General features: G+C 35.3%; 5 protein-coding genes across 15 annotated transcripts in view; 2 read left to right on the plus strand and 3 right to left on the minus strand.

The window, feature by feature from the left end:
- Positions 1-10711, plus strand: part of LOC113236782 — a 116297-nt gene extending 105586 nt beyond the window's left edge. For 6 of the 7 annotated variants that reach the window (XM_026472951.1, XM_026472953.1, XM_026472954.1 and 3 more), the window contains 7 exons: positions 48-235; positions 563-713; positions 5609-5695; positions 6385-6493; positions 6725-6872; positions 7091-7194; positions 10129-10711. In XM_026472951.1, coding sequence (XP_026328736.1) covers positions 48-235; positions 563-713; positions 5609-5695; positions 6385-6493; positions 6725-6872; positions 7091-7194; positions 10129-10304 — 963 coding nt within the window. In that variant the 3' untranslated portion in view covers positions 10305-10711. The remainder of the gene's footprint in view (positions 1-47; positions 236-562; positions 714-5608; positions 5696-6384; positions 6494-6724; positions 6873-7090; positions 7195-10128) is intronic. The other variant, XM_026472955.1, reaches the window with a different exon arrangement.
- A 12386-nt stretch (positions 10712-23097) lies between these two features.
- On the minus strand, positions 23098-33811 carry LOC113236524. 4 transcript variants are annotated; one of them, XM_026472636.1, is made up of 7 exons: positions 33737-33798; positions 33243-33502; positions 30885-30910; positions 30807-30843; positions 25281-25349; positions 24906-25019; positions 23098-24818 (listed from the first exon to the last, which is right to left on the minus strand). In XM_026472636.1, the coding sequence occupies exons 2-7, from the start codon at positions 33465-33467 to the stop codon at positions 24384-24386; spliced, it is 906 nt and encodes a 301-aa protein (XP_026328421.1). In that variant the 5' UTR covers positions 33468-33502; positions 33737-33798; the 3' UTR covers positions 23098-24383. The 4 variants fall into 4 exon arrangements, with proteins under 4 accessions (XP_026328421.1, XP_026328420.1, XP_026328419.1 ...); XM_026472635.1 differs by having other exon boundaries at positions 33243-33811; XM_026472634.1 differs by having other exon boundaries at positions 30807-30910.
- A 16184-nt stretch (positions 33812-49995) lies between these two features.
- Positions 49996-53249, minus strand: LOC113236515 (protein abrupt-like). The gene is made up of 6 exons (XM_026472623.1): positions 53138-53249; positions 52838-53040; positions 52298-52474; positions 51373-51732; positions 50980-51133; positions 49996-50890 (listed from the first exon to the last, which is right to left on the minus strand). Exons 2-6 carry the CDS (start codon positions 53015-53017, stop codon positions 50328-50330), a joined length of 1434 nt encoding a protein of 477 aa, XP_026328408.1. The 5' UTR covers positions 53018-53040; positions 53138-53249; the 3' UTR covers positions 49996-50327.
- Positions 53250-55058: 1809 nt separating this feature from the next.
- Positions 55059-72089, plus strand: part of LOC113236516 (nuclear migration protein nudC) — a 50364-nt gene continuing 33333 nt past the window's right edge. Inside the window, exons 1-4 of the mRNA XM_026472624.1 lie at positions 55059-55273; positions 58225-58302; positions 58718-58937; positions 59328-59488. Coding sequence (XP_026328409.1) covers positions 55199-55273; positions 58225-58302; positions 58718-58937; positions 59328-59488 — 534 coding nt within the window. The 5' untranslated portion in view covers positions 55059-55198. The remainder of the gene's footprint in view (positions 55274-58224; positions 58303-58717; positions 58938-59327; positions 59489-72089) is intronic.
- Positions 66831-72089, minus strand: part of LOC113236517 — a 21066-nt gene continuing 15807 nt past the window's right edge. For both annotated transcript variants that reach the window (XM_026472625.1, XM_026472626.1), the window contains exons 3-5: positions 70424-70555; positions 68524-68920; positions 66831-68039 (exon numbers count right to left, since the gene is read on the minus strand). In XM_026472625.1, the coding sequence (XP_026328410.1) occupies positions 67999-68039; positions 68524-68920; positions 70424-70555 (570 nt within the window). In that variant the 3' untranslated portion in view covers positions 66831-67998. The remainder of the gene's footprint in view (positions 68040-68523; positions 68921-70423; positions 70556-72089) is intronic.

Consider the following 72089-nt stretch of genomic DNA (forward strand, 5'->3'; position numbering starts at 1 on the left):
TTCGAAATCGTAGCTATAAATTGTTAAACAAAATGTTTGTACCGTAGGGAGTATCATCGAAAAATAATTCGAATGAAGTAGAAATCATCAGATATCAAGTGTTGATACCAGTCACCGAGGTTCAGGTCCGAGCCTCGTCTGCTAAGGATATGGACAGTCACTTTTTATGGGAGCTAATACACTTACGAAGTCAACTTCAGAGGCGTTCGGAGAAAGTTTACGTGCTGTCAAACAGGTATATTGCTTTTCAATATAAATATAAATTTCATACATTTTGCAAATTTCATTAAATTTCATTTTGCAATATAAATATAAATTTCATACAATGATTAATGAATAAATCGTTCTTTCAAAGCTAACTTGCACTTTATAGACAGTCTGTTTGTAATGTTAAATGAATTTTGGGTATCGGCTTAACTAAGTTCTTAGTCTACCAATCACTTTAAGACGTTGCCTATTGTTTGAATAATTATAGAGCGTTATTGGAGATTGCAGGGGTCGTATACGTTCCTGATACGCCGCTTACTTCGGTAACCTATTAAGTATGAAATTGGTTATACAGTACGGCCGACTTCCGCAACGCGTTCCTGAAGACAATCCGGCAAATTATTCGAGAGTCTGTGCGCAACATGTCGCTGCCGAACACGGGTCGCCCTGCGCCCCCACCACCCCGCGCGCCCAATACACACACACTCGAACGTCCCAAACATCAGGTAATAACTATTTTGTGAGATTTCTTTCCGTTTCTTCTTAAGGATTCGTTAACTATTTATGTCATTTATTTATTATATTGGGTTTACAGCAAGTTGGGTAACTTGGAATACTTGTTTCAGGTTTTTACGTATATTACGTATATTAAAATTAAAACGTATAGGTCGAAATAAGTTTTATTGACTAATGGGTTTAGAATAATTAACTAAAATGACGAATTCGAAAAAACCTGTTTGAGAAAATTGCGCCTTAATCAAATTTACCCAACGCCATTCAAACTTAAAACATTCCACTATTTAAGTTGTGTGTAACACACAACTTTGAACAATTTTTGGTCACTTTTGGGTGTCTTTGAACCGAGTTAACCTTCGAAAAATCCTTCTTCATTGTTAATTTAACTGTCTTCGGTAAGATTAGAATTTTTTATTTTTGGACTATTTTGAATGAAAATTATAGATCTGAAATTATTTTTTCAGATTTAAATCGCGTGTATTTGTTTTTTCAAACAAACCAACGTTTCGGGCCCTTTACAAGCCCTATGGTCACATTTGACTGAGGTGGTAAAGTCATCAACCAGTTATATCTAATATTTATGCAAACCACCATATTATTTCACTGAAGTTAAAAAAGTTATTAAAAAAATACATTATTTTTAAATTTACAAAGAAACATTCCAATTTATGCTACATTATGTTTTACAAAATATTTTATTGTAACAATATTAATTTGTATTAAGTTGAATTTATTATTATCACTATTTAAATCCGGAAAAATAGTTTCATTTCCTATATGTAAGAATCGCGAAAACTTAAGATGTGACAGATCTGAACAATAATCTACCACTCAATTTGGGATACCATTTACCAATTGCAGCTATCAACGACGGCAACTAACAAAAAGAAACTAAAGCACACACACTTTTCACTCGTTGAGTGCCGCGAACGGAAAATGACGTGTAACCCTTTTTTATATAGATAATATCATTGCGTGTAACTTTCAAAACTTGTTTGAAAACTGTCAATATTATGTCACATTTGATATTTAGAATATTTAGTATTTCAAGTTTCACGCAGTCATTACTTGATCATTTAAAAAAAACTATAAGTTTTTCGAGAGAGAAAAATTGTTTAATCTAATATACTTAATAATAAAAAAAAAACAAGCTTTAATTAGAGGCTGTGGTAACCCGATGGCTTATCCTGGCGCCTCTCAAGCAGAGGCTGTGGGTTCGAGTCCGGTCTCGCACCTCTGAGTTTCTTAAAATTTACCCTGAGCTATTCAGAGAAGGAAAATATCGTGACGAAGCCTACCCATTGAAGAATCTTCACAGCCCTCGGAAAATGTGTGAAGTCCCCAACCCGCATTAGGTAAGGGTGGCAGACTATGGCCTTAAACTCTCGTCTGAGAAGAGACCCGTGCACAGCAGTAGGACGTATAAATGAGTTGATCATGATGATGATGGTGAAGTTATGATTAAGGCCATGACAACTATAAAGCTCCTGTTAAATAAATCCTTTTCAACACGATACATAGAATGCTATAATCATTATCCAATCATCACGACCTTACCTTATCTATTTCTGTAATGTCAGCATTACTGTGCTCCGGTTTTGAAGGGTAAGGGTGGTGGTGCAATTACAGGCTCATGGGACTAGTCAACTTTTGTCTCAGGGTGATAGGCGCAGTGGCAGTGCCCCTGAGATCTTTGGGATTAAAGCTCTAAGTGGCACTGCAACTGTTATGGACAGGTGTGTAGCTTACTATCAGGCGCATGACTTGTTCGTCCCGTCACGTGATATTATAAAAAAAAAGACAAAAATTAAATGCTATAAACTAGTCTCTTTACAAACAAAAAAACTCGATATTGTTTATTATTGTCTTGTGTAAATTATATGTCAATTATTATGATTAGATTTTAATTTTAAGTCATATTTAACATTCGATTACTCAAAATTGCTATTTCGCAACAAACTTTTAAGTTGTACATTTAAAGTTATTTTTATTATGAGCTTGTTCGGTCCGACAGCTGGGTAAATGCCTCTCTCCTCTTTTCCATTGATCCTGGTTTTGAGTAACATTTGGCCGTCCTTTTAAAAAGGAGTCCAAAACATCCCGCCATTGCCGCGTCTCAGTTTTGAGGGCTCATTCAGGGTGCGGGCGCGCGGGTCTTGGCGTCTTCCCTTTCACAGTGCCGAAGCGGCTACGAGGGAGGACCCACACATCGAAATGGCAAACAGACGCTAGACACTAGACCAAGCACTGTGAAAAGTACGTGCGGACCGAGCCAATAGGTCTACCCGCGCCCGCGCCGGCCTGGAGACAAGCGCCGGCGCGCGTGGCCACTTTGAACGCAAGGAGCGTCTTCGTACATTTGATTTACATGCACCCGCGCCCGTCGCCACTCTGATATGGCCTACGTTTTGGAGCTTCCACTCCGTGGTTATCTTCGCCCACAACCCGCTCAACATTTAAAATAAAGTTTCGAAATGTTCACCGCAATAGCAATACCAATACCAAAACATATTATAGCCGTTTTAGGAAACATGAAAACTTATTCTATGAATAAGTATTCTTAGAAATACACTTTCGGCCCAATCTTTAGCGAATATAATATTGATCAAAGTCAGCACGCATTGTAGATACATGACATTTATTAAAGCACATTGGATGAAATTTCCCTCATTTCTACTTTACGCAAACTTCTACATTGTGAACTTAATTAATTCTCTCAAACTCAAAAACAACCTCGGACTCGATTAATTCGCAAACTTAATTATGTTGTGATAAAAAATATCTATATAAAAATAAAATTTTGTTCTAAATTCAAAAGTTTATAATTTACGTACTGAGAGCGTTGTGGTATGACAGATGTGGCGTGTAGCTGTGTGGTACCAAGGGATGCCTCGATGGTTTAGTCATGTAGGAAGAATGAATGTTGGTACGTATCGTCAATCTTATGTGAAATGTGGATGGAAGGATGTGCAGAGGTAAACCTCAGCGCACATAATTGTCTCGATTATATTGAGAATGTCCTTAAAAAAGGCTGAATTAAAATTACTAAGAGCAAACGGGCATGTATGAAGAGACGGATGGGAGTAGAGGAGACAAAGGAGGTTTGTTGCGAACGTAGCAACTGGAGGTCCATGGTCTGTGCCTACCCTCCCTGGTGGGAGACAAGCTTAATGATATGTTTGTATAAGTATGTATTCAAACTCGTTTGTGAATTGTATACCTATATCGTATGGTGAAATTACAGGCACATGGGACTTGTCAACTTATGTCTTAGGTTGACGTATTGCTTGCTATTAATTATTATTATTCTCAATGAAATTAAAATAAGTAATATATACATGTTACCCGTCGACCTCTGAATTGAGCAATCGTTTTCCCCCTAGGCTACCATCGCCATGTTAACATGCGAAGGCTGGTACGATAATATTGCAAAAACTTTTATGAGATGATATTTGAATTCCAAACAGAAGCGATTACTTTTGGATATGTTTACTACGTTAGGTCTCATAACATTATTCTGCCGGTCCTTGTCCACTTGGCTTTACCTTTGGGAGTTGTTACCTCGAGTCTTTGTCGAAAGCCTAGCACACGTAACATGTAACGTAAAAAAAATTACATATGTGCAGCCTAAGTCAAACGCATGAAAGCATGAACCGATTCCATATAAAATCAGATAAGCGCGGGAAACTGCAATATCATTGAAACATTTACGTAAGCACTTGACACTCATAAAGACGGTATTTATTGGAAAAGTTGTCACTCGCATTGCGCATTATTGCGTAGATACTGTACTAAAAAGTTTAAAGTGCTTAGTCGGAAAGTTTGACTGTTCATGTCGTGTGATACCGAGGCTTGTCAATGAATTGAGGCACTTATGTAGATCAGTTTTTGGTGTTGGTTCTACGATTGGTAGATTTAAACATTTTGAGCCATTTATGGTGTGCGTTATTACTATTATTTGCAACTTTGTAATTATTAATATAAAGATCGAACACAAAGAAACATTCCTTCGACCCGACAGGACATGCACCTGTGTCACCGCTGTACCGTAGCGTTCCTCTGCCAACTGAGCTACAGGTCGAGTTAGCAGGTCGACGAATTTCTTCTGTGTCTGTTATACATATTTGTGCTACGTTTTTCGGCTTTCTACGCCGTATTGGTAATTCACACAATAAACTATACTCTGTCCAACCATTTTTTTAACTTTTGACAGAATGACTCGAATTCTAATCAATTAGTGATGTCATATTCCATTTCCGCATTTCCGATTCGATTTTTTATAACAATCGATTTTATTTATGAAAAAGTTTTAATCGTGCCCGGTTCAAAAAAGAAGATATTGTCTGACTGGGATCGTGATGGTGCGTTTGACTATTTGTGTACTCAAGAATTAATAAATTAATGTTATTGAGGATTCGAGCAATGTTATTGTTCATATGGAAAAGAATCTGACGATTCATTATAATAAACAGTAAGAATTTATTGCAATTATTCATAATTTATTTAATTTCCTTATAATTTATTAGACAGGTACCAAAATTTATCAATTTGAATAATCTTCGTTACATAATCTGCTCGATAAATATCGGAGCCAAAGAACACGTCGCTCCACTAAAATTCAAAAGTAAAAGAGTCCAGGAAGTATTGCATTTTTTGTCTATGGTTGTATGTCAATAATTACGGAACTTCGGAGGCATGCGTATGTCAAAAATCCAATCAATGGTTGGACGGAGTATAGTGGAGTTATTTAAGAAAAATTAAATTAAAAAGTCAATAAATCACGTCAAACTTTTACTTAATATAAAGGATTTTGAATAAATCTTTATTTTACTAAAACTTAATCATTTTAGGACGTTTATACTAAAAATTATCCTTTTAATTACAGGTACATGTAATGCAAGGGTCACAAACTCTCGGTAAGACCAAGAAGCCCAGAATTTCAGGACAAAGGCTATCGGCAGGAAATATCGTAGTAAGCATATTATTTTTCTTATTTCATTTATATATAATTTTATCTAACAAATCAGTGCTTTAAACTTAGCTGAGAATAAACGAATCTCATTCATTCAGAAAATCTGAAAACAGTTAAGGGCCGGTCCTACTGAAACTCACATTTTTGGCGAAACTTATTTGTGTTCCCATTAACAGAGATTCTTGTTACTTTAACATTTGTCTATTAGTATTTCATTAATTACACTTGTAACACTAATAAAAATGGAAGTAAATTTATTTGCAAACTATCAACAACTCATGGGATGTCTCGGAAAAATGAGTGTCGGGTATCTATAATTTTGGTGGCGGTGTTTGTGAATAGTCACAAACACCACCTAAAAAATATAATAACACAAGCGCAACTCTATAGTTGCGCTTGTGTTATTATATTTTTTTATATTTTTAATTTTTGCGGGAGAGTGAGAAAATTAACTGGTCGGAAAAAAACTCAATACAATGTAAGGTATATTGTATGATTTACTTCCATATTTGTTAATAATAATTTCCACAAACTGACACCTGAATCTATTAATTATTTGTAACAAGAATGTTGTTTATCAAAAAGTAATGGATAGCTGGATGTATAATATTGAGAGAATTTTACATATCTGACAATGATATAAAGCGCTTAGTTGAGGTTATAATTATATATTTATTAAATGCTTGTAGGTGGGAGATTTGTCTCGCGAGAACTCCCAGGATGCAGACGAACCACCGCCCGAAGCAATTGGCGAGCCTGCCTTCCGGCACAGGAGTAAGACCCTCGGAGACACGGCTGGTTAGTTGTCCAAATTGATTCAAACCTTGGCAGACTACTATTATTGCCAAAGAGTACTTTACCGGGCATGTACCGAACGACGGTAGTATAACAACTTATTAACTGTACTGGAAAAAATTAACAAAATAAATTGTTTGTGTGTGCGTGTTAAATTGTGAATATTTTAATAACGGTAGTATGTGGGACTAAATAGCGACTAACACGATGCTTCTATGTGCAAATTCAATACAGAAACTAACGCTAAACGAGCGCCACCGCCGCCGCCCCCGGACACTGACAAATCCGACCCTGGCTCCAAATCTGAGGGCGAAGATGAGCCGCCCCAGCCGCCGGCGAGCAAGCGAGGGTTAGGCAGAACTCCCAACCACCTCACTCTAAGGTACCAACATATGTATGGGTTAATATCACAGACAACACCGTACCTACATCATTCTGAATTAGCACCAGACTCTGCACACTCTGGCACTCTTCAGTCCAAAACAACCAAAATAAATATTAGTAGGTTTTCTTGTTTTCACTCATACATATGTCACCCAGCAATTCCAAAAATATTTCTAATTGTAGGGTAACATTAATGTTTTTTATATTACTTTACAGCACGACCTCCACCCTCAGCGCGGGCAGCACGGGCAGTCAAGCCAGGCTCATCCAATCGTCGCACCAGCCGACTCAGTACCAGCCCACTATGGTCAAGGAGCTAGGTAAGCAGGAATCACAATCACTTAAATCGTCTCCGGAAAGGAAATCCTCAATGAGTTCCGAGAAAAAGATCAAGGTCATTCGTTCCTGCAGCGGCAGCAGTATCAACAGGGACAAATCGCCCAATCGCTACTCCGACGCCTCGCCCGATCGCGACCGCGTCACCAAAGTCATTGTTTGCAAATCACCAAATAAATCAAGCATGAAACAAAATAAAACATTACATCGTTCTCCTCGCGGCAGTTTCGATCACTCTAAATCTCCGCGTGGATCTCTCGATAAATCTCGTTCACCGCAGCAAAGTTTTGATGGCTCCAGATCACCCCGAAGCGGCATAATGAAATCACGTGAAAATAGCATGGATAGATCGCGCTCCCCTAAACCAGCACCAAAGAAAGGCATAATGCGTACACCTCAGGCCAGTTTCGACAGGTCTCCAAATAAATCGCCGAATGTTAGCCGCCGTTCATCTAAATGCAGTGGCGAGAAACTTGCACGACTCGGAACCAACTCACTGGATAGAATGACGCACTATTCGCAACTTGCCAAAGCAGAAGACAAAGCTATTAAAATGGGCATCGTTGTGTCAAAATCCACTGAGTCTATCGTTAAATCTATGGAGCACCCGACTTGCGTACAATGTTACCTCTCGGGGAAAAAGCAGAGTAAAACCACCTAGCATAGGGGAAGGGGGAAGTCCCCCAAAACACGGAGGAAGTATCTTACTTCCCAGTCTGTTCTGACGTCGTCCGAGCGCAGCAGTATCGAAACGTTGGAAGACGAACGCGGTTACTACTCTGTCGCACGAAAACACGAAAAAAGCGAATTTGATCAAATACACGTCTAAAATGACCTACCACGACTTACGACAACATAAAAACAAACACCTTTTATTACGTTTACAGAGTCATTTATTTACACATTTTTTAAATACTTTATTATTATAAAACGATCGTGTGTCGACTGGGCATTGCATAAGCAAAATTGGAATTGATTAATTATGCAGAAGATGGACCATTATAAATTAATGATTTATTTTCTAATGAAGTTATTTATGTAGTTAAATCTCCTACTTGCATAATTTCCTGTGTTGATTGATAGTCGTATACGTTTACAATACTTTTAAGTTTAATATTATCTGATAATTGCTATGGATATATGGACTTGAATTTACAACATACCTGATTTTAAACTGCGTTGCGGTAAGAATATAGAGACAACATTTAAAACATGTATACGCAGTATTTCGTATATAAATAATTGTTTACCCCATTTTTCAATCATTCTTGAATCTAGTACCCTATATAGTGAGTAGGTACTACCTACATAGGGTAATTATTATATACCTGATAATACGTAGATCATATTATATAGTTAGGTAAAGTAAACAGCAACAATATTAAGCATATTCAATTTAATTAAAACTCAAATTCTAGTTGTAACTCCAAGTGCTAAGAGTTATATTATAATAATGGCTGTGGAATTGTACTGATGTTACTTAATCACTTTCGTCATAGTCTCTCTCTGCCTTATGTTAATTTCGACTATTATACATCCAAATAAATTAATATAATATTTATTATTATGTAGAGCCATGGATTTGTACCATTAATTAATCATTAATCGTAAGTCTTCCATTTCGAAATACCTGTAATTGATACAGCTAATTAATTTAATTTCGAAGTTTATTGTTTACCAGCTCAAATTTAGTGTTAAGTTCTGTTCACTGTGGGGAGTTTAGGTAGTAGTGTAAACGTACCTTAATGCGTGTATCTTATTGGAAATCCAGTGTATGAGAATGGTTTAGTTCGCAAGAAGACAACTGGTTCAAGGAGGGATTAAAAGTTGTTTATTTACTTAAACGTTTTGATAAATTTAATCAGAGAAATTGTCTATATATTGGTATTTAATATTTGCGAACTGTTGAATCGAATACGGGTTAACATGTAAAATTTTATTTAAAAAATGCGTTAAAAAATAATTTTTTGTTTTCAATTTATAAACTGTGTTGTAAATTAACAATGTTAAAAATAATGTATATTTTTGCGAACTAAAATATTCTCAAAAGCTTACCTATCGTAAGTAGGCAGATTCTCTGCAACCGTAACTACTACAATTAGAATTTAAAAAAATCTGTGTCATGTCAATCTATTATACAATCTATATACAATATAAATAATTTAAATTATTACGCTAAATCGTTTTAAAATAGGCTAAACATGAAATAACATTATAACTATGAATATTCAATCAATTAGGCAATACATTATTTGTTCACGTAGCGCTTACTTAGCCTTGCACGGACTCTCTATGTCTTAGATGATGCACTTACCACCCAGAATATTGTCGTGGGCATCCTGCGTGCAGTACGCTCCCCCAAATTCCTGAATTCGGTGCACCTTAGATCTTAGGTAGTGGCAGTATTAGGCTCTATTAATGGATGAAATAAAGTAGGTAATATTTATCCATAAAGCAAACAACGTTTTGACGATTAATTTACTTATTTGAATGTTCGATGACAATGTTGACCGGCGTAGAACTTCGATTTCATCTTTCATATGCGCTAAGCCTATTTCATTCCTATCTTCCTCTTCCTCGAGTCTGAGCGAAATTTCGCTTAGTTTCGGTCGCTGTTTACACCATTTGTCCACTTGCAAATCAGTTGACTGTATTTTTGCATATTTAGTTTGCTTGAACATTTCCACTGTTGAAACCTGACGAACACGGCAGGTTCATAGCCACATAGCAAAAAATGACTATTGCAAGTGGACATATGGCCCAACAGGGCGTCGAACCTACGACAACATTCATCAAACATTCAACTCTTTGAGTGCGCGAAGTTCAAACGATCGGTGCATTGCGTTTCTAAATTTGTTAGTCGCACGTTCGCGACCTGGATGTAATTTATAAAGAGTTTGGTGTTTGGTGTGTTGTAGGATCGCCCGTGTGGAAACCGCGCGACATGTTGAGTGAGACGGGTGCGGCATCGGGCACAGGCGTGGGTGGCGGTCCTCCCGCACCCACCACGCTACCGCGCTCGCAGCGTCCTGCGCCACGCGCTCAACACCTCTCTGCCAGCCGCAAGTCGCTCGCGCCGGACCACCGTCACTAGTCCCCTAGCCTCATTTGGCCTCAGCGGCCTTACTCCCGGCCCGCCTTGACTCCTTACTATGAACACGCTCTGTGTTTTCCAACCAGACGTGTTTGTCTCGGATCAACCTTACACGCTGCCCCATCACACCCTGTTTGCCATAGAGCAAACCGAGTGCTGTGAAATGCAATCCTGATTTTTCCTGTAACCCAGTGCATTCTCGACTATATTCGCTCTCTGTTTATGAATTGCACGAATGTATTTATTATCTTATCAATCCTAACGGTGTGAATCTTTCCCGTGTCACATTAATTATCTCATTATCGATTTAGGGTGTTTGCGATTGATGGCTTTGTAGAGCATAAAAATCAAATGCATTGTGTGGTTCGGACAATTTCAAAATAATCCTTAAGAGATGCGGTATGCAGTAACGACATTTATTACGACCTATTCTATGCTCTTCCAGATTCGGCATGAATGCCTTCCTTTCATTGGTGTGGTATGACCATTATATCTATGCAAAATGATTGACCAACGTCTGCATTAACTTAACACTTAAATAAGTGAACGGTTAATCAATCGCATTGTGTAAAAAAGTACTTAATGCGCCTAAAAGTTTGTACCTTACGTTTATAAAAATAAAGCAGCTTTACTTAAGAGTTTCGTTTGTTATTATTTAATGCCATACAAGTTAAATTTATTTCGGGGTGTTTACATCTTTATAAAATTAATAAGACTGCACTCGGCTCTTGTGTGAAGTATATACCTAATGGCATTAAGAGTTTGACAGTTGTATTACGAAGTCACCATAATTGTATATTATATAGGACTGTTATGTTATATTTGTACTCGGGAGATAAATAAATTGTGCCACTGTGCGATATTGCACCTCCATACTTCCTCAGATACTCAAATGTTTTGTTAACATCACGTGTTGATAACTGTACTTAACTCATATAGACTAAGTTTTATTTGTATTAGAGTTACACTGGCACCCCAATGTCGGTTTACCTTATAGTAACAAATTAATGACAATATCAAAAGGAAATCGAATCATAATTGATTATGCCAATGAATATTGAAAAAGACTTACAAGAATTATGTTTTCCTGGTACACATCTGTATCTTTCTTGTTGTTTTATGCAAAGTCGATGACTAAAATTGTAATGTATTTAATTGATCTACGTAATTAAACTATCGACTAAGAGCTATGATAAAAATACTGAACATAACGTTGTAGATACAGACGTTGACCTTAAAACAGGAAAAAATGTTGTGTTTTATATATATACATATGTATATTATATGTCTATATATATATATATATATATTACATTAAGGAACTTCCAATGTTCTTTCTGCGACATTTTCTTCGACTTTATTTTCCAAACGACTCTGAAAAGACTATTTCTAACTTGACTTTTGTGCCAAATTAGGTACTTTGAATGTACGCTTGTTTAATAGTCACAGTGAAGATAACTGAAATATGATGTATCATGAAGTAGCTAGCTGTAATGTATTTGCGTTTTATTTCATAATGTCGGCGACGCAACACTTACTACCCTATAGTTCAAAATGCACTCACTCTATGGAAAAGTACACTAGGTAGTTTTGATAATAATTTCTCTTCGTGATCAAATTCGAAAGTACTATCATAGGCTAGGCGAATGATGTAACATGTATTCTACACGTTTAAGTTTTTTATAATTTACGAAAAGTGAAATAGGGAATAATGTGATTATTATGTTGTATTATAGTGTAAATCTGTTGTATGGAATCAGAGTTCGTCCGTAAGCTGATCGATATCATGTAGGTCTCTGAAGGTGCTCTGTTGACGATGGCATCCGTTGGACTTGATATGAAATTCATTTCATCTTTTAATTGAACAGATCAGATAACATAAATGTGACTGTATAGGGAATTCAAACACCTTATAAAAAGTACAATTGAAGTAAAAAAGCCAGAAAGAATTTCATCTTTGAACATATCACCGGTGATAGCATTTCGTTCAGCTTACGGACAACCCCATGATCTCATAATGCTTTAATTTTAATTACCTGGTTTACAGTAACCCGGATATAAAATATGTATTATAATATTACGTAGGTATTATCTAATTTATTATTATAGTGACCGCACATACACTATATACTTTGATCTTTATCTATGGTTTAAAATATTGTTTTGTGATTTATTGAAATAAAACCTGTTTATTAATATACATATGTTAAAATATTCGAATTTAATAATTACGAACTTATACAATCAATTTATAGATATTATTATACTAAGAAAATATAATTAATAAAATGAATAAACAAATATGGTGAAAAATGAAATGAAGGATGAGCTCATTAATTGCGATTGTATTTCATACTTCAATAACATTTGAAAGTAATGTAGGGAAATGAATGAATATTTAGAAAGACTTATTGAGATAAAATACGAAGGTAACTCACGTTATAATAAGTACTCAACTTTTATAATTTGACGTTGTATAGTTTGCGAGTTATATTTACGTTTATTTAGGTTACGTTCAAAGAAATGTATTATAGTGAATTAAAAGTTTTCTGTACACTTGAGCAGGCTATTATGAACTACTTGATAATATTTGCAGTGTTATCGAGTAATATAAGACAGGCATAGTTGTCATATGTGCCGACAAAAGACTTCTTGAAAAAGATTAATATAGATTTCACCTGGGGAAGGATGTGCGTCTTAAAAACCATACTAAATATTTTGACTTGTTTGAAATCATATAAAGTGGAAAAAAACTAGATTTTTGTTCTAAATTCGACGGTTGCTTATTTCCAAAAGATGCCTAAATTGTAAGTGCCTTCACATATTTTGGGAAACAGGAGATACGTTTACTTTCCAAAATAGTGTGACCCTGCAAACATTGTCGAAGTGGTTCGTAAATAACCATAGATCGAAAATTACTGAACATATAAACCTTTAGTGGCTTCCAACATGTTTAGTCTAATTTTACAATGATGTATTTATTCCCGTTATTTTACCTATTAACTATCGATACGTTAAATTTTGTGACACTTACTGAAATTACTTTTTATTGCTTATGAATAAATATTAAAATATACCAGTGTTTTTTTTATATCTATTAATTTTATTGACTTTTACCCTGTTTTATACTTACGCCAAGTTAATGAGTATGAGAAGAATTACGCACGCACGCACACATACACATACTCACAAACACGCGCGTACAATATGTACATAGACACACGCGCGCGCGCACTTTATTCCCGTCGTTTTATATTAGTCGCGTAGCAAAACGTATTGCAGTAATAACTAATAACTTTTTTAGCGGGCAATACATTGATTTTAGTGTAAAGCACAGGTTTTCTGAGCAAGTACTGATTTTCAGCCAGAACCTCCCTAGTATGAATCTTGCGATACTATGCTTAAACAATATTGATTCAACAATATAATTAAACAAAAAGCCGCCCTGTGGCAAGATGGGCGGACGACCTGAGAAAAGTGGCCAGCAGCGGGGGAATGCGGGCGGCACAAAACCTGGAAAGTTAGTATGCTCAGAGAGGAGACTTATATCCAGCAGTGGATGCATGTAAGTGATGATTAAACAAAATCATTGTCACGGCTATAACACCTTCCATTATATAAATATATACATACACATTTATTGCATTTTTAAATATTTATAAGTCTCACTGACGCTGCGAAGGTAAACAAAATACCACATAGTACAAACCGATTTTGGTATTTATGATATCGCTCGACATCGTGTTGACAAACTGATTATTATAACTTTTTACAAAATTATAAAAAAAACCGACTTTAAAAGTTTTATTAAAATCGGTTACTGGAAAGTGCGTGAACTCGGATTCATCACCTGGTTTGACCCCTTAAAGGTGGAATATTGTCTACAAATTTAAATGGGACCAATACTGAGATATCGTCTTTCTAAAAGAAATTAAGCATAAAAAATATATATATACAGTCGAATTGAGAACCTCCTCCTTTTTTTCAAGTCGGTTAAAAAGTTAAAAGTTATATATAGTAAAGCAACAAATGTTATTTAAATACAGCTTGAGAATACTATGATGAACACTCATTTTTTTTAATATTATAATATCTTTACAATAACAATATGATAACCCTGCACTCCGAGGAAATTAGGCATTGATGTGTCGAATAGGCGGAGGGTTACTTGTCTATGGTTTAAGCATTTAGATAATCACAATGCTCTATAAAATAAATTTACCTTGACCTCAAAAGTTTGCTTATCCGCTTTCGTTGTGGTCGTTACCGCGGTCTCCTCAATTACAACTGAAACGCATGTGGTTTCTTACTTCAGTAACCCAATCCTGTGTCGGAGTGGCATCAGCTTTAATAAACACTAGAGAAAAGACACAGTATGGAAAATATAACATTACAGCTGAGACTAAGCCGTTTGCACAAAGCAGAGACATTAAAAAGTAGTCTTGAAACCCAATTACAAGACAACGATAAACTAATAGTTTGTGTAGGCTATGACTTGAAAAGTTTAATTTCTCAGTTATGTGACTTGATTGAAAAATTTCCTAATAATATTATAATTTTCTTGAATGTTTTTAAAAATAATTTTACCAATGTTTACCAATTAAATAATAGTATTAGAAACCTTTGCAACAAATACAAACATTGTCGGTTTGTTGAATGCGAACACTATACCCTATTTGACATTTGTAAATCAATCAACTATGTCATAGACTGCGAGGATTATAATCGTAAATATTTAAACTTATAAGGAAATAAGGAAAATGATGGCAAGTAATCGACTACACTCTGGAATAAGTAACAAAAGACATCAGAAAGGTACCGTACTACTTTTCACGCATTAAAACTAACTCTGATACAAGCCCTACAAAATAACAGAATGACAAAAGTACAAAAAATGCCAAAAAGAGTACGATACCATTCTATTTCCAAGTATTAGATAAGAAGAATCTTTTTCGTACATAAGAGTGCTGAACAGCTAACATCACATTTTAGAATAATTCATCAAAATATTAATAGTGTTTTGACAAAGCAAGCATTATTAGAATTAACGCTAATAGACTTACGATAGCAAAATATAAATCCAGACATAATATGTTTATCTGAAACATTTTGAAGTTCAGACCAAGTTAATTACTTAAAAATTCAGGATTATAGTCTGGCTGCAACTTTTTGCCGAGACGCACGAAGGGGAGGAACTTGTATCTTAGTAAAACAGGGCACAGTATATAACGAATTAGTTTTCATAAAAAATATGGCAATTCAAATGTTATTTGAAGTATGCGGAATAGAAATCCCAGTACACAGACTTATTATTATATGCGGGTACAAAAACCCTCCTTCAGATTCATCTCTTTTATTGTATAAGTTAGACTGTTAATTACATGAAATATATAAAAAGTATAATATAAGTATAAGGTAAATATTGTCGTCCCTGGTGACTTTAATATTAATACATTGAAACCAGGAAGGACACCAAACCATTTGCAGGAAGTAGCACAAAATCATAACTTAAATATCCATATTAATTTGCCCACGCGCAAGCACTCCTGTATAGATAATATTTTAAGTAATATAAAGGATTCAAATACTACTGTGTTGCCCCTTTATCTTTCCGATCATGACACTGCACAATTACTAAGTTTTCCTGTACAGCATATGCCTCCAAAATTAAAATTCTTTTTCACCTACAAAAGACATTTTTCTTTACAAAATATTAGAAAATTTAGAGAATATTTAATGCACTTTCATGGTCTACAGTATTTACAGAGCCAGATCTTAATATAGCGTTTGATGAATTTCATGAATTTTACTGCCTGCTATATAATTCATGTTTTCCAAAGATTCGAATTAAAATACATATCAACGATAACAGACAAAAATAAATAAGTCGTGGATTACGGAAAAGTGCTAAACCTAAACGTAAATTACGATACCAGTATTATGCTAACAAGACGGAAAACAATAAATATAAATATCTAAGCTATTCCAAAATTTTAAGAAGAAGTATTTACAAATCAAAGAAAAACGCCAATGCAAAATTTATAAATAACAGTACCAATAAATGTAAAGCGACATGGTCGATTATTATGGCTGAAATTAGTAATATGAGATATGACTCTAATATCAACGACATTGCAATCAACAATACTAAAATTACTAATCCAGTTGACATTGCTAATGCTTTCAATGACTTTTTTTCTGAAGAAAGAAATGACTTGACTCAATCAGATAATAATCTTACGACTAAAACACTCGGTGACTCAATGTTTTTATCACCTATAACAGAAGATGAAGTAAAGCGGGAAGTGACGTCCTTAAAAAACACGAACTCTGAAGGTTATGATGAAATTGGCACGAAAATAGTAAAAGCCAGTATTAATGAAATAATTGTCGTGTTAACTCATTTAATTAATTTATCATTTACTTCGGGAACTTTCCCTGAAGCATTGAAATATTCAATTATAAAACCGCTTTTAGAAAAAGGTAAAAAAGATGATATTAATAATTATCGTCCAGTTACACTTATATGTATTTACTCAAGAGTTTTTGAAAAGTGTATGTATAAAAGACTTGTAGATTTTTGTGATAAGTTCAATATTATAAAACCAGAGCAACACGGTTTCCAAAAGCGGAGATCTACAACATTAGTAATGGTATACTCTTATAAAATCAGTACTGAATAATATTAATAGCGGTAACTTAACTACAGGATTATTCTTTGATATGTCAAAAGCGTTTGACTGTGTGTCACACAATTTACTTCTTAAGAAATGGGAAAGGACAGGCATAAGAGGTCCTATTTTGCAATGGATGGAGTCATACTTGGCAAACTGTCAACAATGCGTTGTTGTCTCCAAAATAACAAATAATGAATTATTGGAATTCAAGTAAGTACCTAAAATCAAAATACATGGAGTTCCACAGGGAAGTGTGATAGAACCGATTCTGTTCTTGCTGTACATAAATGATATTATAGACAGAACAAAACATAAATGCATATTATTCGCTGACGACATATCTATTATAGTAACTTCTAGTAGAAAAACAACATCAATAAGAGACCAAGAACTAGACATAAACAATATAATTGTTGAAATAACCAATTGGCTACATTCAAATAATCTGAATGTTAACTTAACCAAATCAAACTTTATAGACCCGGGAAAATTGTTCATGTCCAATAATTCTGAAAACGCAGTACATTAAATACCTCGGAGTAACTATAGACGGCAACTTGAACTTTTGCGAACATATTAAAGCATTGACAAAGAAAGTTAGAAAACTTTCTTAATTTTTAAACAGTTGAGACACGTGACGGATGGTAATATCATGAAGATGGTTTACATCTCACTTTGTCAATCGCTATTTATGTACTGTATATCGACTTGGGGTGGCTCGTCTAAAACATTTATGCTTGAAGCTGAACGGGCGCAGAAAATGATCTTAAAAATTTGTAATTTTAAGCCTCGACTATATCCTACATCAATCTTATACGAGGAATGTGGGATTCTAACAGTAAGGCAATTGTTTATTTTGACTTCTGTTGTCAGGCAACACCACCATGTTGAGTACCCCATGGAAAAGGGGAACAAAAACAGTAGAAGAGAGGACATGGTTTGTAAACCTTTTAAAGGTAAAACCGCTTTCATAAACAAATTTTTTATATACTTGGGTGGTAGACTCTATAATAGGGTCAACAAATTCTGTCATATCTACTCAAAAACACAAAGAGAATGCAAATGGGTTGTTTCGAGCTGGCTTCAAAAACTGAACTACGAGAAGACAGAAGATTTACTAGTGTCTCCTGCTGTATAAAGACATGCATGCACACACACATACACACACTCACTCACACACACATAAAACCAACCCACTCATCTATGTAATTTTTGTTAGTATTGTAGTTTTGAACGATTTTTGTTTATTCTTTTATTATTTATTTTGTTATCTCTGTGCCTTACGTCATTTTCGATTCAAAACAAGTATGTGTATTCGGGTGTTGGAGTTCAGGAGACTCATAGCACAGGTCTATCCTAGTTTGAGCTCCTGTCTCCCATCCTTTCGCTTTTATCTGTATCACTTCAACCTATATTATGTACATGATGGGAGAAAATAAACGATTATTATTATTATTTACAATTTAATAAATCGGGACATACTAAATATAATTTCAATTTAAATATCGATGCAATTCAGGAAGTATCCCACACAAAATTTCTTGTAGTAACCATAGATCAGGAACTGAACTGGAAAACTTACGTCGAGAATGTATGTTCGAGAATCAATAAGTTTGTATATGCCTTAAAAAAGCTGAAAAATGTAACAAATAAGATTGCTGTCATAACTGTACCATTTTGTAGCACAAAAGAAATGCATTAGAGCAATTTGTGGAATTCCCCCGGATGAAACATGCAGACCCTTATTTTCGGAGCCTTGATCTGTTGCCACTACCATCATTATATATATATGAAATTTGTATCTTTGTACGAAAACACACATATTTGTTTAAGAAAACCAATGATGTAAATACTAAACTCAGCAGAAACCCGAATAGACTTGTACTTGACACTATTCCTATGACTGCTAAATATAGTAAAAGTTGTTTAAAAATGTGTATTTAAAAATATATAATAAAATACCACTTGAGATGAAACTATTACACTTAAGTTTATTTAAAACAAAGCTGTACAAGTGGTTAAATAAAAATAACTTTTATGACCTAAACGAAATATTTGACAGAAAAGGAGATGTAAGATTTTATTTTGAAGATTATCAATCTTCACCAAATTAATTTGTAACTTGACACGTTTGTGACAATTTTGTATTATTGAGTTGTGGTAGTCTGATCGACATTATATAACTAGTCAAATGCATGCTCTTTAATATATGCGAAACATGTTTGTACTGGCACTCTCTTGCAATATCTTCTGTTATAGCATGTTTTAAGCAAATAAACAAATTATTATTTTTATTATTATGGAAGTTCTCGCTAAAACGAATCATTTGAGTCCAAACACAAGGTAGCTACTGCGTACGCTGTTGAGGAGTTCCTCTCATCTGTCTGCTATTTCCATCATCAGATCAGCTCTAGGTCACCATAACATTTTATTTTTATTGGAATTACATCTCTTTGCCAAGTTTTATTTAAATCGGTTAACGCAAAGTAGGTGAAATCCAATAAACTGGGTACATCACCTAATTTGCAATTCTGACCACTACTGAGATACCCCCTTTCCAACGAAAAACAACCATCGAAATCGGTTCACAAATATCGTAGTAATCGCGTAACAGACGGGTCGGTTAAAAATTAAAGAGAAATGCTCTGCCTGGACAATATAACTTTGTGTTGTCGCATTCGAAAACATTTTTTTTTTTTTTCAATACATTATCAGTCATGTAGGACAATAAGGCTCCTTTATAATGGCAATGCCGTCTAGTTTTAGATACATTATACATTATACAACACTATCCTTAAATCGGGTAGCCGTAGATAATTTTCCATTTTGTAATAAAAGCGATGCATTTTTGTACATCAGATATTTTCAAAACTTATTTCACAGAGTAGATGACGAATAATAACACATTCAAATAAAAAGCAAAATTTTATATTTTTATTTATACTGCGTTCCTGTTTTGAGGGGTTTTTTTTATAATAGTGACGGGACATACACATTGTGCGCCTGATGGTTAGGGACATGCCTGTCCATTACAGTTGCAGTGCCACTCAGAGAGCTTTAAATCGCAAAAATCTGAGGGGCACTCCCACTGCGCCCGTTAAGGGCTCTACTACTACGAAACGGTCCTGCAGAACGATAAATAAAAAACCAATAATTTTATTTGGTAGGTACAATGTGTTTATTAAATCGTACGTTGACGTCAATAAAACAAACATATCAGTGTGTCGGATCAAAACCTTACAATTTGCTAATAAAACAGTTTCTTCTAGATTGATATGAGTGAAACATTAAAAATATAATTAATTATTTACAAGATTAGTAATAATTATAACTAGATACATAATATATTTTCATTTTAATATTTCCTTTGTTCAGTACTTTACTGTCTCAACAAATTTTCATAATTACTTAGAATCTAAAATTTTGTTGGCCTAATTTTTTAACAAATTTAATGTCAAAATAACAGCTGATCATTTTTTAAATAGAAAATTATCAACAATTTTAAGATTGACACTTGAAATTACGAGAAACTTTTTTAATGCTCTTTGAATCGATTTTTTTATGCGAATTAAATAACAAAGCTTTTAAAATGACGGGTGCTTTATAATGATCACAGCTAGCAACTAAATATAATATTGCAATTAAATCAGTGTAAAATGGATCTCGAATAAGTAACGCTTTTTTCTTAATTATAGTTAGTTATTTTGATATAAAAAATTTGAATGTTTTATGGACAATGATACGATTAACTTTGAGGGTAGACTAAAGCATGAGATGTTTTATCGGGAAGCTCTATAATGGAAACATCTAGACAATATTAATTTTAAATTACCATCTCTACAGTAAAAAATATGTTCCTAGATCTTAAACAAATAACAATAGGACTATCTAGGGAATTGTATATATCCTATATACAAATGTAATGTGGCACAGACTACTTTTACATGTATATATAATATTATAATAATAAAAGAAACACTTGTAAGAAACGCCTCTAATTTAAATAAAATGCGTTTCATGAGTTAGTAAATAGAGTCTTATGCATAATTTTAATTAATTACTATAAGAGCTGCTAAAATTACTATAATCGTAAAATAAATAATTTTAAAAGCATTTCTAATTGAATAAAGTGACTTGTTATGAACTAATTTTGTTACAAATTAATTAAATTGACCTATTCCTAAAATGGGTAACACAATTAAATCAAAGACTGCAGTTAACATAAAATAATAACACAAAGTTTAAAAAAATCAACACCGTAAAAGAATACTTAAAATAGCAGCTTAATAGCACAAAATGCAAGTGCACACCATGACTAGCAAAACTTTATTTGTAGTTAAGTTAATGTATATAATTTACTAAAAAACTTTTATTAAGTTAACTACTAAGTAATGAAATATTCGGTTCAAAAGAAGTATCGTTACACTATCATATTATGGTGTTTCATCGAATTATGCTAGATTAAATCATCCACCCTAACTTCATATATTAAATACGTAAGGCACTCCATTAATTTTGCTGATTTCGTCCAAAGAGTTTGGGAATACACTCATGCTGTATAAAAATGAAGACCATTGGAAGTTACCGGTATCATGCACCACACATAAGACAAAACTTTCCATTTAAGCTCAGTTCACTAATAAAATTTAATACACAATTATACATCCACAAAACCGTATATACCAAGTTTTTTCACGGAGAATGTGATATACTTTTAGAAGTATAAATAAATGATTCCATGAAAATAATGGGCCACAAGCAATGAACTCTTGCGTTCAACAAAATTAAGATCAGAGATTCAAATTTAATTAAAGTTTTTAAGAAACTAGAAAAATATAAAATAACAAAGTGCAAAATCATAATAATTATTGGGATTTAATTTAAAAATACCAATTGCACTTTTTAATAATAACTTTTAATGAAACCTGTATATTCGAGGAAGTTGTAACACTCTTGGAAGTTATACTAACTGCCTCCGTGGCCGAACGGTTACCATGCCGGACTGCCACGCAGAGGTCCCAGGTTCGATTCCCGGGCCATTTATTACTCTCGTGAGTTTGGGTGTAATTTGTGGTTGTCTATGTGTGTGTCCATGGCACCCGCGACACAGGGTTTCCCTAGTGCGGGGCTATGTTGAGTGTGAGCGTTATTATTATTATTATTATATTATGTCCATAATCGGCATTGGTGGAACTTAGTCCACACCCTTGCCTTACAGGAGACTGACGCCAACATCTATATGAGAAAATATAGTATAAAAAAGAAAAACACAATTAGGTCTTTATGATTTATACTATACTTATACAAAGGCGAACATATGAGAAGTATGTCCTCACTTGTCCCTGAAGAAACTTGATATTCAACAGATGATAATAAAGACATTTATTATAATAAATACGTGTCAGTCTACCAGAAACTCCTGACATTGAAGGAAATTGAAATATGTAGTGGCAACACTGATAAGATTGGAATAAAACGTTCTTGTAATAAAATAATAGTAATACAATACAATGCAACTACTCGTTATTGTACTCAAGAACATATTACAAAGACAAACAAAAGATAGAACTCACAACACGCGGCATTATTGCTTTAGTAGTAATCTATTCCAATCAACCTATGTGGAAACCGAAGCTGGAAAAACTTCAATTAAAAACTAGAGAAATGCGCATTTACTATAAAACTAAAAAATGCTTTTAAGTATCAAAGTATTCAATGTTGTTACTGGTGTAATCAGAGTTGTCAAATTAAGCTTGCTATGTTCAATTCTCCTCTTTTTTTCAAATATTTCGTGTCATGAGACTCTGGAAGACAAATGTCACATATGCGTAAGTGTAAACATTTAAATTTTAATAATACAAGTAAGTACTGTAGACGGAAAATACCATTCAACTATGATACTATAAATTTATTATAATAAGAGACGTAATTTATTGACTAAAATCACAAAGAAAAATACAAAATTCAACCGCAATAATTTTGTATCTTGTATTATTTTTCGCAAATTAAACCTTAAGTCACGAAGCGAAGGGATGTTACTTTTTTGTAATATGTACACGCAAACATTTTCTTTCTACATTCTACATTATATGTATGTATATATATATATATATAACAAAAAATTCAAACAAATACTAACGTCAAACTCTATTCAGTAATAACAAAAATAACTATCACAGGCACTAATAAACAATTAATACCTACTACAGTTTATACCCGAAAGAACAAAATATTTCTAATTTTTGAAAACGACTCTTTAAATTTAAAGCCTCAAGTAACATAAAACAGCTGATGTCAATTTTATCAATGACGAAACTGTACATATTTCATCTTATCGTAGTTTATGTTCTTAAATGGGGAAATAAAATCAGACAAAACACTTTACATTAAAGTTGTTGGACCCCTAATTATTTTAATTAAAAAGCCATTTTATTCATAAGTAATCTCTTTAAAATTTTTATCAAATTTAACTACCTACGAGTAAGTAAACACGAAGGTACACACATGACTGTTACCTGCAGAAATTTAGAAGGTTTACTTTGATTCCGCGCGGCATATGTGGGGCACACATTGTAGACAATGTTTCAATTTTACTAATAATGTTTTTTTTATGTTACAGTTGCAAGAAGTAAGTTTTGTACTAATTTATCATCAGAATTGGAAAGACATTCTGTTTCGAAGTCGTAGCTCTACAAACATAGAGACGTTATTCGAAGTACATTTAAATCGGACGACACAAGACATTATATTATAGTTACAATGTTCATTTTTGATTGTGAACTATTATGGAAGTAGAGCAAAAGGAAGAAAATTTTATCGTTTTCTTATGCTATCTAGACGATAATTTTTAATGACATTTTGCATTTCATTTCTTCATAGAACTTTCATAAAACATTTCGTTGAGCTTATTGCACACGGTATTGTAGCGACAGGGTCGTGTATATTTGTCTAAACGTTGGTCCCTATAATTGCTATTGTAGTAATTTTGTGTGCTTGCCGTCGCGGGGCGGGCGGGCGGTGCGCGGGGGGCGCCGCGCGCTGGGCAGCCGGTTGTCCGAATAAAGGCACATCGAGTCATGATCATTTTGTTATCCTATGTACTGCTGTACCTAAGTTATCCGTCCCCTTTATCCAAGTTTCATCGCTTCTTTTTAAGACTGGGCTAAAACTAGTTAAAGGGAATAACTTACTAATAATCTACTTTATATAAATTAGACGTCACACCACTACTATCCGACCGATTCATTTAGTACACGATAGTTATGTTATCACATTCTAAAGTTCTATGACATTGCAATTATCATCGCAGCTACTCGTTTTGGCAACGTGGTGGTGGAACAATTGTCTAATTACCTAAAGGCAAATTCGCCCAAAATTAGCACTAGAGCGAAGATATCCCTTTTCAATAGCTGTCTTCGCATTTGATTTCCCGTGAGGCAGGCTGTGTGGACCACTGAGGCTCGGTTGAGCCGTCCCACTCGGGGAAGGATTCGAACGAGAAATTTTCGTTGGAGGCGTCCTCCAGAGCTATTTCTGTGCGACTAAACGCCTCGGCGAATTTCCCTATCTCTGTGGAACCAAAGGCTTGTTGAAATGCAGGTAGCGGTACAACTGGAGGACGTTTCTCTTCGGGGGGTGAGCGGCGAGGCTCCGGATAAAAGCAGTCACGCGCTGTCCTTGATGCCTCCACTGGGACCGGCCCTGTTGCTGGAAGTTCTGGGGTGTTCTGTTGCCGCACGGTGCTTTCTCCATTGTAACGTGTGTCCTCGTAAACAGGATATGGAGTTGATCTTCCTTCTGGATGGCACACTTGATTTTGAGGAGGCATATGTGACACCTGAAAAATTTCACAATTAAATTAAAATTTATTGTCATTTTTCTCTTCGCAAAATAGGTATTTATTGAAATTTTTATTATCACTTACCTTGACGGGTCGGCAATCAGCAGGATAGCGCATGTGCTCGCGAGAGCAAGCATTCCGCCCCATCCATCCGCCGGACACTGCGTTCGCGCCGCCCCAACCCCCGCCGAGGCCCATCTGTAGGCAAATATCTTTGCACTACACTGAAGTTTGCATTTTGTCGATATGATCGAAAAGTTAGATATGATTTAAAGAATTGGCTCCGCTGCCAATTACAGCTGAACTTCTAAGTAACTTGCGAACATTTAAGTTAAAAGTTGCATTTTTTTATACAATTACGCAGCAACTTTCGGTTCATGTGAATTGACAAATTTACAAAATATCGTTAAAACGTTTACTGAAATGGTATCAGATCTGTAATTTAAGTAAACGGATTACCTGATAATGAGGCCACATCTGCGGTTCGCAGTAGGCAGGGCGGCTATTCATCCCACATTCCAAGGGCGGCTGTAACAGTGAATTAAAACTCTCAATAAAATTTTTATCGGCCGCTCAGCACTCTATAGTCGCTGCACTCAATAAGTACATATATAGCTCAAAGATATTATGATCTGAATTTAGTGTTTTTTTTATCGTTTTTTCTTGGATCATAAATATGTGAAACTTCGTCCAATTTTGATTACTATATGTCGTATAAATTACGAAAGAAATAAAGTTTAACATTTTGTTTCCTGAGAACAACGCCGTAAATACCACATTCTTAGATATGTGGGATCAGTGTATATGAACATACACCGACTTGTACTGATGGAACCACGGAACCCTCAATATGCATACATGGTACATTTTTTAAGAATACTACGCCTGCATGGACTAAATTATATCGTGGAGGATTGTAAATATCTGAGATATTAATTTTCAATGTAACGCACATTCATCTAGCTGCAATATTAAATAAGATATACGTATGGCATTTGAATTTGCATCAACAATTACACAATACATATGTATTTTAGGTATTACTTATATGTTTTATAGAACTTATGTTTTTAAAGTTTCGTACCAAGAAGTGTATATTGCGGCTGAATATGTTGGTAATCAAAAAATATTATTGGCTTGTTCGGTGTACATATAAGGGTATAGTAATAAGCCGTAATAATCCGAACCTGTTTCAGAAAAATATTTCAGAGATTTGATAATAGGGTCGATAAGTGCAAAGAGTCTACGAATGTACAAGCAAAGAATATGCTAAAATCGTAGCAAGTCAAGTTGTATTTGGCTACCGCACTGAAACTGATGATATAATGAAGACAGTGCGTTTTAGTGCGCAAAAGCGTCATGTAAGGTTATGCATTGTGCTGTGTATGTCTACGTATATAGCTAAGAAGTGAAACCTGTTCCATGTACACTCGAGCACGTTATCGATTCAGAGGGCTGTAAGTGAGAAGCCTGCGAGGACGGCGGCTCACCTACCCACACTATCTACTGCTATGTAATATATTGCTTTTTTCATATTGATTCATTTGTGAAAAATAGCGACTAAATGAGAATGTATATGCGTACATATGTTTTGAAAACATTTTGCAATCAATCCATATCTACAGATTATACAGAATTTTGAATAATTCAAAAAAAACTTTCGTAAAATCTGGTAAATTCGAGTTTTTGCAATTAGTACAAATGTAGAACACTTTTATATTATTATTATTATATTGTTACATAAATAATAATTTATTTTATTGCAATGTGTAAGGTCCTATCGTATGGTAGTAGCCCTGTGGGATAACAATGGCTTCTTATTTGATGTCGATTACGGCATGTATCTTTGGCTTTTATTTTTAAATTCAAAAGTAAATCCAACGTTGAAGGAAAAGTGATGAAACTCACTTATTGTATGCTGAAAGCCTTTTGAAGACGCATGATATCCCCAACTAGCATTGGGCCAGCGTGGCGTCTATGGCGTGCACCCTCGTTAGAGGACACTGCACGACCCAAGTGTGGGGCGTATAATGATGATCATGGTTTGTAGATATTTGTGCTCGTCCACGGGTAAGGGTATCGTTATGGTTGCTATAACTAACAACATTTTTGCAGTATACACTTGTCTCATAATTATTTATTACAAAAATTCCCTTTAATACAAATGTGATTCGACACATTACTGTGTGTCCTCAAAAGATAAGTCACACATCCATAAACCTCAGTCAGTTTTATACACGCAACTTAAGACGTTCGTAATGTAACCGCACACTTTAATACCACAGGTGAAGTACGGTAATGTGATGTATGAATACTAATAGTAGACTGTATAAATCTCAACATAATTATATCTTTGATGAACGCGATGCTAATACTGTCATGAATATCTATGTCACAACATTATATACCACCTATTTAAGATTTGTTCATGAAATAGAATTTTGTTACAAAAAAAAAATAATTTCATTATAAATTGTTGTGTTTTGAATTTACTGGCGTACTATCTATGTATTTTATAAACAGTTCGTAAATCGGTAACTTTATATACTTAATTAAGATTTCTTAATTAGATGACCCGATATGTGCTTTTTACAACAAAATAATTCAACACTCCGTAAAAATAACAGGTTAGAAATTACACGTAACCAGGACCTATCATCATTTCACGCGTTCATCGCTTCTCGAATAAATCATAGCTGCTACATGAAGCGGAATGTGGGCACACGATCTGTACACCAGATAATGTTTAGTATGAGGTACGGGGTGGGCTGGCGCGGCGCGGAGGGCGTGAGAGGTGGGGAAGGGCGCGATCGATGTCCGTCACTAGAGCCATGCAGCGTTGCAGCTACTGCATCCGTCACGTCTTAGGGCTACAATTTGCCCCTAACAACCGTTACGCTTAAATACATCTTTGCGAGAAAAAACAAATTATCTTCTAAGCAAAAAAGTCCAAAATACTACGTATATATACTGTTATGCTCAAAATCTACGTAAGTTACCTAATAAAACAAAAGTAAACATTTTAAAATAGGTTTTAGAGCATTGTTTATTGATTGATTGCTATTTTTATTTACAATAATTTCATCTTGTTTTGGTGGTCGTAAACATTATTAACGTACGACTAAAGTATTATATAAGCATGCTATCGTATATATGAATTAATACCTAGGATCGGACTGAGATTTTCGAGCCGAAAGCTCTAACTAACTACATTTTGATACAATTTTAAAACATACAAACCACATACATATGTACATACCGTCACGCCGATCTCCCATTGTCGTAAGAAACCATGAACCTCTACTTGATCCTGACAAACCTCTTTTGCCTCCCTTCGTGCCCTTCATTTAAATAACTGCCTCATATAACTACCTCCATGGTTGAACGGTTGCAAATACTAGTCTGCCTCGCAGAGGTCCCGGGTTCGATTCCCGGGCCGGGAGACATTTGTATGGCCTACATTTATTTCTCTCATGAGTTAGGGAGTAATTTGTGATTGTCTATGTGTGTGTCCATCACACCCACGACACAGAGTTTCTCTATTGCGGGACTTTAAAAAATATGTATTCTTGGAACTTTTAACTGGGTCTTTTTTAAGAACATCTCCAATCTGAGTGTGATATGTATGTACGTCGACGTCTACTCTCTCCATGTTTCCATCCATAATGTCTTTATAAATTTGTGCCGTCAGTCTACTACCACCATTATTATCATTTTTCCACATACCAAAACACCATCTTTCATAACACAACGCTCTCTTATTACAGTATTCTATCTTTAAAACTAACATTGGACGTCCTGTACGCAAGCTTCCATTTCTACAAGATGAATGTTGTAATTTATTTTGTATTTTCGTAATGCTTGCTAGTAGATCTTGAACAAACTATGTTAGCTTCACACTTCACTTATTAAGGACTTCACGTTATAATGAAGAGCAAATATTAAAACTTTGTAGGAGCATTGCTAATTGTTAACATGGTAACTTTCAATTTCCGTCTAACTTTTGTTTTATGAAATATATATTTTTTTAATTTAACTAGAAACCCTTCGTGCCAAACTCGCCTGCCTTTGTTTCAAAAATGATTTGCAATTTTACGTTGTTGAAAACAAATTTGTATGATTTCTTTTTCTCCACTTCTTGAGTAACAATTTAACGAATTTTCTGACGTTAGTCGGATAAAATTTTCTATACAAACGGAAATATTTCGAAATGTTATGACAACATACCATTTTCCGTTCTAAATTCGTCATAATCATAACATAATGAACCAGCATATAATATTTTAATTATGCCTTTAAAAGTAATTATAGAGTTCAAAAACATGTTTACAAGCCGCGCCAGTTGGCGGGAAAATGGTACACCTTAGGCCAGGTTGGCGTAGCGCCTTACGGATTGCTACGTGTCTACGATGCGCTACGCGATAAGCTACGTTATAATATTATTGCATACTTTACTTTAAACTGATTGTCGAATATAAAATAAACAATAAACTTTGATAATATCTCATTAAGGTATTTTAATATTTCATTAGTTAAATTAATATTATATCTAAATTGAATAAACGGAATACGTATATGTATACGTAAGTATTGTGTAGTTTAAATTAAAATATATACAATAGAATCGGTGCTTTTTGAGTATAGTTCAAAGTAAACTATTACGAACTTTAAAGGAGTAAAAATTCACATAGGACATACTCGAATATATGGGAAAAGAAACATAGCATACGACCAATATTAGAAGAGCTCTAAGCTTGATATACGTAGCATTTATGGTCGAATTCACTTTATAGTAGGCAGGTAGTAGTGGCGGGAGATTTGCCGAGGCTAACTATCGAGCGGCGCGGCCACGTGACTTATCGATCAGCGAGCGCCCACGACACTCGGAAAAATCAACCGCTGACAGCTTTCATAGGCAACCTCCACCCGCGCCCCTCCGCCCTCCGCACCCTCATACCCCCCTCAGCCCTCACCGCCCTCATTATCGCCTTTGTGCCGCTCACTTGTCCCGTAATATGAAGCCGTAATGATACCACTTTCGACTCGATTATTTGTTAACGTCCCGTCCAGTCGAGTATCTAATTTAAGTATAATCTATACTCTTTGATCTTGCCACTACAAGTGTTTTATTTCTTAGCATTCTCCGCTATTCCCAAATATAATAAAAAAAACTTTGTTTACTATTGAATAAAACTCAAAACCGCATAAATTTATTCAGTGTGTGTTTTTTTTGTAATTAAAGAGCTCAAAGATTTCAATCACTCAGGTAGTCAATGAACGGTCACATTACCTTGTATCGAACTTCAAAATATCACTCTAAAAGTTTCGTGTGCTTGTTTGGTCGGAGTTAAACATTCAAATGAGACAAACATATGACAGTCGGAAGTCGGGAGGGATGGTTTGAATGAATTTGCGTCTTATGTGTGGTGAGTATGATTGATAACGGGTATTAAAGTGCCGCTGGGCGTCGCGGCGAGGATACCGTCTGTCCTGTGACACTGACCTACATTTGTTAACTAGCCTTTTTGCTCGGCGATGTCGTATTCAAATTAATGTACTGCGGTAAACGTGACTTATTGTGACACGCAGATATACGCGGGAAATCTCTCACGTCCATTTGTTTTAAATGATATCTTTATTTTCTTGATTTGTTATTAATTATTAAGATTTCAAGGTAGAATAATAGCACATTTGCACAAAAGGGACCAAAATCTATCAATTTTATTATGTTAATTTAAGCATAACAAATTATTTAAATGTTTTAACGCTATTAAAGTTTATTTGTAGTAACTTAACCTTTCTGCTTACGCTTTTTATATACGCTTAGTATTATATGTATAGGGTATGCTCATATGCTGTTGAAAACAAAATATTTAAGAATAAATAATTATCCTTAATGTGACTGTGAGTGAACTGCTGACATTTAACTGGGATTGTTGTCTCAATGATTAAATGATTATTTGTTCATGAGTTGTAGGTACTTACAGTATGCGGATGCGGCAGGTGATGCGAAGGCGTGTGCGCGCGCGCATCTCTACGCGCTAGCGCGCGACGTACACGTGCCTCCTTCGAAGCGTACGACCCGTAATCTACAACAAGAGAAAATATTAATATAGGTAACTCAAACTCCACAAGTCAACCTACGGTGGCTCTACGCAATTTTCCGTCTGTCAAGTAATGTCCCTCCTCCATTAATTGAGAAAATTTTTACTACTAAGTAATAGTAATTAAAATCTCACTAAAACTAAAGTTTAATTCGATACAGTCAGTTACTATTTGCATTTACTTTTTCCGTCCATTCAAGCGTGAAATAGCTTGAAACAAAAATAGTCCAGTGAAAGTGACATTGTTATTATTAGATTCCGCTTTCCAGCAGCTAATGTGGATTGACGCATTTCGCAAAGTGGATCGATAGGGACTCCATCGATCCTGCTCTACTAAGAGTGCTGGTTCGCAATTTCATCGTGTTTTGTAAACACTGACAAAGCGTCAGCGAGCTGAGAAAGCCTCGAGATGACATTAAAAAAAGCAAAAGTAAACAAGTTAGTAATCTGTAATTCTCGCACCTTTTGCACGTCTTCCTTGCGCTAAAATATACAAATTGTTAAGTGTCGTGCTAAATTGCGTGAAGAACTCCATCTCCATATTCATTAATCGCTGACCTGGCATGACATCGTTTATTACGAACAAAATGAGGCCTAAGTATTTTTATTCACGTTTCTCTCGACGATCATTAAACTTTACAACTGAGTGGAATCGACTCGAGCATTATTCAAATTCATAGTCATCGATACTAACTTTGACTATCAAGTCGGTGTATAAGGTTTTTAGTAAACTAACCCATGAATGGAAGGACGTGCTCATAGAAAAAGGCTTTTTATGGAGATATGTGATAGGGTCGCGCCACATCATTAGGCTACGTGTCTGAGGGGTTACAACATGTTTCACATCGCATGTACACGAAGTTGGCAGTGAATCGCGACGCGGGCGTTAGTACCCCGGTCAATATGTAGAGTGGCTGCGGGCGCGAGCGATCAATCGCGGCGCGCGGGTCGGGGCGAGTGCGGCGCGGTGGCGGCAGAGCAGGGTCGCTCGACCACCTGTAGCGCACTTCCGCACCCCCCGCACACCCTTTCCATCGACACGTGACGTAGACGCCGAGAAATCCGCTCAAACGTAAACATTAATTCTTACTTCATTCTTCATTGTCCAGAATGTGGTCGCGCGACACGCGTGGATTCCGATCTCTATATTGGTAAACAAACTTGATGTAGTCACAGCGGACGCGTGTTGCGACTTCTCGAGTGTCCGTCGTGAAACCAGTCAATACTTGTAATTCAATTACGTTCAAGGAATTAAGACTAGTGGCGATGGAACTAACCTTTGTTGATTTTCATTTGTATACACAAAACTTCCGTGTAATTAACAACCTAAAGCAATTCGAACAACTCATATAACAATGAACCTGTATACTTAACACATAAGACAAAAATAAATTCGTAATTTTACATAAACGTGCAACGTAAACACTAGCAATCAAAAACGCCAGCACTCTACCTAATTCTTTTGCTTTCTTAAACATTTAAGACTGACAAACTTGCACATTAATATTGAATCGAGAACGCAATTGACTGCTTAAAATCTTTATTGTCTCCAGTAAGGTTAAATGTTGTTTTGCGACACGTCAATTCAAAGAGATTGTAAAATTGTACAGTGAACGTTTATTTTCATTTGCACTTTCACTGTGGGAAGAGTGTTTAGCCTCAGGAGTTTCTCGTTATTCCTTGACTTTATACGCAAAGTTACGACACATACAAACCAGATGCTAATAAAATATATTTCTAACAATATTTTGAAAGTAATCTTGTGGCTCTATTAATGAAAACTTTTGTTCAAGGTTTTGAATATTCAAACTACATATTTTCGATGCTCCATATTAACTTACCCTGTTCTGGAAATTACAGCGATAGATATTGCGTGTGATGTAAAGTAGCTTTTTTGATATTGCTGTACGAATGATTAGGCTATTGGTCTTTTTTCCTTGGTTGCAATAAAATTAAAGCAATTTATTTGTTTTTTACTAAGAAAATGTCTGTTTCATTATCTCATCATTTAATAAGTTATCTCAACATATCAATGTATTGTAAATAAAATTTATATCAAAAGAAAATGGTCTGAATACAACTGAACTAAGAGTTAATACACAAAAGCATACCATACGAGTATCTTACGAATAAGCTTTCATTTATTTTAAGGATTTAATACAATGGGACCTTTGAAAAGTAACAGAGTACGCTAATAAATATTACAATAGTACTACGAAATCTAGAAACAACAATACTGTTGCGCACGCGTTGATGTCTTTTGCAAGAGCGCAGTTCTGATTTGTAATCATATGTGTTTTAGTGTATAGGTACCCACCCATAGACATGACATGGTCGTTATGGTGAGAATGGTGTGCAGGGTAGTCGTAGCGGTAGTAGCGGTAAGGGTCATGGTGCGGCGGATAGTAGTGGGCGTACGACGCATACGGCAGCGGCGCGTACGGACCGTAGTCCCAGCTCCCGGCGCCCGCGCCGTACTGGCCGGGCGGGTGGCCGCAGCAATCCATTGCCCGCACGCTACGCGCCCGCGCAGTTCGCCCATCCTCGGACCCGCATCACCGCTGTGCGCTCGCGCCGCCTACACTGCCATGCCGCCTCACTCGGAGGGCGGTCTCACTTCCTCAAGTAACATAATCCAAAGTTACACTAAATCCAACTACTTTTCGGTGTGAACAGTATTTTTTTTCCAATTCAAAAATGTCTACAATATTTCAAAGATATCGACGCGCTCAGTTGACAACGTTCATATGCGGGAGAGTCGCGTGGATATCGAGTGCAGTTCCGCGGCGGGAGTCAGGCGCGGGTGCGACGTTAGTTAGCGAAAAGAGGTCGTTCGAGTTTGCCGGCAACGGCGAGAGATCGTCGACGGGCGGTGGGTGCACGCGGGGGGAGGGGCGACGCCCGCTCGCCGGCGCTCGGCGCAGCGCGGCGCTCGACGGACGCCGACTGAGGCGCCGCGGAATCGATACGCCGCCGCCCGCCGTTGCCGCGCCGCCTCCGCCGCCCGCGCGCCGCCGCTATCCCCGCGTTACCTGCCCGCCCGTATTGCGCGCGAACTTTGTCTTTACAGACGGAATTTTATATTTAGAACCCTGGTGAAACAATTGGTCGATATTTTGCACTATTAATTAGCATACACTTTCACTGGGTTTCCTTAAATAGGTCTCTAATTTTACAGCGTTTTCAGCGAATCTGAAAGCGACTGAATTCTTTACGTTCCCATTCTCTACAATTTGTTACAATGTCAATTTGAAAGTGAGAGGTTGTAAAACCTGTAGTTCATAATTTTATTACGTCACAGGCTTGTTCGAGGCAGTAATTAATTAGAATAATTGACATTTTTGAAGTTGATGACATTTGGGAGCATTCCAGCAGAATGTTAGAGGTGTCTGTAGTGTAGTGCCGGCGTACGGATACTTGCAAAGTTTTATCGAATTGCGCGTAGGCGGCAGTGACCCACATCGTGGCACGCCGCCCGCGCCCTACGGCCTTCGGGTCTTCTCCACCCGCTCTGCCGACAGAGACTACACCTTTGCAAACTTTTATATCTATTAGCATGTGTTTAAAGTTGCCAGCTACTTATTTAACTAATGGATATGGTACAAAACAAATATTTCAAGTAATAAACTTTATCAGAACAATAAAGACTTTATTTGATTCAAGTTTTTTAAAGCAATGTTTGTACTAAACACATTATGTGCAGATAAAAAAATACTAATATGAGATAAACAATAACAATTAATAGACTACGTAGTATTTAGTATTAGTATAATGTCGATGGTGCATGGAACGTTACTTTCAATTTGACGCGTAGCGGTGCACTAGGCACTTGTCGTCGCCTAGCTTATCGCGGACGACGTTTTTCCTCACCGGTAAGGCGTCATAAGATACCGCTCGTTGAACCGCCGTAAAACGCACCATCTGTAATCAAATGACGTCTTATGTGAAGTGTCGAATGGAAAGCCATGAAAAATTAACTTTAATTGCTAGTAATATGATGTATAAAACAACTTAGAAGTTACTTAATATATATTTAAGTACCTTTTTTTGGATGATAAATCCTTTACTCGGTAGAGGTTTAATGACGCGGAATAACTGGCTAGTGTTTAAATGTTCACGTGTTACATTCTGTCTCTGTCGCAGTCTTCAAACGTGCCGATGTCAATTTCACTCCCGATAATCCCGTAGTTCATTCAAGGAATATAATAAAATAAAATAATATAAGATTGCATAAACTCTGTAACAAAAAATCTGTAACACGGGTTTTCAACCCAGTACAGACTCCAGCTCTCACTAAAGAACTTGTACTTTGATTTTGTAACAAAATTTGTTATACTTCTTCTTTTTTGAGAGAAATAAAGCATATTGTAAAGCATATTGTATAAACACGCACGTAAAAAATTTGTATAAATTAGTTTTTTAAATAAAATGAAACCAGTCATTTACCAATAATGTCAACCTCACTATGACAAAGTGATGATTTAGCTACCATGGTAAAGGCTACATTGCTACTGCAAAATAGCTATTCCACCCATGGTGTAATAAGGCCCCAATTGCAAAATGACAACTTTTCAGGAGAGCGGTTTAAAGATCAGACCGGAAAGAGAAACCGGAAATCTAGTGCATGGAGTTCTGTATGCCTTAATGGGTAGCAAGAACATCTCAAGACAGGCGCGTTTGGCTGTTAATCGAGGCAATAGGTAGCGGTGGCAACCGTTACTCTTGCAGAAAGCGACAGGAATAGAGCGTGCCTACAGCTCCGGTGCCTATCTGGAAAATAGGGAGGGTGCTGTACGTACACCCGGAGCGGCCCACCTACGGCACTAGCCTTACAGAAAACCGGGTGAAATCCGTGCAAACGGGCTGATCTGGGGTTATGACCTCACTTAAATGATCTTTGTGCGGGCTTGCTCGCACAGGTCATAGTGCCATTCCCGCATATCCAAGAGGTTGATAGGGAGGGCCATATTAACCAAAACTTATGTAGAAAGATATGTGACAGTTCATCGAGACCCTATCTAACTGACCCGAGAGATAGGGAGTTCCGGGGAGACAGACTCCCCGGAACCCGGTACGACCAGGGTACGGCGGGCAACCGGGCATGTTCTCCGTCATTGATAGGTACGTCTTCATGGGCGTCTCTGGCGGACCCAGACTTGGATATGGACTCGCCGGAGTTCTCTGGACAATAGGGAGGGCGCTGTACGTGCAGTCGCGGCAGCTCACCCAAGGCACTAGCCTTTAGAGATCCGAATGAAGTCTGTGCAAACTGGCTGATTTGAGGTTAGAACCTGACTGAGATGGTCCCTGCACAAGCCCGCCCTTCTCGTATACCCTAAGAGTCGGTAGGGAGGGTTACTATAATCAAAACTTATATAGAAAGGAACGGGGATGTTCATCGAGGCGTGCTGGTCCCAACCCTAATGTATGATAGTGACTGTTGGGTGTGATTGATGCTGTAGAAATGAGAGCTTTGCAGCAATATGTGCGATATTAGTCTTAAAGTCAGAATGCCGAACAGTGTAGTAAGAGAGTGTTGTGGTATGAAAGATGATGTAGTGACCAGGATAAAGAGGGGGATGTTTCGATGGTTTGGTCGTGTAGAAAGAATGAATGTTGGTAGATTGACGGCATATTAATGGCAGTCTATAAGAATGAATGTGGATAGAGGCGTGGGGAGAGGTTGACCTCGGCGTACATCAATCAGATTAGCGATGTCCTTAAAAAAGGCCGGTTTAAAAGTATAATAAATGTGAATTTTTGAGGAGACTAATGGGAGTTGAGGAGGCTGAAGAGCGTAGTAGGTGGAGATCCATGGTCTCTGCCTACCCCGATGGGAGACAGGCGTGATGATATGTAGGTTTAAAGATTCTACTATCCAAATTAGTCGATGACTTTTTTATACTTAAATAGGAGAGTTCTAACATTTCACATAATATACATAATTCACATATTTATGATTTTCAAAAGATAAAAGCACGTTTGATATATAATTACATGTGGCTTTATTATACCAATCCAACTGTATAACAACAGATAATTGTTAGTCCAACTTATTTGTAGTAGCTATTTTGCAGTTGCGGTGCAGTAAAAATGTATTAAAGTATTATTAATAAAATTAATTTCATTTTAAAAATTTGTCGTATTTTTAAAGCTTCGTTGTTCGCCCTGTCGTCCTTCCCTGTCACTTGAACATCGATCAATGTAACTCGGTGAAGTTCATCATATAATGCTTATGTTCAAAATAGTGTCAAAAGCGCTCGCTAAGTTGTAAGTTGTGTCTATGTAAGTAGGTACTCAATGGTGTTTGCAAAATACGATAGGAAAGAAAATAAAAATAAATCTTTAAATTGTGGAACTTTCTGTCTCACTGGGTACTGGACACGACAGCCAGACCGTTTAAGTCGAAAGTCTTTCCATGTGAGTGTTACCATTTAAAGCACTATTTCCGGTAACATTCTTATTTAAACGACTGCCATTTTATACTACCTTAGACCTATCAATCTTTTTTCAGTTAAATCACTAGGGAATAAACATTATCTGTATATTTTTAACAATGTTGCCATCTAAACGACTGTTTCTACTAATAAAATGATCTGCCAAATTTTTAAACCAGAAAGACTGAATATTAAGCCACTTGCTGTCCTTCGTCTATTGCCATTACACAGCAGGTATCCTCAAAAACGAAATATTATGCCATATCTAGTTTAAAGCATGTATATTTATATATACATTGAAAACTTTATATGTATACATAATCTGTACTTATAAAGTTATAAAATCTGATAGATACGGAACAGCCTGTCTGTATAAGCACCTATATCATCGCAACCAAACTGGTTTCGCGGATCCACCGCCGGACTGTGATGGTTTGCAAGGAACGCGATATTTTATAAAACTACGATGTTTATATATGTATGTATGTATGTTGTAGTTTTTACCTTTGTTTCTAACGATAATAAAAATATTATATTATATAGTTATTTTTATTTAATTTATTAAAATTGTTAAATATCACGATATTGTTTTTTCCTTTGTTATTATTTGTGACACGCTTTGTCTATGCGTACATTTATTAGAAGTATTTAACTTCTATAAACAAAATTTGGTTTATATATTTAAGATTATGTGTGTATATTACGAATAGAGCAACACTATTAACAAACAAACCCTTTAGGTTTAAGGGTCGTATTCCAGAACTCAATGCTCAAATCACCCAGACCCAAATGGACTTGAGTATGATTTCGAGTGCTTTAAACCATACTCAAATCCTGACTTGAGCATTGAGTAGAGTTCTAGAATACGACCCTTAAGAGTGCCAAGTACCTAAATAATAAATTATTGTAATATGAGTAAATAAATTAATAAAAAAATAAATATCAAATCCTTATTTCTACAAAACTATAAATCACTTCTAGAATTTTACGATGAACTTCTACCGACACGTTAAGATACCTACTTCAAACCTTTTACTGTTATCATTAATCAACAAAATAGGGTTGTTCTCGGCACAGCATGTAGGTTCGAGCATCGTGAATGAGCCAAGCCCGTTGATCAATAGACTCACTTTTATTGATTCCCCCAATTATAACGATGAGGTCACAGGGAACTTTCTCGCCAATTAACACAATGTATGGAGGAGATAGTCATTGAGCTTCAAATAGAGCAGTCAAGCCTCCCGTTCTTCGCGTAGATATTAAACTTAGAAGTTAGGTAAAATGGAGGGATATTTGCTAAGGGTAAGATAATAATATATCATTCTTTCATTAACAAAAATTACATCAACAGAAAAGTGTATCAATAAAAAAATCAGAAAACCAATAACTGTGTTCTTGTGGCAAAAAGGAAACAATAGCACAAAGGTTCGTTCAATGGCGATGTACTGGTTTTAAAAAAATAAATTAAATTCAAACTCTGATATGAATAAACTTTCAAATATTATGTATGTGTGACAAAAAAAGATGCTTTTATTTAGATTTTATACTAGTGTTGCAAGGAGTAGAACCTATATTCGGCCTCTGGTTGAATTTCGAATATTCGGCAAGGAGCGTGACCAAATAGCATATAAATGTGAAAAATGGTACGAAAAATACCAACTATTAACTTCAGTTATGATAAACAATTTTGTACAATGAAATATAATTTTATGGTTTATGTCATAATGAAGAAAGTAATTTTTTATTCAATTCCGTTTTATAACTTCCAGAAACGTAATTTTTATTTTGGTTTGCGAATAATAAGAACTTGGTTGATTTTGTCAGCGGCTATTTAGTGATGACTAAACTATATATTATATGATAAGTAAGTCATTATCATTTGATTGGTTACCTTTTTAAAAAAGATTTAATTATGTTACAAATTTCCTTTGATGTTCTAGATAAACAAGAATTCGCGCTTTCGCAAGTGTACAATATATGTTCAGCACTAATAAAAGTTACATGTTAATTTACCGTGTTTTTTTCTAATTTCTTCTTCTGTTCTTAAGTATTCGGTATTCGGCCGAATAGTGACTCAATGTTCAGTACATCGAACAGTAACCGGATATTCGGTACAACTCTATTTAATACCAATCAAATCCTGGCAGGAATTGTAGTCCTCTGTGATGGAGATATAGGGAATATTTATCTCGGAATCCCCATAATTCTATACTATAAAATAAAATGCAATACTAGAAAATAAATTTAAAATCAGTCAAATTTTCAAACATCAGCATCGTCTATAATTAACATGATGTTAAAATTATTGACTTTTTTTAGTACTGACACTGATATGCCAATACGTAGGCTAGCCTTGTCCGGTCGGGAATAATATATATCACCAGGGGAAACGGTCAGGGGGGATTTCGCTAATAATCCACGTGTGGAATTATTAATGTAAATAGATAGTGTACGTACGTAAATATGTCAGAGATGAAAACATGAAAACGCGTTCGCGTACAAGTACTTATGATAGTCTTTCGTCACAAAGTGCAAATACCAATAATAAGTTTATTTAAAATAATAAATCAGTATGTGAACCTGTCTCTTTTTAAAATTATTAATGTAGGCACCCCAGCACAATATTACTCCGAATAAAACTAAATAACGAAACTGGCTTCGCTATTTAAATGAAGCCAAATTCTATTCTTTCCTTCCTTTCAAGACGATAAATCTGTTAGATCAGCCACACTCAACTTTTTTTTATACAAATTTAAGTGCGCATTTGACCTCCATTTCATCTGAAGGAAAGTGACGATGAGGTCGACGATGGCGCATGCACACCTAAATAATGCCTATTCACTCTCGCCTTCCAAAAAAAAAAGGTCCAAGTTATAACGTTCAGGGAACAAGTCTGAAGACTGGGAATTCCACTCCATAGCCATTCGCCATATAAACGTGGAAGAAAGAAAGAAAGAAAGAAAGAAAGAGAGAAAGAAACATTTATTCAGTACCCTTAAATTGTATGTACATAAAAATAAATTAAAACTAAAATTACTGATACTGAATGGGCACCGCTCAGCATGTGCCGTGGCTGAGAACAGCCACGTCGCTGGTATTATGCGGAGCCCAGGGAGTGCGTCACAGGAAGCGTAACGTTTCGTGCGAATCTTTTAATATTCACTAGATTTAGGTGGAATCCAAGCTTACGTCTAGTGCCCTGATGATGGAAAGGGGAAGGCTGAAGTAAATCGTGTAATTCCATCCCACACTCTCCGTGACATATCCTGTAAAATACCGATAAACAGGCACCTTTACTTTAGTGAGGACTTGGTTTTACATTTACTCCTCATATAATTTATTTATTGTGTTTTATTAAGCACAATACCTAAATATATCAACACAAAATAAAAACATTACAGCGTTGCTGCTTGGCCAGGAACGGGCAAACGCGTGAGCCGTGGAGGGCGTGGGTTAATATTTTTGATAATATAGTATAGTTTTAAAAACCACCTTCCTATAGGTATTGTGTATCAGGCCGCAAATTCTCGTAAGACCTTATGGGGCCGCAGGTTGAGTACCTTTGGCCAGTCAAGATGCACACCTACATTTTTTTTGTGAAACTAAGAGACGGGACGAACAAGTCGTGCACCTGTTAGTAAGCGACACGCCTGTCCATAACTGATGCAATGTTACTCAGAGCTTTAAATCACAAAGATTTGAGAGGCACTGCCACTGCGCCCGTCACTCTGACTCATAAGTTGATAAGTCCCATGTGCCTGTAATTTCATCAGTACCGTTACCCTTCAAAACCAAAACGCATAATGGCAGTATTTCCCTGGATGAACTCTTTCACAAGGAGCTCTACTGCTACTAAATAATCACAACTTAACTATTGTCAATAATCGATTACAAGTCTGATAAACGCGTTAAGTCACTGGAGGAGAAGCGCGAAAGTTGTTGTGCTAGATCAAACGGTTTAGTTATTTACTGTTAAAAATAAAGGTCTTACAAAAAATATACGATACACCTAAGGATATTGTCCAAAGAATGTGCTCTTCTGGTACACATGATGTACTTCCCTCGATCGTATAAAATTCTGAAAACAGGCTAGAGTGAAAGTGTAAAACGAATTATTTAAGAATAAAATATCTAACTTTGCACAAACGTAGGGCGCACTATAAGTTTCCGGAATGAATAAGAAAAAAATACTATAAATGGTCAGAAATTAATTTATTGTTTCTTAAAATATTCTCCGTTAGCGTTAACACACTTTTTCGTACGAATGAACCAATTTTGAAAACATTTATGTCACTGCTCCGTGACAATCTCTGAAACATATTTTTCATACGCTTCGACAGCCTCTTCAGGTGATGAAAATCGTTAACCGCATAACTGGTTCTTAATTTTTGGAAATAAATAATATCACAAGGTGCCAGGTCAGGTCTGTACGCGGGATGGCTATTAAGGTCTCAACGTTGTTCACCTGAAAAATTCATTTGTCTGTCTGGCCGTGTGAGAACTGGCATTATCGTGGTGCAAGATTATACGGCGTTTGCGGTTATTTTTACGGAGTTTGTCAATAACTTCTTATGCAAACAAATGTTCGTGTACCAATCATTATTCACAGTACAACCATTCCCCAAAGCAACAGTAGCCACATGTCCCGTATTATTTTCAAAAAAAACACAAATACGCTTTAAAGGCACTTTGCACGCGCGCCATTTTGGTTGGTTTCGGCTCATCTCGAAAGACCCATACGCTCGATTGATGCTTTGTTTTGGGATCGTAACTATAAATCCATGTTTCGTCACCTGTTACTATGTCCCACACCAAATTTGACGCCCTTTCGTTGAATCTGGTAAGCATGGTATTGCAAAAAGTGACGCGATCCGTTTTTTGAGCCTCAGTCAAATTGTGTGGGATCCACCGAGAACACAGCTTTTTCACACTCAAATGTTTCTGTAGTATTGATTGTATTTGACTCATGCGTATGCCTAAAAATGCCCGAATCTCATGGTAAGTCACATGCCTGTCTCATTTCATCATACGGCACAGCATCGAAATTTTTGTTATTTAGCAGTGGACGGGCGACCATCACGAAATTACACTTAAAGTCCTAGAAAATCATACTACAAAAATTTTCACGAGTTGAATCCATGGTCATGTAGACAAGCAATTTCTAAAAAGACGCCACAATGTAAGAACAAGTGACAGTCAGATGAAACAAACTGTATCTTACAGCCAAAGAGTTCCATTTTCAAATGTTGTAATTACTTTTTAAATATTGTTTATGTAAGTGGCCAGGTCCGGAAACTTATAGTGCGCCCTATGTAATTATTATATGGAGATATTTCAGTCAGACGCGAGGGGCAGTCCCCCACACCTCGCCTCCCAAGAATCGCGTTGAAATACCTCGCCTTAATGTTTTCTATGTGTTTATTTGAAGTTATGTAATTAGACCCGTTTATTTTGAGTTATGAATGCTTTAAAATCACAATCATAAAGTTATGAAAGAGAACTGCCCAACTTGATTGTTGAGTTCTCAATCGATTCCATTGAGAAAACTTCCTTCGCACTTTCACTTATTTTCTTTTAAGCATAGATTGGCATTGCTAAGCCTAAAGAGCAGTATAGCCCTTAGTTCCGAAGCAATTTAAATAATGTGCAGATGAGAAATCATTTTATCGATATCACCACAGGAGAAAAATATGCTAAGAAAGTTCTCAGTTGCCCATAAGGGAAAGTAGTACATACGACGCCGGAAAGCGATCTTGTCGTATTTCGAAAAATAGGACTTTAAACCAGGGGGTCTGCTCTCGATCTCCGTCCGACATCCGTCCGAAACAATTACTGCCAAATAAGCAATACTTGACTAAATTAAAAGACGCGTGATGTGAATGAAGCTTCATACTTGACACTTGTCTTTTAATTTTGTCAAATATTACTTAATTTTTTTCGGACGGATGTCAGACGGAGATCGAGAGTAGACCCCCAGAGTCGAAAAACTATATCAAAAAATGATTTCTCTTTAATTTGAATTAGTAGAAAGTCAATTTTAAAGCATATATATCATTCCTAAAAATTGACTTTCTACTAATTCAAATTAAAGAGAAATAATTTTTTGAAATAGTGTTTCGGCCCTGGTATAAAGTCCTATTTTTCGGATACGACAAGATCGCTTTCCGGTGTCGTCATATAATACATAACGAAAGAAAGTAATACTTAACTGCATTTGTGCAATCCACGTTTGTTCCACTACTGTCGCTTCGGTGCAGATATCCTCCACTAACGCGATAGTTATCTGTGCAGAACCCGCCTGGGTATGTACCTACCTCCACATTACCTTTAGCTATCATCAAGCAGAAAAGTTATGTTACGAATGGATTGTCCTTGGATTGTCATTGCGTCGATTCTCTCTAAAGAACACAAAACGGGCATAGGAAGTTTAAGATCTTATGTACCAACTTGCAATATTACGGGTATTTTCTTAGTATTAAAAATGTCTATAGTTTCCCTAAGATGGGCGATCTGATCATGTACCAAAACAACATCTGATCATGTACAAAAAAATAAGTTTATCCGCTTTATCTAGTTAGCTTTATCTAGTAAATTTAAACGTTAAAATAGTTTTTATACATCTATACGTATAAAAATTAAGTTTGTTTGACATTTATCGTTTTTAGACACGAGAGACGGCTATCTCTTATTGCATAGTAGACAACTACTTGACTGTCTCCAATTTGTATATTGTCTATATATCTATATGGTAGAGTGCAGAAATAGACTTATCCACTTGGAAACAGAGAACACATAGTAACAAAAAGGTCTGACCGTATTCAGTTGGTGATGATCCTCTAAGCGAAAAACAGCTTTAAAAAAAATTATCATCCGTTCCATAATCAATCTTATTTGTAAGAGAAAACAAACTTTAAAATTTCTTTGATAAAGTTGTTTGTTATCATGAGCTCGTACAGAGACCGTGCGTCATTCAAAAATTCCAAAAGGAAGAAAACCCTAGTAATGCACTAATAACGTATTAATGTGACTATAAAAAATAATGCGAGTCAGAAATGGGAAAACATTTTAGCAAAGCAAATTAAAATGAGAAAATCCCAATAGACCCCGCGGTCCTTAATTGTTTAAATTCACGAATGCCACGGTTTTTTTCAACTTTCAATATTACTTTATTCTGACATAACGTTATTTGTACTACATTAAAAAAAGAGAAGTTAGCAAGTGTGTGTTACACAAGGCGGGTTATCATGCAGATTGCGGCGAATCAATAGGAGCGCCTCGGCCACTGACGGCGGATGACGATCAATAGCGTCCCAGTGGAGCTGTCTCCGCATTAAGGGGCTTCCTCGAACGCCCTTACAGCTACCCACTATCTATCTACGTTCTGTCTATACGATGCACGTCGGGGGTAAAAATGTGAAAATGTTGTGGTTTTAAAATATTTTTAAAAGGTAGTATTTACAAGAATATGTACGATATATTTATCGTTTCTTTGTTTTCTACCATGTTTATTCGTAACTTTATTAAGTAATGAAGAATTATTATAATATTATTCTAATTAGGAATATTATTAACATTGACGTTGTATAATAGAAAATATTTATTAATCTACCGTCCGCGATGATACGTTTAGAAATGTAAAGTACCGTAAGTACTTCAGTACGTAAACACCAAATCCCTTTCAACCGTTACATGATAAAGTAACAAACAATTAGACGAACATTCAGGTTAATAAAAATTGATTGACTTTCAAATTTAACCGCCCTTCACGTGTTGACCGGAAATTAGACACTTTTAATTCTAATGTGAGTTATGTAAAACAAACTTAATAATGTGACAGAGCCGTGTAAAATAAACAAGATCGTTTTATACTTTAGTAAAAAAATTATTACATAAAGAATTTAAAATTGAAAACACTTCCAAAAGCTAATCTTCGTTAAATAAAAATGCGTAAATACGAAGCAGTTCTTTTTAATCATAACATAATTTAAAATGTAAATCTTGTAAAATTCTGAATAAAATATTCAACAATATGTATGTAACATAACTATAGCCTTAATCATAACTGTAGTTATTTTCTAATTAAAATTATAGTTTTCAATTAATTTTCACTAATGGCAATAGGTAAAATAGAACTGATCAATTCTTCAAAAATATATTTATATTAATTTTTTCATACAAACTTACGTGTAGGCAGGTAAGTTTTTTTAAAAACAACTCTTAATACTTTTTTTTAGTTGAACCTATTCAACTCTTTTAAACAATGATGAATAATATAAAACAAACGTACAACATTCTGCATTAATTAAATCACAATATCGTACTGACAACCATATTTCCCTAACGAAGTTTTTATACTTTTCCAATGTATGAAAAATGGTTACATGTCAAACAGCCAATTGTGTTTTCTTCTATTATTTTCTATCTCAATTTGGCGCGTTTTGAAATACTGAAATTAGTAGTGAGAATTGTCTTTGAGCCGACCTTCAAAAACCGAAATCAAATGAAGCCATTTGAATTCTCTTTGGTTTACTTGCGAGTTGTGTAATGTTTCAAAATAATTTTCATGATTAATTAAAAAAGTTTTTTAAGTTCATCAGGATCTCTTGATGTAAAATTTACAACAAAAATAACAATTTCATAAGGCAATCCCAACCTCCATCGTCAATTTTGACCTGTAAATAGAAGTGTTTAACTTTTATTACTGTTAATGTACAGATTAGGCATATACATATACATGATAGAAAATGTATAATTTATATTACATTATAAACTTCAAAGTAAATACAATTAATGCGTACATACTTATTGATAGAAAATACGTTATAAAACTTATAAGCTATCAAATATGTTTTATTTCAATTAGATCAGTGTATTTTCGTTGCCCCTTTCTGTCATGAGATTTTTATTATTTATAGATTACAAGCATTCGACCAATCAGGTGACCGGTCGGTGGGACTTAAGTTTCTTGATATTGACATGATATTTCGTCAACTGGTCGAATTAAAAAAAGTTATTTGTATTATGCATATGACCTAGAATAAATAGCGTGATCCTAGATTTGTGATATTACCAACACTACCCTGTCAAACTGACTGTCATATAGCAGTTCCGTAACCGCCGCTAGGGAATTTTTCAGTTGTACAGCACTGCCAATTCTCGGCAAGTGCGAAATTGCAAGTTTTCGTTGTGTGTGTTTTCGGTGTTTAACATTTTCTCCAAAAACAATCAATAAACAGGACTTTTTCAACATTTAGTTTGTAATAAATTTTAAATAAAAAAATAACTAAACTTAACAATAATCTAAGCAAAACTATCTCTACTAATTTAATAACTTAATAATACATTTTGGCACAGCTTGCCAAAATTCATAAATATATTTATTTACTAAGTATAAATAAATAGTACCTTTGTAATATTTCTATGATTACAAAATCAAACAATATATTGTCAAAAAATGTTAAGAATCGATACAACCTCAAATTGCTGTGGTTGATTCTGCATAACAGTGAAAGTGTTGAATCAAAAGTTACCTCGAAATTTTACAAGAAATCCGCTGTATTTAATAGGTAATTTACGTATACAAATGATTTTTTTTTTATATCAACTGAACTAAATAGAACACGTTACTATATACATTATTCAAATGGTTTTAATTTCGTATGTAAAAAAATAAATTTTGAAATAAAGACAGTGTCCCTGTCGCTCGACCCAAGCAAAATTAACCGTGTTAGTCTGGGAAAAATGTAAATTCGAGCTGAGGTAGTATCGACTCTTAAACGGTAACGATTGTTTCTTTCGCAAAAAAAATATTTTGTCAGAAGTAATGTATTGTTTGTTACATTATAATGTAATGGTCGTAACATTATAATGTCTTTGTTGTTACATTATAACACATTGTTACATTAAAATGTATTGGTCGTTACATTATAATATTTTGGTTGTTACATAAAAACCTATTGTTACATCCTCGCTTTTCTTTGTTTAATAATGTAACCTAAGACGAATAAACCACAATACAGACACTCACTGCTCCTGTTGGTATTATAACAAGTATTAAAGTAAAAAAATATACTGGGTTAAAACACGTCTTAAATATAAGTGAACATTGTAACAAACAATGTTTTAGGAATTGAATATTTAATGTATAATATAATTAAATATAACTGAACTGTCAATATTTTTATCACTCTTGTATCACAACGGTTTGTGTTTTGCACATAATTGAACTTTAATAATATTCCTCCATAATACATTTCACGCGTGTGTAACAAGTATTCAAACGCTAGAATACATTTGCAATTATTTAATTCCAATTAATGTAAATGAGATTCCACTCGTAATATTACGTAATTTTCAATAATGAAATTTACAAAAGGAAGCTAGTAACATTAGTATAAATACACTTGGTTACAAGATATCAGTAACTTTGTTAACTGCAATTTTTAACCGACTTTAAAAAAAGGAGGTTCTCAAATCGACTGTATGTTCTTTCGTATGTATGTTACGCGATAACTCCGGCCGGAAATTTGTGAACCGATTCTGATGATTCTTTTTTATTGGAAAGAGGGTACCTTAGATGTAGTCCCATTTAAATTTGAAGAAAATATTCCACCTCTAAGGATGGCAAACTAGTGGATGAATGACTTTTGAGGTCAGTTTTTTTAGTACTCTGTACTGTTTTGGTATGAACACTATGGAAACGGCAGAATACAATTTTGCTACTAAATTTGTGACATACTTATTTATAGCTTTAGTAGCCTGCAGTACAATTTAACAAAATATATATCACGCGAAATTAATGACGTCCACTCCTTTAAAGAGCCCGAGAAGTGGTTTTATTTAAAGAATAAAAAATTATTCGCGATTATATTTTCAACATCCGAAAGATTCGTTTCATATATTCGACAATGATTTATCATAAGTTGAATGTTTGTTTAGATAATATGCAACATAGCTTGGATATTATACATTTATGATTGAAAGCACATTCTATATTAAAATAATCAGAACCAAATCACTATAATGATTTTTTAATACACGTCACGATAAATGTCTGGAAAACCTCATTCACTTAACACGTACCATAAAATTCAAGAAAGTAATACACATGGAAATGGATTTCCCTCTGAAATCAATTCCGCTGGAATTGTTATATAACAATCAATTTACTACAGTAATGTATTTCAAAGAAAAGATTGGTAATAGTAAAAATATAAGGATTTTTTGCTTTATATTATCCACACTATAGTATATTTTAAGCAACTTCAAAAAAGGAGGAGGTTCTCAATTTGACTGTATTTTCTCTTTTGTGTGTGAATGTTCGCGAATACTCTTTTTTGAACCGACTCGATTTGAACCGATTTTGAAGATTCTTTTATTTGTTGGAAAGACCTCTAAGGATGTCAAACTAAGAGATGAATCCGGTTTCGCGCACTTTCCAGTAACCGATTTCAATAAAAACTGGCTGATAAAAATTAGATGTAATTCCACGAACTTTTGAGGTCGATTATTTTTATACAAGTTATAATACACTGGGACAGAATGAAGATATCCGAAACTGTAGGAGATACATGGAAACTGTCTTAGGAACTAGGAACCATTAAGACAAAACAATTTTGGCAGTCAATTTGTTGGTCAAGCATGAGTTGTTCATAAAAGTGAATAAAATTGATTACCTTTATTAGTGCTGATCGACTCAGTTTAAAAAGTTTTATTCATACTAAATTAATAACATTTCATTAAATTTGACCAATTTCGGCAGTCGATTTCTTTCTTCCGATACAATGAAATTATCCTTACAAGAAACCGAGTCTAATAGAATTTAAAAAAAATGACACATTTATTCATTTTGTATGAAAAAAAAACATTTTATTAAATTTCACCGGCTTCTGCCGTCCCCTTTTATTTCTTCCAATACAATGCAATGATCCTTACATGAAACTAAAAAAATAATCAATTTTATTAATTTTTATGGACAACTCACACTTGACCAAAAAATTTACTATGCCAGTTATTTTCATAAAAAAAGATTTCTTTGTTGTTCCTAAGACAATTGCTCTGTATCTCCTCCAATGGTTTCGAATTTCCCCATACTGGTCCACTTAAAAGAACACACTATATTATAACTCGGGTTTATAACTATATGCCTATTCCGATCTTTCATCATCACTTATGTAGTTCTCGTCTAAAACATGCATAATAAAATAAAATACAAAGACAAACGGCTATAGTGTCAGGACATGATTAGTCAGTTATGCACTGATTGCTACTAAGTCCTATAATTGTCACTAGTTTTCCTTTTCAGTGTCTTATGCTACACATCTTGATAACAATAGTATATAATATATTAATCTTCACTGTGCAAAATATATTTTTAAAACTCTTTTAAGCAATTCATGCTTTGTTAATGTACTACACCAAAATATACAATGTAAACTGAGTAAATCAACTGTACTTTCTTCAACAATAGTTACAACAGATTGCAGATAAGCCATAGCTTATCTGCAGAAACACGAGTGGAATAATATCCAATCTGAGATATAGCAAGTTCAATAGAAGTCTTTGATTTCTTGCAGACTATGGTAATCTCAATAAAAATTATATTAATAAATTTCACAAAAGAAAAAATATTATTCAAAACCGTGTTGGAATAAACAACAAACTAGACATTATAAAAATTAGTACTCGTACATGAATAAAACACAAGCAGTAAAATTATATAACTTAATAAATAATTCAATTATTTGTACATATATATAACTATCATTCAAATTGGCAATATCCATTTATCTAATTGTCCTAATATTGTTGGTCTCACTCTATACACCAATGTAACAATCTATAAACTGGTAACAATAACTATATTATAACATATGAAGGCGACATGCTTTCCAAGGCACATTAATACTATTCCACTCTCATCACAATTTTCGTCTTTAAAGGAACAATGATAAGGCACACATTTGTTAGTTTCTTTGACCATGACTTGTCCACATGTGCTCCTTGAATGTCTCCCGCATCGTAAAAGACCGAGGACAAAGGTAGCAGCATAACCTATTGGTCAAATCAGAGTGCATCAAACGTACATGGTACTTCAAAGCTGACTGGTTAGAATATTTCATGCCACAATGGGGGCAATCACCACAGATGGCAGCATGATTTGACTGATGAGAAATTCCTTGTGAAGTAGAAGCACCACCTAACACTGGGACGCTGGACAAGCCTGCCAGTAGCAAAAGAGCTTGTGACTGTTCCGAATATGGATTGTCTGAATCTGTTCCGTCTTGTTGTTCCGATAATAGTACTTCTGGCTCATACTCAACTTCAGATTTAGGTGAATGTTTCTCTGACTTGACATACAGTTCCTCTGAGACAGCATTTTTAGGTGGACTCTTGGAAACGACATTGGTTAAGGTTTCAGAATCAGTGGTGACATCTTTTGGTCGAGTGCAATGAATATCTGATACATTAGAGACTTTTTTTGCTGTTGAATTGTTGGCACTGACATCACTTTTGGATGGGTTTATGCCTGAAATAGAACAATACATTAGCATTATATAAAACAGAATTTGTAATTACATGAGAACACTTTAGGACAAGATAAATTATTTAAAGTACCTGAGAGCAAAGACCTGGCTAACATACTGTTTTCATAATCAGGAAGACTGTCATCGTTTTCTGAATTGGCTGTGGGGTTTGGCACTGGAAAGTTGATGTCATCAATTTTTTCAGATTTTATTATTATAGGAATGTTCTCTCCCTGTGCTGAGACCTGGAAAATATTTTAATACAAACCTAATTGGTTAATCACATAAAATAGACAAGAACGTATTTATTAGTACCCACAATAAACAAACATTGTTCAAGTAAATCTGCTCAATTGATCAATCCATCAAAACATTTTGGTTCATTTATTTACTTATTTAGAGTAAATAAATTAAATTTTTGTTTTGAGATTACTAAAAACAAAAAAAAAACTAGTCTGCAGACATAGTGTAAATAGACACTTACCTGATTGAGTGTACAATTTTTTCCATTAGCAGTAATTTGAGGTTGTTCAACATGTGTCCCTTTGCCATCAGTTTTCTTTTCACCATTGTTTTCAGGCAAAAATACAGGATTATCAATTTTCATTACATTGTTCACATTTGGTCTGTTATAAATATCACAAGTATCTAAAAGTTTGCTTTTCTTGTGTGTTTCACCAATTGTTACATCACTAGGTTTGTCAGAAGTGCTGCACCTTCTCTTTTTCAATGCTGGTGGTTTACTTTCCTTGTGAACAGCACCAATTTGAGACTTGGGTGATATTGTCAATTGTGTGTACAGTTTATTGGAAGTGTTTGGTGATGAGAAACTTTCTTTTTGGTTCTAAAAAAATCACAGGTTATTAAAACAATTATCAGTGGATAATAGACTCCAATAATATTACAGAAGAAATTAAATAATTGAGTATGTTTATTATTACTTTGGGCAAGTTTATTGAAGAGTCCTCTTCAATAAACTTGCCCAATAGCATAATACCAAACAAATCACGGTCATAATACAATAAGAAAAGTATTCCAAAGTAATAGCACTCTTAATCTGTTATTTATTTAAAATGCATCATTAAAAACATCAACTAGGAATCAAAGGCAAAAATAAGCATTTTTATAGTTAATGTGGACTTAATGCAATTTTGGAATATTTGATACACAACCATTTGGTGTAAATGTAAAGTTTAAATTCCATCATACGATGACTTCATTTGACCTTGATTCCTAGTAGGATTCATTCAAGAACAAACTTTTCTAAATTAATTTTGATCTGAGTGTTATAGATAGCCTCATACTCCTAGTACAGGGAATTACCTTAAAGTACACATAATTGGTGCAGTCATTTGGAACATTATTATATTATAGGGTACCTAAGTTAGTAAAGATATTTTATAAATTACCTGCTGAGTAACTCCAGTGAGGCCTTTAACCTGTAGCAAAGCAGCTGTGTGAAGAAATGAAGACAGCTTACTCTCTTCTATAAACACTTCACCCTGGTACATGTAGGACAGCAAACTGACAATGTCATCAGCAGATACATCCTTCAGGATTATAACCGGATGCTGACATGGGTTTTCCTGAAAATAACAGCACAGTTGTTTACTAATTGTTAAGACATCTTTAACTACAAGACAAAGCTACGGTTTCATGTTTTGATATAAGTTAAAGAAATTGTGTTTGTATGCATTGTCAATACAATGAAGTTTTGAGTTATTTATTAAATAACAATATAAATCTAGTTACAATGTTTAGAAAGTTCTCAGTTAACATTCTCAAACCTGTGAGACATCAACAATGACCTTCAATGTGCTGGTTTTGGCTCGCGCGGCCCTCGGCTCGCGGTGCAGGCAGTTGAACAGCCCTGACCTACATGTTGATAGTAAATAACCTATACATAGATGTTAATATAAAACGAAGGTTATTCATACTAAGTCATTCACCTTGAACACATTCCTGAAGTACGGGCTGCACGCTGAGAGTATTACTTTATGGGCCTTGATGTTTCTCCCTTCGCAAGTAAGTGTAACGTCTACAAGATCCTCCGAACATTTCAAAGAATCCAAAGCGCTTACTATGTTCGTCTGGAAGTTATTCCAGCGTAAACAAAATTGATCTGCCATCGCTACGTATCTTGGCGAAGCTTCTGCAAAAACAAAGTTATTATCCCGTAGTAAATAAATTGACAAATGACAGAAAATTAAGAAGGATGAGCGCACGACAACATTACAACTTTCACACACCTTTTTAGTGATGCACATCACAATAACAGCAAACATTAGACTTAGAATCAAATATTGATCAAAAAGCAGACAGTATCAGTTAGAAAATGCATAAAAATGCAATGAATGACCTCCGTCGAGTGACTTTTCTTTCACTTTCTTTGCATTTTGCAATGTGTTTCTGATCTATTTACTCTGTGGTTTAAGAAGTTTGACATGTGCTAGTTTAAAACTTTTCTATTGTAAATTACTGCACCACCTTCAATACTCTGATCGAACGCGCCACAGTTCCATATTCATTAGATGGCTGTGTTGTAATATATATTACTCCATAAACAAAAGCCAATATTTTTTTATTATTTTTGTAGTAATGGAAAACTTCGAAGCAAGCATCCTTTTTCCATCCTTTGAAGCACCTACTTCATGGACGTATTCCTTACTCTTACAGCACCTGTAAAGTTGTATTTTTTTCAACTCGAGTTACTCGAGTTGACGCGATTGCTAACTCGAGTTGCAATTCTTATTGTGCTGTTTTGGAGTGCAAAAATGATAGCCGCACCAAAAATATTACCCGTAGCCCGTAGTAGTATTTCATATCATCGGAAAGGCTTTAAAAAATATTTTAAAAAATATTCAATTTTCTGTTTATCGAATTGATGTTAATCGTTCGTTGTAGTCCAGCTACTGGCGGCAAGATGGCAGCACGTTGAATAAAATTTCAATATAAAATCAAAACGTCATAACTTGCAATAAAAGTATTTCAACGATATAGCGACGTATAAAGTTTAAATTATATTAAAAATTCAGAATTTGTTAAATCTTTTTCAATTAGAAACTAAGACCAATCATTATCAAAATTTCGTAGTGTTTATCATTTTATTTAAGTGTGTTTCGGCGACACCGACAGCGGTTTCGATAATAATCGAGGCCTGCGTGGCAGTCCGCCGCGCGCCACACAGGCAGAAGACTGCTCACATACTATCCTGCGTATGGCCCACGTGTGGAGTCTCGCAGGACGCATTGAAAGATTGCATGACGGCTTGCACGCAGGGACTACATTCATAATCCTGCATTACGCGGCGGACGGCAAGACGGACTGCAATGCAGGATAATGAATGCCTTTTAGAAGGGTTACGCACGGCGACTTTTAGAAGCGATGCAGTAATAGTAGTAGTTTATCGTCTACCTTTTTACACACACCAATTTCTGACATACACAAGCACCGATGCAAACACGCGACTGCATTGCTATACTTGTGATTTTTAAGCGATTGAGCGATGTGATCGCATCGTCTATAAATCGCAAGTGTAGCGATACAATCGCGTGTTTAACGAACGCGCGTTTGCATCACTGCTCAAAGTCGCCGTGTGTAACTACTCTTAACAAAAAGTAGAAAGCACTGTGTTCTGTTGGCCAACATATTAATCGTCAGGTTCTACAATAATTGCAACAGATGACTTGCCATTCAATTTGGGACTAAACGCTGTGTGTGTTGATCGGCAGATTTATTTTTTAACTAATAGATAAAAACGAATCTGAGCGATATGATTTGTAGGAACATATGAAACATAGTAACGTGGGCCATACGCAGGATAGTGTGTGATCAGTCTCCTGCCTGCGCGGCTTGCACCTGCCGTGCTGGTAGTGAGTGGGCCGTTTTACTCTTTCTTTTCAATCTATTTTTTTAACTTTTTTTTAACGAATTCGTTTCAGGGGGTCTACTATCGATCTCCGTTTGACATCCGTGCGAAACAATAACTGTCAAATAAGTAATATTCGACAAAATTAAAAGACAAGTATCCAGTATGAAGCTTCATTCGCATCATGCATCTTTTTATTTGGTCAAGTATTACTCGGACGGATGTCGGACGGAGATCGAGAGTAGACCCCCAGATGCAGACAGACTTAACTTGAGTGCTGACTGCTGGCAACACTAGCCGAGTCTGACAGCGTGAGAGGATGACAGGTGCATGCATAAAACATAAAACTATAGAAACCGGCGCGTTTGGAAACTAAACAAAGCCTTTGTGCGCAAATTTAGATACGACTAAGAAAGTTGTTAAAGTTCAGTATACATCGAGAATGGCTGCTGATCCTGAAAGATTTGATAGCATGCTCCTTGCTATGGCACAACAACATGAGGGTGGTGTGAAAGATGTAAGTTTTCCTCTCGTCTATGTTCTGGAGTATTCGATTCGTGATTCATAGGATCCTGGTCTAGTTGGCAGTAATGAGTTTCCGATACATGTAGTGGTGTAAAACTAAGGAAACTCCGAAAAATTTCTTGAAAGAAAAAAACACAGCTTCAGTGCTCTTTTTTTGAAATTCAGTACATGAAGTTCCTTACAGATGAAAGTGCACTTATTCACTTGTGAGCATAGTAAGTGCAATTCGAGGAAATTTTGTCTAATATAATAGTAATTTAGTATTGAATTTTCTCCCTAACACTGGAACAAATTATGGTCTAAAAATGTATGTTTAAATTTAAAAGTGAGGTTATTATCCTGCAAAAGCATCAGATTGCTACCTTGTCTTAAGTATTCTAAAATTGAGCTAAGATTATTGTGACTATTATGTTGCTCATTGAAATCAATACTGTTTAAGAAAATCTTGGTTTTTTTTTTTCAAATTTATATTATGCTCAGAAATTTTCATGGTGATTTCACAAAAGTGTTTCATTTAGTAACAGTATTAGTTTCATTGTGTTAGTTGCTATAATTATGTCTAATAAATTCTTGCTATGTATGTAAACTTACTCAAATAAAATATAAACTCATATTCTCTGATACTCAATTTCATAATGTGTGAAATATTGGTGCCATTAAGCACATTCCTAAAATCTCTTGTTAAAGGTTATGGCCTCATTGAAATAATCAATGATTCCACCAATGTCAAATAAAAATGACTAGGTATAGTAGTTTTGTTAAAATAATATAAAAATTATGGTGAGAGACATCATTAGCAAGGCTGGTATCTCCCAAAACCTCAAAATATTACAAATTTTTGCTATGGTGACTAATTGAGTAAAGTGGATAACAACAATGTTACTCAAAACACATAAAGGGTACCACAATTATTTTGATGATAATATTAACACGTCACATGCAGATCTGAAAGACCACAGACATATATCTAGATAGATGCTGTAAGTGTATGTACTTCGCGTGCCCAAAGTAAGTGAAATTCACGTACTTGCCACTGCTACACACCAGAACACGCTCAACCATTATTGTAGGTAAACACCAGTCGAAAACGCGAAAAATGCATAATTGTGCCATTAAAAACTGCAAAAGCACCATAACTGTGGACAAACAGGTAAACAGGGATCCTTCCTTCCACAGGCAAGTGATTTTGTAATCAGAAGATGCATAATTTATTTTAAAAGCAATTAATTGGTTTTGTATGAAGTTCAAGAAAACAAATATGCAACCGAGTGTATGCCTCATGTTTTGTACTACATTGCAGCTTTTACTTGGTGCGATAAATTTGTGATCCATTGTTAATACACCATGGGTATTGAACGAATGCACTTTTGTATAATGCATTCAGTTTTGTAGTACCGCCAATTGCACATTTCTTTGGCTAAATTTAACATTTAGTGATGTGTACATTAGGCAAGTTAGGCAACACTGTTCTCGATTCTGATCGATTTTGAAAACAAAGGGACGAAAATTATTATGACGTTATGATATATGATATATGAATTATTATGAGCAATATTATAAAAATAATCTATAACTCTTTTGTTATAACATTTAGTAACGTTTCGTTTTTGTTTTCCAGTTTTGTACTATTATGTATTTTGTTATCAGTAGTATCTGTAATTTCGATAATTTTTGCAGCATGTTGCCTCCAATGTCCGAATATTGGGAGCAAATAATTTGAATATCGCCGGACATGTACTACAAGTAATACAAAAAAATATATAATTCAGTGCGCTGTCTTTACAAAAACCTGGAGTTGGTCATATGTATGAGTTTGTTGCTTTCGAGGACGAAGGTGGTCTAGTTTATTCCAGCTAAGATGCTATCCAAATTTGCAGAATAGCAGTAATAAACAAATCACAAAAATTTTACATGAGGCCGTCATTAACTAAACCTCCTCTGATTAATAAGATTTTATCATATTTTTGTCGGCTGTCACATTTTCATTTGTCTTGGCATTCATCAATTTGATCAATTACCAACAGAAAACCATCTAGTAAAATTAATTTAGGCAGTCGCAAGTTCATGTATTGACATGTGTATTCATTATTTAAGTTAATCAATAAGATCTTCTATTACAAAAAGATGTTATATAATAAGCTCATTTTGTTGGAAGGACAATAATTTCAATATTTGAAGTCTATTAAAAATTAAAGTCTTAATTTCTTTAAGTAATTAACATTTTTTAAAAACAAGTAAAATAAAGGACTTACCGTCTTATTCTACTATTTTCCTACTATATTATTATTATGACTACTTGTAATCAACAAATACTTGAACAATAATGATTATGTTTAGAATCGATTAATTGAATGGAATACGCGAACACTGTAGTGTTCTAAAATCATGCGGTGTGCCTAATCAGTGTAGCTGTGTTTTCATGCACCATTTTAAAATATATTGTTTTTTTACGAAAATCATTAGAGACACATGTACCATGCATATGCCAGTACATGCCAGTAGGATGCGTAAAGGGTTAAGACATAGATCATACACTCTATTATATTTGAGAGGTTAAGATAATTAGTGTGGGGAGAACAAAACAGTACAGAGCTAAAGATTAGGAGAAATTACTATGTATATTTTTGGACTAAAGAATAAAAGTTGCTGATGTTCACATATTTAGTTTTAATACCTCACTATTATAATAATCCAATTAAAATGCCCTTGGAAGAGAACAAAGGCTATTTTTGCTTATTTTATGTGTTAACAAACTAATAGGAATAATATAGATAAAAAATAATAGTACTTTAGTAGCTATTAAAAGCATATTGATTTGGCAAAAAAAGGGTTTGCCTCAATAAAAGTAGTAAAAATTTTTCATGTATTAAAAATGTCCTTTAAAAAATTTCTGCTCATAGTTTTGGATCTGATATACTTATATTGATAATATTCTGTTTTCAGCTCCTGAATACAATAGTTGGTTTCCTTGCAAGAAAAACAGACTTTTTCACTGGAGGTCAAGCTGGTGAATGGGAAAAAGTAAGTATATTGTAATTAATAAACTTATTTACTATTTACTCTCAGCAGCAAGTTAGGCTTTAGATTCATCACTTGGTGATGGAAGTGAATGTTGTAGAATACAAAGTGGCCTAACTTTTAGTGACATAGTTGAATAACATTTGCAGGGGAATATTTTTGGATGTAAATGTTATAGCACATATGTTTACACCTTATAATAATGTTGCCTTCAACCTGGTGTGACTTGATACACAATCATGATGGAGTTTGTGCTGTTAAAGATCAAAAATGTTGAGCATTTGTCAAACGGTAACTTGCGGTCTACTAATATGTTAAGATTTAAATTCCTTTAAAGCAATTCTCAGTAATCGACAGGTTAATCACAAAATTGAGCTTATGTGGGTATAAAAATTATAATAAAAAACAACTTTTTCAGGTACTAAAGGACACATTCTATGCCCATGCCAAGAAAGCTTGTGATGAGTCAGACAGAATCAAGAAAGAGAAAGAAGAAGCGGATAAAAGGTTGAAGGAAATTCGGCAGAAGAAGGAACAAGAGAGACTGGCGCAAGATTTCGAACCAGCCTCGGTCATTGAAGTCACTGACCAGGAAGCTGATAAGATGCAAGAGGATATAGAGCAGGAGAAGAAGTCTAGTAATTGCTTCTTGTCATCTTACATTTTCTCTTATTCCAACATACTACAGTCTAGGTTTTTTTATAACACCAAGTAACAGGACGAACAAGTCGTGTGCCTGGTGGCGACACGCCTATCCATAACAGTTGCTCTGCCATTCGGAGCTTTAACTCGCAAAGATCTTATTGGGCACTGCCACTGCATCCATCACACTGAGACATAAGTTGACAAGTCCCATGTGCCTGTAATTTCACCAGCAACCTTACCCTTCTAAACTGGAATGCAGTAATGCTCACATTACTGCTTGGTGGCAGAAATAGATAAGGTGGCAGTACTTCCTTCACAAGGAGTGTGGAGAGAGTAATTTCATTTACTGATATATACATATACATTCTTTTCCCATTACCCAGGAGCTGAGGTAGGTGGTGGCGACGGCACTGCTGACAATGATGCTGAAATGCTTCCAGAAGAAGAGGAAGATCCCAAAGAGAAAGGCAAGCTCAAGCCTAATGCGGGCAACGGATGCGACCTTGAGAACTACAGATGGACACAGACCTTAGAAGAAATTGAGGTATGTTTCTTTTTATTGCTGAATTTAAAATTATTGTGTACAATTAAAATTCTGCATGGAAATAATAAGTTACCAGGGGATGTTAACAGTTTCTCTAGGGCGATGATTCCCAAAGTGGTCAATGGACAATGTCGACCCACAAGGAGTCCAATCCAACAAGGGGTCTATATCAGAAAAAAACATTGGGGATGCATGAGTTTGGCAGGTTGTGACCAAGATTTTGACTTTCCATGAGTGGAATAATCCAAATTACATAGTGCCTCTACCACACACAATACTTTCTTATAATAGATATTTGATTGGATAAACGTTTATACCTTAACAACAATTTGTTTTATTTTTACAAAGTTTTACACTAGCAGTGTGTCAGCTATCAAACACACATTTGAAGTTAATGCATTTGTAAAAAAATAAACAATATAAGACAGGGGGGTAAAGCAGATAAAACTAGCGTGTGGTGTAACCGACAAAAAGTTTGGACACCTCTGATCTAGAGGATGCATAGAGAAGCTTTAAAATGGGTTGTTGGAAATTTTGATAGCTTCTAAATCACGGAACGTCAGAAATTCGCACTTCACATAATTTTGAATAACAAGTATGTCACATCGTGACAATTATATTTAGAAACGAAAACTCTGGCAACGTTCCTCGCAACTCTTCATAAATTTGACCCCTACATATAAGAACAGTTTGAGTCTTAGTTAAAAAAAACATTTGAGACAGTTGTTTTTAACAATCTCATGCTTATACGTAAGGCGCACTATAACTTTCCGGAATGAATAAGAAAAAAATACTATAAATGGTCAGAAATTAATTTATTGTTTCTCAAAATATTCTCCATTAGCGTTAGTGCACTTTGTCATACGAATGAACCAATTTTGAAAACATTTATGACACTCCTCCGTGACAATCTCTGAAACATATTTTTCATGCTCTTCGACAGCCTTTTTCAGGTGATGAAAATCATTGACCGCGTAACTGGTTCTTAATTTTTGGAAATAAATAAAAGTCACAAGGTGCCAGGTCGGGACTGTACGCGGGATGACTATTAAGGTCAACGTTGTTCACCTTCAAAAATTCATTTGTCTGTCTGGCCGTGTGAGAACTGGCATTATCGTGGTGCAAGATGATACGGCCTTTACGGTTATTTTTACGGAGTTTATCAATAACTTCCGGCAAAGAAATGATCGTGTACCAATCACTATTCACGGTACAACGATTCTCCAAAGCAACAGTAGCCACGTGTCCAGTTTTGTTAAAAAAAAGAAGCAATCATCCGCTTAGAGGCACTTTCCACGCGCGCCACTTTGGTTGGTTTCGGTTCATCTCGAAAGACCCATACGCTCGATTGCTGCTTTGTTTTGGGATCGTAACTATAAATCCATGTTTCGTCACCTGTTACTATGTCCCACACCAAATTTGACGCCCTTTCGTTGAATCTGGTAAGCATGGTATTGCACCAAGTGACGCGATCCGTTTTTTGAGCCTCAGTCAAATTGTGTGGGATCCACCGAGAGAACAGTTTTTTCACATCCAAATATTTGTGTAATATTGATTGTATTTGGAGCATGCCTATGCCTAAAGATGCCCGAATCTCATGGTATGTCACATGCCTGCCTGTTTTGATCATACGGCAAACAGCATCGATATTTTTATTGTTCACAGCAGAGGACGGGCGATCATCACGAAATTTGTCACTGAGATTCACACGACCGCGTTTGAATTCTGCAAACCAGAGCTATAAACAGTCGTTTTGCGTAGTGCTTCATCGCCAAAAGCAGTTTGAAGCCGAGCAAAGCTCCGCTGAGTTGTTACATTACACTTAAAGTACTCAGAAAATCATACTACGAAAATTTTCACGAGTTAAATCCATGGTGATGTAGACCACCAATTTCTAAAATGACGCCACAATGTAAAAACAAGTGACAGTCAGATGAAACAAACTGTATTCTACAGCCAAAGAGTTCCGTTTTCAAATGTTGTAATTACTTTTTAAATATTGTTTATGTAAGAGGCCAGTTCCGGAAACTTATAGTGCGCCCTATGTAACACTGTAACAAATTTTCAAAAAAATTGTTTCTGGTTTGACAGTATTCGTTTTTGTTTCTTTGAGTAGCAAGTATCTATAAAATAGTAGCTATAGCTTTAGATACTGCTACTGACACTATTACTACTCTTTTATAAATACTTGCTTGATACTGTAAGTATACCCCTGAAACTTTACTTTTGTGGCTGTCACAGTGGTATTTACATACCTGTCTATTCACATGGCCACAGACCACAACAGTGGTATTTATATAATCTCGTAAATTTACACATATCTTGGGTCTTCGTCATCAATCATAAAATCAATTTACATTCGTTTACCCATGGACGTATTATACAATCGTTTACCAAAAATATTTACACCAACCCCCGAAATTACAGAAAAGCGAGAAATATGTATAATCAAAACAATTTGTGCAAGAGTTTTACAATTTACAATAGAGTACCACATGCTATTAAAGACTTTGCATTAGGCATTGATTTTACTAATTCTTGAGGGAAAAAGTATATTATGGTGTTAGGGATTTTTTCAATAATTATTTAGTATTATATAAAAAATAATTTAAATTAATTGAAGCACCTGTGACAATGATTACTAATATGTATACGTATTATTACTATTATACTGATTATATAATTTAATGTGTCTCATTTTCTGGTGTAACATGTTTGTGCTACGTTATTATTTGTTATAGCAAATAAATTTATTTATTTATTTGTTTGATTATAGATATAGCACCTTTCGCTGGTATGTCTACATCACACAGTGTTGAAATTTATATCGTTGTTTTAGTTCATTTTTTTAGCACTGATTCACCCTTTCGTAGCCAGTTGTCGGGCTTGTTTTTGAAGACATTAACAGAGACAGCAGAAACAACATCTTCCGGTAGCATTTTCCAATTGTGCACCACTCTTGCTGAAAAAATTGTGTGCAGCAGGAGTTTTGGAAGGTGCACGAACTAGTTTCAAATGGTGGCCACGTGACGGTTTAAAGTTTTCTTTTCTTTTAAAGATGTTTTGTATTGCTGGTAGATTGTGCTGACTCAACAGAATTTTATAAGTCTCGATGAGGTCACCACGAAGCCGTCTTTCTTCTTTCTTTCTTGGCGTGTATGAGTAGTGAGGCGTAATACGTGTAGTCTCTCCTCATAGGATTTGCATCGAAGAGCCTGTGGCATTTTAGTTGTCATTCCTCTGAACGTTTTCAAGAAGGTTTATGTCTTTTTGGAAATAAGGGCTCCACACTTGATATCCATATTCCAGCAGTGGCCGTATATAGGTCTTAAAGATTTTGAGGAACACGTCTACTGCCATTGTTTGGAACGATCTGCGTATGACATAGATATAAGAGTTAGCTTTCTTGACTATTGTAGTGATATGCTCACCCCACTTTAAATTGAATGCGATATTGAGTCCAAGATCTTTTTGAATTTTTTGACTGCGGCTAAGGTATTTCCATGCAAATTGTATGTAACTTTGGGGTTATTGTTACCAAGATGCAAAATGCTACATTTTGATGCATTCAATTTGATAATCCAATCTTTGGTCCAGTTTTGTATACGATTTAGATCTTTTTGAAGTTGTCCAGGGTTTATAAGTGGATTTACCAAAAACTTTCCATCATCAGCAAAAAAGGCACAATTGGAATCTATGAGCTCAACTAGATCTGTTACATATATTCCAAATAGATGGGGAGCGAGTACTGATCCCTGCGGTACCCCGCTCAGTACCCGCTTTAGTTGCGACAGCGAGTTACCGGCACGTACCTGGAATGTTCTGTTTTTAAGATAATTGTCTATCCATTTAAGTAGAGTCCCAGGTACACCGAAGTGATCTAGCTTCATTAAGAGGCGCTGATGCGGAACTTTATCAAAAGCGCGTTCAAAGTTCAGGTACACTACATCCATCGGGTTCTTATTATCAAGTTCTTTGCTCCATGCATTCACACATGTTAACAAGTTTGTAACAGTTGATCTTTTTCGTACAAATCCATGATGTTTGGTTAATATTATACATTCCCGATTCAAAAACTGATTTAGTCGATCACAAATAAATCTTTCCATAATTTTGACCACAATACTGGTGAGACTTATGGGACGAAAATTTCCAGGCTAAGTCTTATCTCCTTTTTTATAAATAGGAGTAACTATAGCGTGCTTCTAACCTTGAGGCAAATATCCCGTTTTGAAAGATTTATTCATTAGTTCTGTCAAAGTGGGAGCTAAGACCTTTACACAGTGTTTGAGAATGCTACTTGGTAGTTTGTCAGGCCCAGGAGAGGATTGTGTGTTCAATTTTAACATAGTTTCTTGCACATCTTTTACCGTGAATGTAATGTCATTTAAACTATTCTCTACTCGGGCAACTGAGGCTATTGTGGTGTGTTGGTCCATGACGGGTTCTTCTGAGTAAGCTTTTAAAAAGTCCTCTGCAAATACCTCCGCTATATCACTGGGATTCGTTACTATGTCTCCATTATAACTGCTAATTGCTAGTGGGATGCTTATTTTAGTAGATGTGCATCGGCGTACGTGAGAGTAGAAGGCTTTGTCACCATGTTCCAGTGTTTTTGATTCGTACACGCTTCTTTGTTTCGTAGATAGAGCACCTGTTGCTAATCACACGGAATTTCATGTAATCATCGCCTGAGCCAGAAGATGTGTACTTATCCCATAGCAGTGTTATGTACAACTAGATTGAGAACATATTTATTGATTCAAGGCTTATTTTTAGTTTTATTTTTAACTATCTTTTCTGGGGCATGCTTGTCTGTGGTGGTGTTGACTGCTTTCAAGATTCCTAACCACAACTGTTTTGTGTTACTTGTGAGGTTTACAGTCTGAAGGTTCTTGGCTAAGACTTGTAAGACTTGTAAACTTGTTATAGTGGTCAAAGTTAATAGATTCATAGTATCGTTTAAACTTGGTTGAGTAATTTAATGTTTGTACCTGATATTGGAAACTGAACTCTAGTACACAGTGGTCGCTTTTACCTTGTGTGGTTTATGAAGTGTTTTCTTAATCAGAGTCTCCTCATTAATCATTACCAGGTCCAAAAGTGAGGGAGCCTGATTGTGCTGGAACCTTGTAGGACTATTAACAAGTTGGAAGAGATTACCGCTAACAAACAGTCTTTAAAAAGTCCTGCTTGCGCCCTATTTGGTGCTGATCTATGAGAATTGGCCATTTAATTGTGCAATAATTAGAATCACCAGCAATGATTATAGTATTGCTTTCCGAGGCTGCCAAAAGGTTTGTCCACAGTTTAGTGTCACGTGCTCTCCACGTCTCTTCGTTTATATCATGAGGTCGATACACCCATACCAGTAGAAAGTGATAGGTGTTAATCTGAATATCTAGGTAAAGAGCATCCACATCTTCACACATGTATCTCTGATTACGTCTAACAACTATAGGTATCCCATTTAAGTTGTCTCTAACATACATTGCCACACCTCCACCTCTGGTTTTGCTTTGAAAAGGATTTTTCATAAATTTACGGTCTAGTCTGAACAAAGTGTAGCTTGGTATGCTATATGTACTGTTGAGATCTTTACTGTTTAACCATGTTTCCGTGAGAATAACAAAAGTTGGTTTTTTTGAGTTTATAAGAGTAGTAACAGATCAAATTTAGGCGGTAAAGAGAACAAATTAGTGTACATAAATGTAAGGTCAGTCAGAACTAATCAACTATAATAGAAAACCGTACGGTTTTCTATTATAGTTGATTAGTTTTTATGGTTCACAATTTTAGGTACACCGTTCACATATCTAATTGTGAGGTTAATTTCCCCCTTTTCTACTCTAGTTTTAAGAGAGTTTCTAAGTTGCATAGGTGTTTTATCATTATAAATTCTTACGTCCTTTTGGCCTTACTTTTGTATTTAAGTATCCACACCGCATCTTGGCGGGAAGAAAGTACCACCTTTATATATGATTTTGCCACCTTCACGACGTCCTAAGCGTTGCACAGTCATCACTTTATTCGAGCAGTCGCCTCCACTGTTCATATCCAATAAAAGCTTCTTTATAGTTGATTCATCGTGTGTCTTTCAGTCGCTGCCATTTTCAGAGATACATTATTTAACACCCACCAAAATCACATTGCTGGCTCTGCGCTCACGTTCGAGGATTTCCTCCATTATAGCATTGGTGTCAGATGGGAATGTGTTAACTACTGACACCTCCAGCGAAGCTACATTGGTGGTTTTTAATAGCAGCTTTTTTACATCATCGAGTTCTTCGCGCAGTCCATCGTAGGATTTGACGAGCTTAGGCACTTGGAATAGGGCCTCTCGACATGCGGGACACAAGTACAGGAGTGTGCGTTTCCCTGTTAGCCCATGACACGCGCCTCACTACTCGTCAAGTTACTGCATTGCAAACAGATATTCCTTTTGCAACCATCACACTGCACTGTGTTTTCATCGTTGTATTCATTCTCGCATTGAAAGCACTTCATATTTTGCTCGAAATACGACACTAGCATGAAAAATGTCGTTACGATTTTTCTCACTTAATTTACACTTCACTAACACGACTTTAACGTTATTCAAAATTTTGTGCACAATTTAATGTTCGTATAAACACAAAGAACACAAAAAACACGTGATTTTGCTTAATTACTATTTATGGCGTTTTTTTAAAAATAGACGCAAATTATAATAATAATAACGCACACACTCAACATAGCCCCGCACTAGGGAAACCCTGTGCCGCGGGTGCCATGGACACACACATAGACAACCACAAATTACACCCAAACTCACGAGAGAATAAATGTAAGCCATACAAACATTTCTCCCGGCCCGGGAATCGAACCTGGGACCTCTGCGTGGCAGTCCGGCATGGTAACCGTTCGGCCACGGAGGCAGTTAACAAAACAAAACAAAAAAACACAAAAAAAACTCCAACACTGCTTCTCTTTCTGAGGGTAGATACAGAAAAAAACTAATATTATTTTATTACATTAAAATAAATATTATTGATTGATTGATGAATTTGTAGAATTTTAGTTGAAATGTACTATTTTGAAATATAATGTTCCGTTTTTGTTTTTAAATAAAAAAAAACCGTAAACCTGTACGTACCTTTAATTTTTTACCTTTTATTTACCACCAAAAGCAAAGTTTTTGCAGGAAAATAAAGCTTTTTTCATATTTTTATGTTAGAACCAATAATTTAAAAATGATATTGCCAACTCAGAAACAAGAATCGTGTTGCATGGTGTAATAAATCGGGCGTGAGAAATATTTTCGAATGAAATAAAGTAATTTGGGATATAATTTTATTGTGTATCACAGTTCATCCATAACAATTATTTATTTATAATTATATATTTCACAGCATTTTTACTGTGTTTTATAAATAGACCTAAATCTATTTCTTAAACATTAAGGTATAATAATTACCTAAAGACGTTTAAAAGATGCAAATTTTCATGTTTTACTACAAAAATGTGCAACTTTTATTTCTTTCATATCCAAAATAATGTAGTAAACAACACTAGTTCCATACAACATATTCGTTAATTTAATTAATTACTTGAAGTATTTACTAAAATAAAGACAGCTACCTATTTTGGACTTAAATCAAGTTGCTTGTATTGAATTTTAATATAAATGTTCATTATAATCATTACATCGCTAAGAAAAAATCATTTGATCCGGCTGGATTTGAAACAACGCCTTCAGCATAACGTGCCTAACGCTCTATCAACTGATGAGCTACGGATCGAACCAGTAACTGTTGTTGCAGATCTTTGTTTTCGGTTTTTAACGTTTTTGCTGTAGCGCCATCTGTGAAAAGTCTATGAAAGTTTTGCTTCTCTCAGCCAGGTGTCTTTACAGCTACCTGCGGCTGAGAGATGTCGCTTTTATAATCATAACATAAGAAAAATGTTCATGTCAATAGAAAAAAATATGTCAGTTTTTAGATCAATACCTATAAGTTATATTTAAGATCACTTAACAACACGTCTCGTGGCCCTTACAAGTCACCCAGTTATAGTAGCATAATAAATAAAAAATTACAAAAAAGTATTATAAACTACTTATATCAAACCTTACCCTTAAGTCGTATAATGATCGACTACTGGGTTTTTATTGCACTAATCGTTTATTTCCTAAATACTGATTTTTCATAAATTCTAAAACATTTTTCTAATTTGAACTAAACGTTCATGAAATTTATTACCTTTCGATTTTAAACACAAGTACTACTCTCGAGTAACTTATATTCTTTCTGACATTTTGCGTACTCAACTTTTAACTTATACTTGAAAATGGCCATACATTTTGTTAACACGCGGATGATTACACTTTTAAAACCTTGGCGATGTCTTGCCGTTTTTAGCGCCGCTAGCTGCAAACGTTTTTTTTTCATACATAAATGTATAACACATACGTACATGATGAATAAACATACATTATTTTAATAAACGTAACTATTTATACGGAAATCGTTCTAAGAATATTTGTAGATTCCCGTCTCCCTGCGCATTCGCACTGAAACAAAAAAAAATACATTTATTTAGGGGCCATATTACATTTTGTTTTAAGCCAGTATAACGTAGAAAACCGGTACTAGAAAACATCTCATATCGGAGAAAAAATAAACTTTTCCCCTACCCATGGGTAAATAGATAGATAAATACTTTATTCTTAGTGACACAAATACAGGAACGCAAAAGTAAAAACGTAACATTATTGTCATAGCAGTGAAAAGGTACTGACTGCGGCATATGCGAAAGTTTCATATAGTGCTGGTTTTAGTCAAGACCAACGATAGGGATTAAGTTACTTGTTAGCAAAAATATAATGACTATTTGTAAAGTTGTACATTGATGTAATATACATACGTTAGTACGTTAGTGTAGATAAGATATAGACATAGGGAAGTGGACTGTGGTCCATTGCTTTCCGTAAGAATTCTGCACACTACAAATACACGGGTCGAAACAGTAAGTTGGAGAATATTGGCAATACTCACTTTCAACAAAACAAATGGCCGCGAGAATACAAGCTGAGAACAGGATCGTCATCGAAATGACGAGGACGGTGATTTGATGCGAATGGTCACAGCAGCAAGCCTTGGGCTCTTTACCGGGGCGTTGCTTCGTGAACCCATTTACTACAGTGAAATGAGTGGAGCTAGCAACTGACGCCGCATCTTGTCCTTGAGCTGACCCTCGCTTCACACCGTTCCAAAAAGAATCCGCCGGATCTCGAGATTCCTCGGGTATCGCCACTACAGATTCCGAGAAAGGTTTTCTTGTATTACTTGCTATTTTATTCTGATAGCCGCCACCTGGTTCTTCGGGAACAGGACTTTTGGCATAGCGCGCTAGATGCGCAGCACTCAGTAGCAATGAGCCTGACGATACACTCTGGAAGCAATACATTTATTTTTATTATGTACAGTAAATATTGATATGGAAGAAAGAAAAATGTATTCTCTCTCATTCTCTCATAAGTTGGAAACACTATAAAATAAAGCTTAACATCTAAACTATTTAATCTAAAATGGTACTCGCTCAGCATTTCTTACATCACTATTTATCCTAAACAGAAATTGTCTTTAAAATAAAACAAATACCTTTTGATCATGGAATAAATATTGAACAATACCTACATAACATTGACCTAAATAACATTGGTAATTTATTTATCTTTCGTAATTTTATTATAATAATGTGGATATATAGGAAATGAAACTATTTTTCCGGATTTAAATCGCGTATATTTGTTTTTTCAAACAAACCGACGTTTCGGGCCCTTTACAGGCCCCATGGTCACGGTTGACTTCATTCATTTCCTTTGTGTAACAATCGCGAAAACCTAAGAACTCAATAATGTGGATATATTCTAAATTATACTACAAGGAAGTATTTGTAAAAACCTCTGACAATTGAAGCGTGAGCTCAAAGCTCTACATATCGCACGCACTGCAATCTATTACGTCACAAACTTTGAGTCAGGCCTACTCGACACTTTTACCGAAAAGGTCATGGTTTTGACGTATGTAAACTATCACAACAATGAAAAGGTTAAACATATCTTTAATCTTAAGTAACAACTAATGAAATCGTTGGTTAAACAAATGGTTAAACTAAAAAATATGAATGTGTTTGATTGGGATCATCAAAGTTAATAGAGGACTCATTGTAGTAATTGCTAAAATCGTTATTATGTTCGTGGATCGTGCGATCGTTGTCAGCTGTTAAATTAAGTAATCCGTCAGTAGTTAAGAATGCTGTATAAGAACTGACAGGTTAAGCCTATACCCGACACGAAATATTTTTTTTTTGTATCCGTGGATAATAACTAACATTACCTAATTCGCTTAAAAAGTAACGCAAGGACACTTTTTTGTTCTCTGACCTATCTCGATTTAAAGGTATTAAATGTTAGGGAGCTGTGCTGCTTTTTTGTTTTGTACTTGTAATAAATTGCCATCGTCCAACAACGTATCGCCGTTGCAAATTTTTATTAATCTAATAAAATTATTGATTGTTATCTTAGCCGGATTTTGATATATTCCTTACCTTCAAGAATATTTAACAACTTAGTTGCCACAAATTTAATATACTCTTAACACATTTATAGAGACGCTCGGAGACTATCAATTTCAATTTATTTGTTTACATCACTGAGTAAATTTTATGGTCATTTAACAGAGAAATTGAAGCAATTACTCAGTTGTGTTTTAAGCTTCGATTTCATTGGTACACAATCAGTGAATTGAGCATTCACATTAATTTAACATCACCGAATTAAGTATTCAGCCGAACCAACATTTGGTGGACTTTTTTATGTTGGACTCCGAGGACATGTTGTTATGTTTTCGTTGTTCAAGTTGACTTATATGTATTTGTAAATGGATTTCTTACATGCGTGCTGTGATTGCTAGACGAGCCTTGACTCGATGCAGAGCCTCCTCTGGAGCGGGTATCGCTGATACTGCCGCTCGTACTGCTGCCAGAAAGCGAAGGCCTCGGTATATGCCACTCTTGCGATGAGATCTGTAAAGAAAAATGCGTAAATTTTGCTGTTTTTTATTATCAGTTTACTCCCTCGTAACGAAAAAAGGCACAACTATGCGTACCTTATACAGCAGTTGTGCCTTTTTTCGTTCTGAGTGCCGTATAATACTGTCCACTACAGTTACATCAAATTTAATAATAATAATACGTTTATTTGACATAGACACAAGTATAGAGAGCAATATGACAAGATTCCCAAAACATAATATAACAAATAAGCTTATGCTAAATTGACATTAGCATAAGCTTATTCGTTATATTATATTTTGGAATACATGTATTATGTGTGTATGCATTGCAAACGTGATGCCATGCCTGGGAGCACTATGCATGGTTACAGTTCCTATCCTGATCCAGAGCCTATATGCCGTCCGAAAACGCGGCTAACTGACAGTTATGCGTCGTTAGGGTAAGTTCCGATTAGTCGAACACGTTAACTATTTTTAACTGTGTTTAAAAGAGAATTTTGTGCTCTAATTTTTGCTATTTAAAACGGATATTTGACGCGTTTTAGTTAATGGACGGCAGCTATCCTGTTTCGACCCTATTACGATTTTATTAAATAAATTTACCATTTTATTAAGTCATCGTTGTTTTGTTATATTGCCACGTGAAACAAATTATTTGGCGATCGCGGTTAAAACTGTAGTCTCGGAGACGTAGCTCAAGTTACGCAGGACATGCTCTGCTTAACAGCGTACGTTCTTTGATAAAATTAGTTAGGGCTTGTAGTCCCATACAAATATTAGTTACTTGCAAAAATTCGAATGTTTGCGGAGGGAGACGGTCCTTTACTCACCACCTTTGACTCTGTACAACTAATGCTTTAAGTGAATTATGTGACCGACCTTGTCGAGTTATTAATCGATTGCGAACCTGTAACTCTGCGTTCTTTTAAAGCTTACGTATAGATTTCATAACCACGTGCAGTCAAACGAAAACACAGTGAGGTTAACCACGTACTAATCGTTTATGTATCATATAAATGTTAAATTATTTAATGATGATAGCCTTAGAAATTACGCGGTCGATTCGGAGAAAAGTATGATATAGCATATACATATAAATTTTAACGAGAAACATTTCCTATGTTGATGCATAGTTACAACATGTTGTGTAATAAATAAGTAACCTATCAAGTACGGTACGGTATACGGTAATCGATTAAAGTAGACAAGCGTCGACAGTTTAGCATTATTAGTGTAGTTACTGTTGATGTAAGCGGAAATTGGTAGTCGTATACCTTATCAATTATGTGAGAGGACAACTAGATGTTTCTTATTTCCTTCACTTATTCCTAATAACCATAATTTAATTGACATTGTTCAATTGTTAATTCAAATATGACCTAGATTATTGCCGATATAATTATTGTTTTCTAGTATAATCTATACGATCTCAAAGCATGGTCAAGTTTATACATTTATTTACATAATTTTCAAGGCTTGTGATTCTGTCTGCGTATCACTGGAGTCTAAAAGGCTGGGCGGGCTTGCACGCACCTTGCATTGTA

This window comes from Hyposmocoma kahamanoa, unplaced genomic scaffold, assembly GCF_003589595.1.
Source record: "Hyposmocoma kahamanoa isolate Upper Pololo Valley unplaced genomic scaffold, ASM358959v1 92, whole genome shotgun sequence".
NCBI lineage: Eukaryota > Metazoa > Arthropoda > Insecta > Lepidoptera > Cosmopterigidae > Hyposmocoma > Hyposmocoma kahamanoa.

Coding starts and splice junctions, on each gene's coding strand:
- LOC113236524 (XM_026472633.1), bottom strand. CDS start 33,432: ATGGATTGCTGCGGCCACCCGCCCGGCCAGTACGGCGCGGGCGCCGGG. Junction 30,911..33,242: donor CGACCATGTCATGTCTATGG/GTGGGTACCTAT, acceptor CTCTTGTTGTAG/ATTACGGGTCGTACGCTTCG. Junction 24,819..24,905: donor CTGATTGCCGACCCGTCAAG/GTAAGTGATAAT, acceptor GAAATTTTTCAG/GTGTCACATATGCCTCCTCA.
- LOC113236515 (XM_026472623.1), bottom strand. CDS start 53,017: ATGGCAGATCAATTTTGTTTACGCTGGAATAACTTCCAGACGAACATA. Junction 51,733..52,297: donor TCACTGGAGTTACTCAGCAG/GTAATTTATAAA, acceptor TGATTTTTTTAG/AACCAAAAAGAAAGTTTCTC. Junction 50,891..50,979: donor AGCCAGGTCTTTGCTCTCAG/GTACTTTAAATA, acceptor GTTCTATTTCAG/GCATAAACCCATCCAAAAGT.